The 71,879-nt window shown below is 46.6% G+C and overlaps 1 protein-coding gene and 1 non-coding gene across 2 annotated transcripts; both read right to left on the bottom strand.

Annotated features, from left to right (window-relative positions):
* Positions 1-23,003: 23,003 nt before the first annotated feature.
* Positions 23,004-36,375, bottom strand: LOC139248898 (histone H2B 1/2-like). The gene is made up of 2 exons (XM_070872246.1): positions 36,009-36,375; positions 23,004-23,107 (listed from the first exon to the last, which is right to left on the bottom strand). Exons 1-2 carry the CDS (start codon positions 36,373-36,375, stop codon positions 23,004-23,006), a joined length of 471 nt encoding a protein of 156 aa, XP_070728347.1.
* trnas-gcu (transfer RNA serine (anticodon GCU)) lies at positions 30,968-31,049 on the bottom strand. Its single transcript has one exon. It is a non-coding gene; the product is annotated as a tRNA-Ser (tRNA).
* Positions 36,376-71,879: the final 35,504 nt, after the last annotated feature.

Genomic DNA, 71,879 nt, shown 5'->3' with positions numbered 1-71,879 from the left:
TTTGGTGTGTCAGTGTAAGTGGTCCCTGGATTTGATGTCTCAGTGTAAGGGGTCCCTGGATTTGATCCCTCAGTGCAAAGGGTCACTTGATTTAGTGTCTCAGTGTAAAGAGTGCCTGGATTTGATGCCTCAGTTTAAGGGTTCCCTGGATTTGGCGTTTCAATGTAAGGGGTCCCTGATTTGATATCTCAGTGTAAAGGGACCCTGGATTTGATGCCTCAGTGTAAGGGGTCCCTGGAGTTGGTGCATCATTGTAACTGGTCACTGGATTTGATGCCTCAGTGTAAAGCGTCCCTAGATTTGGTGTCGCAGTGTAAGGGGTCACTGGATTTGATGCCTCAGTGTAAGGGGTCCCTGGATTTGATGTCTCAGTTTAAGGGGTCCCTTGATTTTGTGCCTCAGTGTAAATGGTCCCTGGATTTGGTGTCTCAGTGTAAGGGGTCCCTGGATTTGGTGTCTCAGTGTAAGGGGTCCCTGCATTTGGTGCCTCAGTTTAAGTGGTCCCTGGATTTGGTGCCTCAGTGTAAGGGGTCCTTGGATTTGATGCCTCAGTGCAAGGGGTCACAGGATTTGATGCATGAATCTAATGGGCTCCCTGGATTTGATGCCTTAGTGTCAGGGGTCCGTGGATTTGATGCCTCAGTGTCAGGGGTCCCAGGATTTGAGGCATCAGTGTAAAGGGTCCCTGGATTTGGTGCCTCAGTTTAAGGGATCACTGGATTTGATGCATCAGTGTGAGGGGTCCCTGGATTTTGTGCCTCAGTGTAGTGGTCACTGGATTTGAAGCCTCAGTGTAAGGGGTCCCTGGATTTGATGTCTCAGTGTAAGAGGTCCCTGGATTTGATGCCTCAGTGTAAGGGTTCCCTAGATTTGATGCCTCAGTGTAAGGGGTCCCTGGATTTTCTGTCTCAGTGTCAGGGTTCCCTGGATTTGATGTCTCAGTGCAAGGGGTCCCTGGATTTGATGTCTCAGTTAAGGGGTCCCTTGAGTTGATCCCTCAGTGTAAGGGGTCCTGCATTTGATGCCTCAATGTAAGGGGTCCCTGGATTTGATGTCTCAGTGTAAGGCGTCCCTGGATTTGGTGCCTCAGTGTTAGGGGTCCCTGGATTTGATGTCTCAGTGTAAGTGCTCCCTGGATTTGATGTCTCAGTGTAAGTGGTCCCTGGATTTGATGTCTCAGTGTAAAGGGTCTCTGGATTTGGTGTCTCAGTGCAAGGGGGCCCTGGATTTGATGCCTCAGTGTAAGGGGTCCCTGGATTTGATGCCTCAGACTCAGGGGTTCATGTATTTGATGTCTCAGTGTAAGGGGTCGCTGATTATAATGCCTCAGTGTAAGGGATCCCTGGATTTGATGCCTCAGTGTAAGTGGTCCGTGGATTTGATCCCTCAGTGTAAGGGGACCCTGGATGTGGTGTCTCAGTGTCAGGTGTCCCTGGATTTGGTACCTCATTGTAAGTGGTCACTGGATTTGATGCCTCAATGTAAGTGGTCCAATGATTTGATGCCTCAGTGTAACGGGTCCCTGGATTTGGTGCCTCAGTGTAAGTGTTCCCTGGATTTGGTGCCTCAGTGTTAGGGTTCCCTGGTTTTGATGCCGCAGTCTCAGGTGTCCCTGGATTTGATGCCTCAGTGTAAGGGGTCCCTGGATTTGATGCCTCAGACTCGGGGGTTCCTGTATTTTATGTCTCAGTGTAAGGTATCCCTGGATTTGATGCCTCAGTGTAAGTGGTCCGTGGATTTGATGCCTCAGTGTAAGGGGACCCTGGATTTGGTGTCTCAGTGTCAGGTGTCCCTGGATTTTGTGCCTCAGTGTAAGTGGTCCCTGGATTTGATGCTGCACTGTAAGGGATCGCTGGATGTGGTGTCTCAGTGCAAAGGGTCCCTGGATTTGGTGTCTCAGTGTAAGGGGTCCCTGCATTTGGTGCCTCAGTTTAAGTGCTCCCTGGATTAGGTGCCTCAATGCAAAGGGTCCCTTGATTTAGTGTCGCAGTGTAAGGGGTCCCTGGATTTGATGCCTCAGTGCAAGGCGTCTCTGGATTTGGTGTCTCAGTGTAAGGAATCCCTTAATTTGGTGCCTCAGTGTAAGGGGTCCTTGGATTTGATGCCTCAGTGTAAGGGGTCACAGGACTTGATGCATGAGTCTAATGGCCTCCCTGGATTTGATGCCTCAGTGTATGGGCTCCCTGGATTTGATGCCTCAGTGTCAGGGTTCGCTGGATTTGATATCTCAGTGTAAAGGGTCCCATGATTAGATGTCTCAGTGTAATGGGGTCCCTGGATTTGATGTCTCAGTGTAAGGGGTCCCTGAATTTGATGCCTCAGTGTAAGGGGTCCATGGATTTGATGCATCAGTGTAAGTGGTCCCTGGATTTTGTGCCTCAGTGTAAGTGGTCCGTGGATTTGATGCCTCAGTGTCAGGGGTCCCAGGATTTGATGCATCAGTGTAATGGGTTCCCTGGATTTGGTGCCTCAGTGTAAGGGGTCCCTGGATTTGATGTCTCAGTGTAAGGGTTCCCTTGATTTGATGCCTCAGTGTAAGGGATCCCTGGATTTGGTGCCTCAGTTTAAGGGGTCCCTGGATTTGATGCATCAGTGTAAGGGGTCCCTGGATTTTGTGCCTCAGTGTAGTGGTCACTGGATTTGAAGCCTCAGTGTAAGGGTTCCCTGGATTTGATGCATCAGTGTAAGGGTTCCCTAGATTTGATGCCTCAGTGTAAGGGGTCCCTGGATTTGCTGTCTCAGTGTAAGGGTTCCCTGGATTTGATGTCTCAGTTAAGGGGTCCCTAGAGTTGATCCCTCAGTGTAAGGGTCCCTGGATTTGGTGTCTCAGTGTAAGTGGTCCGGGATTTGATGCCTCGGTAAGGGGACCCTGAATTTGGGGTCTCAATGTAAGGTGTCCCTGGATTTGGTGTGTCAGTGTAAGTTGTCCCTGGATTTGATGTCTCAGTGTAAGGGGTCCCTGGATTTGATCCCTCAGTGCAAAGGTTCACTTGATTTAGTGTCTCAGTGTAAGGGGTGCCTGGATTTGATGCCTCAATTTAAGGGTTCCCTGGATTTGGCGTTTCAATGTAAGGGGTCCCTGATTGATATCTCAGTGTAAAGGGTCCCTGGATTTGATGCGTCAGTGTATGGGGTCCCTGGAGTTGGTGCATCATTGTAACTGGTCACTGGATTTGATGCCTCAGTGTAAAGCGTCCCTAGATTTGGTGTCGCAGTGTAAGGGGTCACTGGATTTGATGCCTCAGTGTAAGGGGTCCCTGGATTTGATGTCTCAGTTTAAGGGGTCCCTTGATTTTGTGCCTCAGTGTAAATGGTCCCTGGATTTGATGCTGCACTGTAAGGGGTCCCTGGATTTGGTGTCTCAGTGTAAGGGGTCCCTGCATTTGGTGCCTCAGTTTAAGTGGTCCCTGGATTTGGTGCCTCAGTGTAAGGGGTCCTTGTTTGATGCCTCAGTGCAAGGGGTCACAGGATTTGATGCATGAATATAATGGGCTCCCTGGATTTGATGCCTTAGTGTCAGGGGTCCCTGGATTTGATATCTCAGTGTAAGGGGTCCCATGATTAGATGTCTCAGTATAATGGGGTCCCTGAATTTGGTACCTCAGTGTAAGGGGTCCATGGATTTGATGCATCAGTGTAAGCGGTCCCTGGATTTTGTGCCTCAGTGTAAGTGGTCCGTGGATTTGATGCCTCAGTGTCAGGGGTCCCAGGATTTGAGGCATCAGTGTAAAGGGTCCCTGGATTTGGTGCCTCAGTTTAAGGGATCCCTGGATTTGATGCATCAGTGTGAGGGGTCCCTGGATTTTGTGCCTCAGTGTAGTGGTCACTGGATTTGAAGCCTCAGTGTAAGGGTTCCCTAGATTTGATGCCTCAGTGTAAGGGGTCCCTGGATTTGATGTCTCAGTGTCAGGGTTCCCTGGATTTGATGTCTCAGTGCAAGGGGTCCCTGGATTTGATGTCTCAGTTAAGGGGTCCCTTGAGTTGATCCCTCAGTGTAAGGGGTCCCTGCATTTGATGCCTCAATGTAAGGGGTCCCTGGATTTGATGTCTCAGTGTAAGGCGTCCCTGGATTTGATGTCTCAGTGTTAGGGGTCCCTGGATTTGGTGCCTCAGTGTTAGGGGTCCCTGGATTTGATGTCTCAGTGTAAGGGGTCCCTGGATTTAAGTCTCAGTGTAAGTGCTCCCTGGATTTGATGTCTCAGTGCAAGTGGTCCCTGGATTTGATGTCTCAGTGTAAAGGGTCTCTGGATTTGGTGTCTCAGTGCAAGGGGGCCCTGGATTTGATGCCTCAGTGCAAGGGGGCCCTGGATTTGATGCCTCAGTGTAAGGGGTCCCTGGATTGGATGTCTCAGTTTCAGGGGTCCCTGCACTTGATGCGTCAGTGTAAGTTTTCCCTTGATTTGGTGCCTCAGTGTAAGGGGTCCCTGGATTTGATGCCTCAGACTCAGGGGTTCATGTATTTGATGTCTCAGTGTAAGGGGTCGCTGATTATAATGCCTCAGTGTAAGGGATCCCTGGATTTGATGCCTCAGTGTAACGGGTCCCCGGATTTGGTGCGTCAGTGTAAGGCGTCCCTGGCTTTTGTGCCTAGTGTAAGTGGTCCGTGGATTTGATCCCTCAGTGTCAGGGGACACTGGATTTGATGCCTCAATGTAAGTGGTCCCATGATTTGATGCCTCAGTGTAACGGATCCCTGGATTTGGTGCCTCAGTGTTAGGGTTCCCTGGATTTGATGCCTCAGTGTAAGGGGTCCCTGGATTTGATGCCTCAGACTCGGGTTCCTGTATTTTATGTCTCAGTGTAAGGGGACCCTGGATTTGGTGTCTCAGTGTCAGGTGTCCCTGGATTTTGTGCCTCAGTATAAGTGGTCCCTGGATTTGATGCTGCACTGTAAGGGATCGCTGGATGTGGTGTCTCAGTGCAAAGGGTCCCTGGATTTGGTGTCTCAGTGTAAGGGGTCCCTGCATTTGGTGCCTCAGTTTAAGTGCTCCCTGGATTAGGTGCCTCAGTGTAAGTGGTCCCTGCATTTGATGTCTCAGTGGAAGGGCTCCCTGGATTTGATGCCTCAATGCAAAGGGTCACTTGATTTAGTGTCGCAGTGTAAGGGGCCCTCGATTTGATGTCTCAGTGTAAGGAATCTCTGGATTTGGTGCCTCAGTGTAAGGAGTCCTTGGATTTGATGCCTCAGTGTAAGGGGTCACAGGATTTGATGCATGAGTCTAATGGGCTCCCTGGATTTGATGCCTCAGTGTATGGGATCCCTGGATTTGATGCCTCAGTGTCAGGGGTCGCTGGATTTGAAATCTCAGTGTAAAGGGTCCCATGATTAGATGTCTCAGTGTAATGGGGTCCCTGGATTTGATGTCTCGGTGTAAGGGGTCTCTGAATTTGGTGCCTCAGTGTAAGGGGTCCATGGATTTGATGCATCAGTGTAAGTGGTCCCTGGATTTTGTGCCTCAGTGTAAGTGGTCCGTGGATTTGATGCCTGTGTCAGGGGTCCCAGGATTTGATGCATCAGTGTAATGGATTCCCTGGATTTGGTGCCTCAGTGTTGTGGTCACTGGATTTGAAGCCTCAGTGTAAGGGTTCCCTGGATTTGATGCATCAGTGTAAGGGTTCCCTAGATTTGGTGCCTCAGTGTAAGGGGTCCCTGAATTTGCTGTCTCAGTGTAAGGGTTCCCTGGATTTGATGTCTCAGTGCAAGGGGTCTCTGGATTTGATGTCTCAGTTAAGGGGTCCCTAGAGTTGATCCCTCAGTGTAAGGGGTCGCTGCATTTGATGCCTCAGTGTGAGGCGTCCCTGGATTTGATGTCTCCGTGTTAGGGGTCCCTGGATTTGGTGCCTCAGTCTTAGGGGTCCCTGGATTTGATGTCTCAGTGTAAGGGGCCCCTTGATTTGATGCCTCGGTGTTAGGGTTCCCTGGATTTCATGCCTCGGTTTTAGGGTTCCCTGGATTTGATGCCTCAGTGTAAGGGGTCCCTGGATTGGATGTCTCAGTTTCAGGGTCCCTGCACTTGATGCCTCAGTGTAAATGGTCCCTGGATTTGATGTCTGAGTGTCAGTGGTCCCTGGATTTGATGGCTCGGTGTTAGGGTTACCTGGATTGGATGTCTCAGTTTAAGGGGTCCCTGGACTTGATGCCTCAGTGTAAGGGGTCCCTGATTTTGATGGCTCAGTGTAAGGGGTCCCTGGATTTGATGCATCAGTGTAATGGGGTGCCTGGATTTGCTGCCTCTGTGTAAAGGGTCCCTGGATTTGGTGTCGCAATGTAGGGGTCACTAGATTTGGCGCTCAGCGTAAAGGGTCCCTGGATTTGATGCCTCAGTGTAATTTTTCCCTTGATTTGGTGTCTCAGTATAAGGGGACCCTGGATTTGATGCCTCTGTGTAAGGGGCCCATTGATATGATGCTCAGAGTAAGGGGTCCCTGGATTTAATGCCACATTTTACGGGGTCCCTGGATTTGGTGCCTCGTTGTAAAGGGTCCCTGGATTTGATGCCTCAGTGTAAGTGGTCTCTGGATATGGTGCCTCAGTGTAAGCGGTCCCAGGATTTGATGCCTCAGTGTAAGGATTCCCTGGATTTGATGCCTCAGTGTAAGGGGTCCCTGGATTTGATGCCTCAGTGTAAGGGTTCCCTGGATTTGATGTCTCAGTGTAAGGGTTCCCTTGATTTGATGTCTGTGTAAGGGGTCCCTGGATTTGATGCATCAGTGTAAGGGCTCCCTGGATTTGATGCCTCAGTGTAAGGGGTCCCTGAATTTAATGCCTCTGTGTAAGGGGTCCCTGTATTTGATGTCTCAGTGTAAGAGGTCCCTGGATGTTGTGCCTCAGTGTAAGTGGTCCGTGGATTTGATGCCTCAGTGTAAGGGGATCCTGGATGTGGTGTCTCAGTGTCAGGTGTCCCTGGATTTGGTGTCTCTGTGTCAGGTGTCCCTGGATTTGGTGCCTCATTGTAAGTGGTCCGTGGATTTGATGCCTCAGTGTAAGGGGACCCTAGATGTGGTGTCTCAGTGTCAGGTGTCCCTGGATTTGGTGTCTCTGTGTCAGATGTCCCTGGATTTGATGCCTCAATGTAAGTGGTCCCTGGATTTGATGCCTCAGTGTAAGGGGCCCCTTGATTTGGTGTCTCTGTCAGTGGTCCCTGGAATTGGTGCCTCAGTGTAAGGGGTCGCTGGATTTGATGCCTCACAGTCTGGGCTCTCTGGATTTGATACCTCAGTGGAAGGGGTCCATGGATTTGATGCCTCAGTGCAAGGGGTCCCTGGATTTGGTGTCTCAGTGTCAGGCGTCCCTGGATTTGGTGTCTCAGTGTAAGGAATCCCTGGATTTGGTGCCTCAGTGCAAGGAGTCCTTGGATTGAATGCCACAGTTTAAGTGGTCTCTGGATTTGGTGTCTCAGTGTAAGGGGTCCCTGATTTTGATGCCTCAGTGTATGGGCTCCCTGGATTTGAATGCTCAGTTTAAGGGTTCCCTGGATTTCATGCCTCAGTGTATGGGGTCCCTGGATTTGATGTCTCAGTATAAGGGTTCCCTAGATTTGATGCCTCAGTGTAAGGCGCCCCTGGATTTGATGCCTCGGTTTAAGGGTTCCCTGGATTTGATGCCTCAGTGTAAGGGGTCCCTGGATTATATGTCTCAGTTTAAGGGGTCCCTGCACTTGATGCCTCAGTGTAAGGGGTCCCTGAATTTGATGCCTCAGTGTAAGGGCTCCCTGGATTTGCTGCCTCATTGTAAAGCGTCCCTGGATTTGGTGTCGCAATGTAGGGGTCACTAGATTTGGTGCTTCAGCGTAAGGCGTCCCTGGATTTGATGCATCTGTGTAAGGGGTCCCTGGATTTGATGCCTCAGTGAAAGGGGTCCCTGGATTTGATGCCTCAGTGTTAGTGGTCCCTGGATTTGGTGTCTCAGTGTAAGTGGTCCATGGATTTGATGCCTCTTTGTAAGGGGTCCATGGATTTGATGCCACATTTTAAGGGGTCCCTGGATTTGGTGCCTCGTTGTAAAGGGTCCCTGGATATGATGTCTCAGTGTCAGTGGACCCTGGATTTGATGCCTCAGTCTCAGGGGTTCCTGTATTTGATGTCTCAGAGTAAGGGTTCCCTTGATTTGATGTTTGTGTAAGGGGTCGCTAGATGTGGTGTCTCAGTGTAAGGGCTCCGTGGATTTGATGCCTCAGTGTAAGGGGTCGCTGATTAAAATGCCTCAGTGTAAGGGGGTCCCTGGATTTGATGCCTCAGTGTAACGGGTCCCTGAATTTGGTGCCTCAGTGCAAGTGGTCCGTGGATTTGATGCCTCAGTGTAAGGGGACCCTGGATGTGGTGTCTCAGTGTTAGCTGTCGCTGGATTTGGTGCCTCATTGTAAGTGGTCCATGGATTTGATGCCTCAATGTAAGTGGTCCCTGGATTTGATGCCTCAATGTAAGTGGTCCCTGGATTTGATGCCTCAGTGTAAGGGGTACCAGGATTTGATGCCTCAGTGCAAGGCGTCTCTGGATTTGGCGTCTCAGTGTAAGGAATCCCTGGATTTGTTGCCTCAGTGTAAGGGGTCCTTGTATTTGATGCCTCAGTGTAAGGGGTCACAGGATTTGATGCATGAGTCTAATGGGCTCCCTGGATTTGATGCCTCAGTGTATGGGCTCCCTGGATTTGATGCCTCAGTGTCAGGGGTCGCTGGATTTGATATCTCAGTGTAAAGGGTCCCAAGATTAGATGTCTCAGTGTAATGGGGTCCCTGGATTTGATGTCTCAGTGTAAGTGGTCCCTGAATTTGGTGCCTCAGTGTAAGGGGTCCATGGATTTGATGCATCAGTGTAAGTGGTCCCTGGATTTTGTGCCTCAGTGTAAGTGGTCCGTGGATTTGATGCCTCAGTGTCAGGGGTCCCAGGATTTGATGCATCAGTGTAATGGGTTCCCTGGATTTGGTGCCTCAGTGTAAGGGGTCCCTGGATTTGATGTCTCAGTGTAAGTGGTCCCTGAATTTGGTGCCTCAGTGTAAGGGGTCCATGGATTTGATGCATCAGTGTAAGTGGTCCCTGGATTTTGTGCCTCAGTGTAAGTGGTCCGTGGATTTGATGCCTCAGTGTCAGGGGTCCCAGGATTTGATGCATCAGTGTAATGGGTTCCCTGGATTTGATGCCTCAGTGTAAGGGATCCCTGGATTTGGTGCCTCAGTTTAAGGGGTCCCTGGATTGATGCATCAGTGTAAGGGGTCCCTGGATTTTGTGCCTCAGTGTAGTGGTCACTGGATTTGAAGCCTCAGTGTAAGGGTTCCCTGGATTTGATGCATCAGTGTAAGGGTTCCCTATATTTGATGCCTCAGTGTAAGGGGTCCCTGGATTTGCTGTGTCAGTGTAAGGGTTCCCTGGATTTGATGTCTCAGTGCAAGGGGTCTCTGGATTTGATGTCTCAGTTAAGGGGTCCCTAGAGTTGATCCCTCAGTGTAAGGGGTCCCTGGATTTGATGGCACATTTTAAGGGGTCGCTGAATTTGGTGCCTCGTTCAAAAGGGTCCCTGGATTTGGTGCCTCAGTGTAAGCGGTCCCAGGATTTGATGCCTCAGTGTAAGGATGCCTTGGATTTGATGCCTCATTGTAAGGGGTCCCTGGATTTGATGTCTCAGTGTAAGGGGTCCCTGGATTTTGTGCCTCAGTGTAAGTGGTCCGTTGATTTGATCCCTCAGTATAAGGGGTCCCTGGATGTGGTGTCTCAGTGTAAGGGGTCCCAGGATTTGATGCCTCAGTGTAATGGGATCCCTGGATTTGGTGCCTCAGTGTAAGGGGTCCCTGGATTTGATGTCTCAGTTAAGGGGTCCCTTGAGTTGATCCCTCAGTGTAAGGGGTCCCTGCATTTGATGCCTCAATGTAAGGGGTCCCTGGATTTGATGTCTCAGTGTAAGGCGTCCCTGGATTTGATGTCTCAGTGTTAGGGGTCCCTGGATTTGGTGCCTCAGTGTTAGGGGTCCCTGGATTTGATGTCTCAGTGTAAGGGGTCCCTGGATTTAAGTCTCAGTGTAAGTGCTCCCTGGATTTGATGTCTCAGTGCAAGTGGTCCCTGGATTTGATGTCTCAGTGTAAAGGGTCTCTGGATTTGGTGTCTCAGTGCAAGGGGGCCCTGGATTTGATGCCTCAGTGCAAGGGGGCCCTGGATTTGATGCCTCAGTGTAAGTGGTCCCTGGATTGGATGTCTCAGTTTCAGGGGTCCCTGCACTTGATGCGTCAGTGTAAGTTTTCCCTTGATTTGGTGCCTCAGTGTAAGGGGTCCCTGGATTTGATGCCTCAGACTCAGGGGTTCATGTATTTGATGTCTCAGTGTAAGGGGTCGCTGATTATAATGCCTCAGTGTAAGGGATCCCTGGATTTGATGCCTCAGTGTAACGGGTCCCCGGATTTGGTGCGTCAGTGTCAGGCGTCCCTGGCTTTTGTGCCTAGTGTAAGTGGTCCGTGGATTTGATCCCTCAGTGTAAGGGGACACTGGATTTGATGCCTCAATGTAAGTGGTCCCATGATTTGATGCCTCAGTGTAACGGGTCCCTGGATTTGGTGCCTCAGTGTTAGGGTTCCCTGGATTTGATGCCTCAGTGTAAGGGGTCCCTGGATTTGATGCCTCAGACTCGGGTTCCTGTATTTTATGTCTCAGTGTCAGGTGTCCCTGGATTTTGTGCCTCAGTATAAGTGGTCCCTGGATTTGATGCTGCACTGTAAGGGATCGCTGGATGTGGTGTCTCAGTGCAAAGGGTCCCTGGATTTGGTGTCTCAGTGTAAGGGGTCCCTGCATTTGGTGCCTCAGTTTAAGTGCTCCCTGGATTAGGTGCCTCAGTGTAAGTGGTCCCTGCATTTGATGTCTCAGTGGAAGGGCTCCCTGGATTTGATGCCTCAATGCAAAGGGTCACTTGATATGGTGTCGCAGTGTAAGGGGCCCTCGATTTGATGTCTCAGTGTAAGGAATCTCTGGATTTGGTGCCTCAGTGTAAGGAGTCCTTGGATTTGATGCCTCAGTGTAAGGGGTCACAGGATTTGATGCATGAGTCTAATGGGCTCCCTGGATTTGATGCCTCAGTGTATGGGATCCCTGGATTTGATGCCTCAGTGTCAGGGGTCGCTGGATTTGAAATCTCAGTGTAAAGGGTCCCATGATTAGATGTCTCAGTGCAATGGGGTCCCTGGATTTGATGTCTCGGTGTAAGGGGTCTCTGAATTTGGTGCCTCAGTGTAAGGGGTCCATGGATTTGATGCATCAGTGTAAGTGGTCCCTGGATTTTGTGCCTCAGTGTAAGTGGTCCGTGGATTTGATGCCTGTGTCAGGGGTCCCAGGATTTGATGCATCAGTGCAATGGATTCCCTGGATTTGGTGCCTCAGTGTTGTGGTCACTGGATTTGAAGCCTCAGTGTAAGGGTTCCCTGGATTTGATGCATCAGTGTAAGGGTTCCCTAGATTTGGTGCCTCAGTGTAAGGGGTCCCTGAATTTGCTGTCTCAGTGTAAGGGTTCCCTGGATTTGATGTCTCAGTGCAAGGGGTCTCTGGATTTGATGTCTCAGTTAAGGGGTCCCTAGAGTTGATCCCTCAGTGTAAGGGGTCGCTGCATTTGATGCCTCAGTGTAAGGGGTCCCTGGATTTGATGCCTCAGTGTGAGGCGTCCCTGGATTTGATGTCTCCGTGTTAGGGGTCCCTGGATTTGGTGCCTCAGTCTTAGGGGTCCCTGGATTTGATGTCTCAGTGTAAGGGGCCCCTTGATTTGATGCCTCGGTGTTAGGGTTCCCTGGATTTCATGCCTCGGTTTTAGGGTTCCCTGGATTTGATGCCTCAGTGTAAGGGGTCCCTGGATTGGATGTCTCAGTTTCAGGGTCCCTGCACTTGATGCCTCAGTGTAAATGGTCCCTGGATTTGATGTCTGAGTGTCAGTGGTCCCTGGATTTGATGGCTCGGTGTTAGGGTTACCTGGATTGGATGTCTCAGTTTAAGGGGTCCCTGGACTTGATGCCTCAGTGTAAGGGGTCCCTGATTTTGATGGCTCAGTGTAAGGGGTCCCTGGATTTGATGCATCAGTGTAATGGGGTGCCTGGATTTGCTGCCTCTGTGTAAAGGGTCCCTGGATTTGGTGTCGCAATGTAGGGGTCACTAGATTTGGCGCTCAGCGTAAAGGGTCCCTGGATTTGATGCCTCAGTGTAATTTTTCCCTTGATTTGGTGTCTCAGTATAAGGGGACCCTGGATTTGATGCCTCTGTGTAAGGGGCCCATTGATATGATGCTCAGAGTAAGGGGTCCCTGGATTTAATGCCACATTTTACGGGGTCCCTGGATTTGGTGCCTCGTTGTAAAGGGTCCCTGGATTTGATGCCTCAGTGTAAGTGGTCTCTGGATATGGTGCCTCAGTGTAAGCGGTCCCAGGATTTGATGCCTCAGTGTAAGGATTCCCTGGATTTGATGCCTCAGTGTAAGGGGTCCCTGGATTTGATGCCTCAGTGTAAGGGTTCCCTGGATTTGATGTCTCAGTGTAAGGGTTCCCTTGATTTGATGTCTGTGTAAGGGGTCCCTGGATTTGATGCATCAGTGTAAGGGCTCCCTGGATTTGATGCCTCAGTGTAAGGGGTCCCTGAATTTAATGCCTCTGTGTAAGGGGTCCCTGTATTTGATGTCTCAGTGTAAGAGGTCCCTGGATGTTGTGCCTCAGTGTAAGTGGTCCGTGGATTTGATGCCTCAGTGTAAGGGGATCCTGGATGTGGTGTCTCAGTGTCAGGTGTCCCTGGATTTGGTGTCTCTGTGTCAGGTGTCCCTGGATTTGGTGCCTCATTGTAAGTGGTCCGTGGATTTGATGCCTCAGTGTAAGGGGACCCTAGATGTGGTGTCTCAGTGTCAGGTGTCCCTGGATTTGGTGTCTCTGTGTCAGATGTCCCTGGATTTGATGCCTCAATGTAAGTGGTCCCTGGATTTGATGCCTCAGTGTAAGGGGCCCCTTGATTTGGTGTCTCTGTCAGTGGTCCCTGGAATTGGTGCCTCAGTGTAAGGGGTCGCTGGATTTGATGCCTCACAGTCTGGGCTCTCTGGATTTGATACCTCAGTGGAAGGGGTCCATGGATTTGATGCCTCAGTGCAAGGGGTCCCTGGATTTGGTGTCTCAGTGTCAGGCGTCCCTGGATTTGGTGTCTCAGTGTAAGGAATCCCTGGATTTGGTGCCTCAGTGCAAGGAGTCCTTGGATTTAATGCCACAGTTTAAGTGGTCTCTGGATTTGGTGTCTCAGTGTAAGGGCTCCCTGGATTTCATGCATCAGTGTAAGGGGTCCCTGATTTTGATGCCTCAGTGTATGGGCTCCCTGGATTTGAATGCTCAGTTTAAGGGTTCCCTGGATTTCATGCCTCAGTGTATGGGGTCCCTGGATTTGATGTCTCAGTATAAGGGTTCCCTAGATTTGATGCCTTAGTGTAAGGCGCCCCTGGATTTGATGCCTCGGTTTAAGGGTTCCCTGGATTTGATGCCTCAGTGTAAGGGGTCCCTGGATTATATGTCTCAGTTTAAGGGGTCCCTGCACTTGATGCCTCAGTGTAAGGGGTCCCTGAATTTGATGCCTCAGTGTAAGGGCTCCCTGGATTTGCTGCCTCATTGTAAAGCGTCCCTGGATTTGGTGTCGCAATGTAGGGGTCACTAGATTTGGTGCTTCAGCGTAAGGGGTCCCTGGATTTGATGCATCTGTGTAAGGGGTCCCTGGATTTGATGCCTCAGTGAAAGGGGTCCCTGGATTTGATGCCTCAGTGTTAGTGGTCCCTGGATTTGGCGTCTCAGTGTAAGTGGTCCATGGATTTGATGCCTCTTTGTAAGGGGTCCATGGATTTGATGCCACATTTTAAGGGGTCCCTGGATTTGGTGCCTCGTTGTAAAGGGTCCCTGGATATGATGTCTCAGTGTCAGTGGACCCTGGATTTGATGCCTCAGTCTCAGGGGTTCCTGTATTTGATGTCTCAGAGTAAGGGTTCCCTTGATTTGATGTTTGTGTAAGGGGTCGCTAGATGTGGTGTCTCAGTGTAAGGGCTCCGTGGATTTGATGCCTCAGTGTAAGGGGTCGCTGATTAAAATGCCTCAGTGTAAGGGGGTCCCTGGATTTGATGCCTCAGTGTAACGGGTCCCTGAATTTGGTGCCTCAGTGCAAGAGGTCCGTGGATTTGATGCCTCAGTGTAAGTGGTCCGTGGATTTGATGCCTCAGTGTAAGGGGACCCTGGATGTGGTGTCTCAGTGTTAGCTGTCGCTGGATTTGGTGCCTCATTGTAAGTGGTCCATGGATTTGATGCCTCAATGTAAGTGGTCCCTGGATTTGATGCCTCAATGTAAGTGGTCCCTGGATTTGATGCCTCAGTGTAAGGGGTACCAGGATTTGATGCCTCAGTGCAAGGCGTCTCTGGATTTGGCGTCTCAGTGTAAGGAATCCCTGGATTTGGTGCCTCAGTGTAAGGGGTCCTTGTATTTGATGCCTCAGTGTAAGGGGTCACAGGATTTGATGCATGAGTCTAATGGGCTCTCTGGATTTGATGCCTCAGTGTATGGGCTCCCTGGATTTGATGCCTCAGTGTCAGGGGTCGCTGGATTTGATATCTCAGTGTAAAGGGTCCCATGATTAGATGTCTCAGTGTAATGGGGTCCCTGGATTTGATGTCTCAGTGTAAGTGGTCCCTGAATTTGGTGCCTCAGTGTAAGGGGTCCATGGATTTGATGCATCAGTGTAAGTGGTCCCTGGATTTTGTGCCTCAGTGTAAGTGGTCCGTGGATTTGATGCCTCAGTGTCAGGGGTCCCAGGATTTGATGCATCAGTGTAATGGGTTCCCTGGATTTGGTGCCTCAGTGTAAGGGGTCCCTGGATTTGATGTCTCAGTGTAAGTGGTCCCTGAATTTGGTGCCTCAGTGTAAGGGGTCCATGGATTTGATGCATCAGTGTAAGTGGTCCCTGGATTTTGTGCCTCAGTGTAAGTGGTCCGTGGATTTGATGCCTCAGTGTCAGGGGTCCCAGGATTTGATGCATCAGTGTAATGGGTTCCCTGGATTTGATGCCTCAGTGTAAGGGATCCCTGGATTTGGTGCCTCAGTTTAAGGGGTCCCTGGATTGATGCATCAGTGTAAGGGGTCCCTGGATTTTGTGCCTCAGTGTAGTGGTCACTGGATTTGAAGCCTCAGTGTAAGGGTTCCCTGGATTTGATGCATCAGTGTAAGGGTTCCCTATATTTGATGCCTCAGTGTAAGGGGTCCCTGGATTTGCTGTGTCAGTGTAAGGGTTCCCTGGATTTGATGTCTCAGTGCAAGGGGTCTCTGGATTTGATGTCTCAGTTAAGGGGTCCCTAGAGTTGATCCCTCAGTGTAAGGGGTCCCTGGATTTGATGGCACATTTTAAGGGGTCGCTGAATTTGGTGCCTCGTTCAAAAGGGTCCCTGGATTTGGTGCCTCAGTGTAAGCGGTCCCAGGATTTGATGCCTCAGTGTAAGGATGCCTTGGATTTGATGCCTCATTGTAAGGGGTCCCTGGATTTGATGTCTCAGTGTAAGGGGTCCATGGATTTTGTGCCTCAGTGTAAGTGGTCCGTTGATTTGATCCCTCAGTATAAGGGGTCCCTGGATGTGGTGTCTCAGTGTAAGGGGTCCCAGGATTTGATGCCTCAGTGTAATGGGATCCCTGGATTTGGTGCCTCAGTGTAAGGGGTCCCTGGATTTCATGCCTCAGACACAGGGGTTCATGTATTTGATGTCTCAGTGTAAGGGTTCCCTTGATTTGATGCCTCAGTGTAAGGGGTCGCTGATTATAATGCCTCAGTGTAAGGGATCCCTGGATTTGATGCCTCAGTGTAAGGCGTCCCTGGATTTTGTGCCTCAGTGTCAGGTGTCCCTGGATTTGGTGCCTCATTGTAAGTGGTCCCTGGATTTGATGCCTCAATGTAAGGTGTCCCAGGATTTGATGCATCAGTGTAATGGGGTCCCTGGATTTGGTGCCTCAGTGTTAGGTGTCCCTGGATTTGATGCCTCAGTGTAAGGGTTTCCTTGATTTGATGTGTCAGTGTAAGGGGTCCCTGGATTTGATGCATCAGTGTAAGGGGTCCCTGGATTTGGTGTCTCTGTGTCAGTGGTCCCTGGATTTGGTGCCTCAGTGTAAGGGGTCGCTGGATTTGATGCCTCACTGTCTGGGCTCCCTGGATTTGATGCCTCAGTGTAAGGGGTCCCTGGATTTGATTTCTCAGTGTAAGGGGTCCCTGGATTTGATGCCTCAGTGCAAGTGGTCCCTGGATTTGGTGTCTCAGTGTCAGGCGTCCCTGGATTTGGTGCCTTAGTGTAATGGTTCCCTGGATTTGGTGTCTCAGTGCAAAGAATCCCTGGATTTGGTGCGTCAGTGCAAGGTGTCCTTGGATTTAATGCCACAGTTTAAGGGGTCTCTGGATTTGGTGTCTCAGTGTAAGTGCTCCCTGGATTTCATGCATCAGTGTAAGGGGTCCCTGATTTTGATGCCTCAATGTATGGGCTCCCTGGAATTGAAGGCTCAGTTTAAGGGTTCCCTGGATTTCATGCCTCAGTGTATGGAGTCCCTGGATTTGATGTCTCAGTGTAAGGGTTCCCTAGATTTGATGCCTCGGTTTAAGGGTTCCCTGGATTTGATGCATCAGTGTAAGGGGTCCCTGGATTAGATGTCTCAGTGTAAGGGGTCCCTGCACTTGATGCCTCAGTGTAAGGGGTCCCTGAATTTGAAGCCTCAGTGTAAGGGCTCCCTGGATTTGCTGCCTCATTGTAAAGCGTCCCTGGATTTGGTGTCGCAATGTAGGGGTCACTAGATTTGGTGCCTCAGCGTAAGGTGTCCCTGGATTTGATGCATCTGTGTAAGGGGTCCCTGGATTTGATGCCTCAGTGAAAGGGGTCCCTGGATTTGATGCCTCAGTGTTAGTGGTCCCTGGATTTGGTGTCTCAGTGTCAGGGCTCCCAGGATTTGATGCATCAGTGTAATGGGTTCCCTGGATTTGATGCCTCAGTGTAATGGATCCCTGGATTTGGTGCCTCAGTTTAAGGGGTCCCTGGATTGATGCATCAGTGTAAGGGGTCCCTGGATTTTGTGCCTCAGTGTAGTGGTCACTGGATTTGAAGCCTCAGTGTAAGGGTTCCCTGGATTTGATGCATCAGTGTAAGGGTTCCCTATATTTGATGCCTCAGTGTAAGGGGTCCCTGGATTTGCTGTGTCAGTGTAAGGGTTCCCTGGATTTGATGTCTCAGTGCAAGGGGTCTCTGGATTTGATGTCTCAGTTAAGGGGTCCCTAGAGTTGATCCCTCAGTGTAAGGGGTCCCTGGATTTGATGGCACATTTTAAGGGGTCGCTGAATTTGGTGCCTCGTTCAAAAGGGTCCCTGGATTTGGTGCCTCAGTGTAAGCGGTCCCAGGATTTGATGCCTCAGTGTAAGGATGCCCTGGATTTGATGCCTCATTGTAAGGGGTCCCTGGATTTGATGTCTCAGTGTAAGGGGTCCATGGATTTTGTGCCTCAGTGTAAGTGGTCCGTTGATTTGATCCCTCAGTATAAGGGGTCCCTGGATGTGGTGTCTCAGTGTAAGGGGTCCCAGGATTTGATGCCTCAGTGTAATGGGATCCCTGGATTTGGTGCCTCAGTGTAAGGGGTCCCTGGATTTCATGCCTCAGACACAGGGGTTCATGTATTTGATGTCTCAGTGTAAGGGTTCCCTTGATTTGATGCCTCAGTGTAAGGGGTCGCTGATTATAATGCCTCAGTGTAAGGGATCCCTGGATTTGATGCCTCAGTGTAAGGCGTCCCTGGATTTTGTGCCTCAGTGTCAGGTGTCCCTGGATTTTGTGCCTCAGTGTCAGGTGTCCCTGGATTTGGTGCCTCATTGTAAGTGGTCCCTGGATTTGATGCCTCAATGTAAGGTGTCCCAGGATTTGATGCATCAGTGTAATGGGGTCCCTGGATTTGGTGCCTCTGTGTAAGGATTCCCTGGATTTGGTGCCTCAGTGTTAGGTGTCCCTGGATTTGATGCCTCAGTGTAAGGGTTTCCTTGATTTGATGTGTCAGTGTAAGGGGTCCCTGGATTTGATGCATCAGTGTAAGGGGTCCCTGGATTTGGTGTCTCTGTGTCAGTGGTCCCTGGATTTGGTGCCTCAGTGTAAGGGGTCGCTGGATTTGATGCCTCACTGTCTGGGCTCCCTGGATTTGATGCCTCAGTGTAAGGGGTCCCTGGATTTGATTTCTCAGTGTAAGGGGTCCCTGGATTTGATGCCTCAGTGCAAGTGGTCCCTGGATTTGGTGTCTCAGTGTCAGGCGTCCCTGGATTTGGTGCCTTAGTGTAATGGTTCCCTGGATTTGGTGTCTCAGTGCAAGGAATCCCTGGATTTGGTGCCTCAGTGCAAGGGGTCCTTGGATTTAATGCCACAGTTTAAGGGGTCTCTGGATTTGGTGTCTCAGTGTAAGTGCTCCCTGGATTTCATGCATCAGTGTAAGGGGTACCTGATTTTGATGCCTCAGTGTATGGGCTCCCTGGATTTGAAGGCTCAGTGTAAGGGGTCCCTGGATTTGATGCATCAGTATAAGGGGTCCCTGAATTTGATGTCTCAGTGAAAGGGGTCGCTGGATTTGATGTCTCAGTGTTAGGGGTCCCTGGATTTGGTGCCTCAGTGTTAGGGGTCCCTGGATTTGATGCCTCAGTGTAACGATTCACCGGATTTGATGCCTCAGTGTAAATGCTCCCTGGATTTGATGTCTCAGTGTCAGTGGTCCCTGGATTTGATAGCTCGGTATTAGGGTTACCTGGATTTGATGCCTCGGTTTAAGGGTTCCCTGGATTTGATGCCTCAGTGTAAGGGGTCCCTGGATTGGATGTCTCAGTTTAAGGGGTCCCTGGACTTGATGCCTCAGTGTAAGGGGTCCCTGAATTTGATGGCTCAGTGTAAGGGGTCCCTGGATTTGATGCATCAGTGTAATGGGGTGCCTGGATTTGTTGCCTCAGTGTAAAGGGCCCCTGGATTTGATGTCTCAGTGTAACGGGATCCCTGGATTTGATGTCTCTGTGTAAGGGTTCCCTTGATTTGATGTCTGTGTAAGGGGTCCCTGGATTTGATGCATCAGTGTAAGGGGTCCCGAGATGTGGTGTCTCAGTGTAAGGGCTCCCTGGATTTGATGCCTCAGTGTAAGGGGTCCCTGAATTTAATGCCTCAGTGTAAGGGGTCGCTGATTATAATGCCTCAGTGTAAGGGGTCCCTGTATTTGATGTCTCAGTGTAAGAGGTCCCTGGATGTTGTGCCTCAGTGTAAGTGTTCCGTGCATTTGATGCCTCAGTGTAAGGGGACCCTGGATGAGGTGTCTCAGTGTCAGGTGTCCCTGGATTTGGTGTCTCTGTGTCAGGTGTCCCTGGATTTGGTGCCTCATTGTAAGTGGTCCGTGGATTTGATGCCTCAGTGTAAGGGGACCCTGGATGTGGTGTCTCAGTGTCAGATGTCCTTGGATTTGATGCCTCAATGTAAGTGGTCCCTGGATTTGATGCCTCAGTGTAAGGGGCCCCTTGATTTGGTGTCTCTGTGTCAGTGGTCCCTGAATTTGGTGCCTCAGTGTAAGGGGTCCCTGGATTTGATGCCTCAGTGCAAGGGGTCCCTGGATTTGGTGTCTCAGTGTAAGGAATCCCTGGATTTGGTGCCTCAGTGCAAGGAGTCCTTGGATTTAATGCCACAGTTTAAGTGGTCTCTGGATTTGGTGTCTCAGTGTAAGGGCTCCCTGGATTTCATGCATCAGTGTAAGGGGTCCCTGACTTTGATGCCTCAATGTATGGGCTCCCTGGAATTGAAGGCTCAGTTTAAGGGTTCCCTGGATTTCATGCCTCAGTGTATGGGGTCCCTGGATTTGATGTCTCAGTGTAAGGGTTCCCTAGATTTGATGCCTCGGTTTAAGGGTTCCCTGGATTTGATGCATCAGTGTAAGGGGTCCCTGGATTAGATGTCTCAGTTTAAGGGGTCCCTGCACTTGATGCCTCAGTGTAAGGGGTCCCTGAATTTGATGCCTCAGTGTAAGGGCTCCCTGGATTTGCTGCCTCATTGTAAAGCGTCCCTGGATTTGGTGTCGCAATGTAGGGGTCACTAGATTTGGTGCCTCAGCGTAAGGTGTCCCTGGATTTGATGCATCTGTGTAAGGGGTCCCTGGATTTGATGCCTCAGTGAAAGGGGTCCCTGGATTTGATGCCTCAGTGTTAGTGGTCCCTGGATTTGGTGTCTCAGTGTAAGTGGTCCATGGATTTGATGCCACATTTTAAGGGGTCCCTGGATTTGGTGCCTCGTTGTAAAGGGTCCCTGGATATGATGTCTCAGTGACAGTGGACCCTGGATGTGATGCCTCAGTCTCAGGGGTTCCTGTATTTGATGTCTCTGTGTAAGGGTTCCCTTGATTTGATGTTTGTGTAAGGGGTCGCTAGATGTGGTGTCTCAGTGTAAGGGCTCCGTGGATTTGATGCCTCAGTGTAAGGGGTCGCTGATTAAAATGCCTCAGTGTAAGGGGGTCCCTGGATTTGATGCCTCAGTGTAACGGGTCCTTGAATTTGGTGCCTCAATGCAAGAGGTCCCTGGATTTTGTGCCTCAGTGTAAGTGGTCCGTGGATTTGATGCCTCAGTGTAAGGGGACCCTGGATGTGGTCTCTCAGTGTCAGCTGTCGCTGGATTTGGTGCCTCAATGTAAGTGGTCCCTGGATTTGATGCCTCAGTGTAAGGGGTACCAGGATTTGATGCATCAGTGTAATGGGTTCCCTGGATTTGGTGCCTCAGTGTTAGGGGTCCCTGGATTTGATGCCTCAGTGTAAGGGTTCCCTTGATTTCATGTCTCAGTGTAAGGGGTCCCTGGATTTGATGCATCAGTGTAAGGAGTTACTGGATTTTGTGCCTCAGTGTAAGGGGTCCCTGGATTTGGTGTCTCTGTGTCAGTGGTCCCTGGATTTGGTGCCTCAGTGTAAGTGGTCCCTAGATTTGATGCCTCAGTGTAAGGCGTCCCTGGATTTGATGTATCAGTGTTAGGGGTCCCTAGATTTGGTGCCTCAGTGCTAGGGGTCCTTGATTTGATGCCTCAGTGTAAGGGTTCCCCGGATTTGATGCCTCAGTGTCAGTGGTCCCTGGATTTGATGCTTCGGTTTTAGGGTTCCCTGGATTTGATGCCTCAGTGTAAGTGGTCCCTGAATTTGATGACTCAGTGTAAGGGGTCCCAAATTTTATGCCTCAGTGGAAGTGGTCCGTGGATTTGATGCCTCAGTGTAAGGGGTCCCAGGATTTGATGCCTCAGTGTAATGGGATCCCTGGATTTGGTGCCTCAGTGTAAGGGTTCCCTGGCTTTGATGCCTCAGTCTCAGGGGTTCCTGTATTTGATGTCTCAGTTTAAGGGTTCCCTTGATTTGATGTCTGTGTAAGGGGTCCCTGGATTTGATGCGTCAGTGCAAGGGGTCACTGGATTTTGTGCCTCAGTGTAAGGGGTGCCTGGATTTGGTGTCTCAGTGTAAGGGGTCGCTGGATTTGATGCCTCACTGTCTGGGCTCCCTGGATTTGATGCCTCAGTGTAAGTGGTCCCTGGATTAGATGCATCAGTGTAAGGGTTCCCTTGATTTGATGCCTCAGTGTAAGGCGTCCCTGGATTTGATGTATCAGTGTTAGGGGTCCCTGGATTTGGTGCCTCAGTGCTAGGGGTCCTTGGATTTAATGCCACAGTTTAAGTGGTCTCTGGATTTGGTGTCTCAGTGTAAGGGCTCCCTGGATTTCATGCATCAGTGTAAGGGGTCCCTGATTTTGATGCCTCAATGTATGGGCTCCCTGGAATTGAAGGCTCAGTTTAAGGGTTCCCTGGATTTCATGCCTCAGTGTATGGGGTCCCTGGATTTGATGTCTCAGTGTAAGGGTTCCCTAGATTTGATGCCTCGGTTTAAGGGTTCCCTGGATTTGATGCATCAGTGTAAGGGGTCCCTGGATTAGATGTCTCAGTTTAAGGGGTCCCTGCACTTGATGCCTCAGTGTAAGGGGTCCCTGAATTTGATGCCTCAGTGTAAGGGCTCCCTGGATTTGCTGCCTCATTGTAAAGCGTCCCTGGATTTGGTGTCGCAATGTAGGGGTCACTAGATTTGGTGCCTCAGCGTAAGGGGTCCCTGGATTTGATGCATCTGTGTAAGGGGTCCCTGGATTTGATGCCTCAGTGAAAGGGGTCCCTGGATTTGATGCCTCAGTGTTAGTGGTCCCTGGATTTGGTGTCTCAGTGTAAGTGGTCCATGGATTTGATGCCTCTTTGTAAGGCGTCCATGGATTTGATGCCACATTTTAAGGGGTCCCTGGATTTGGTGCCTCGTTGTAAAGGGTCCCTGGATATGATGTCTCAGTGTCAGTGGACCCTGGATTTGATGCCTCAGTCTCAGGGGTTCCTGTATTTGATGTCTCAGTGTAAGGGTTCCCTTGATTTGATGTTTGTGTAAGGGGTCGCTAGATGTGGTGTCTCAGTGTAAGGGCTCCGTGGATTTGATGCCTCAGTGTAAGGGGTCGCTGATTAAAATGCCTCAGTGTAAGGGGGTCCCTGGATTTGATGCCTCAGTGTAACGGGTCCCTGAATTTGGTGCCTCAATGCAAGAGCTCCCTGGATTTTGTGCCTCAGTGTAAGTGGTCCGTGGATTTGATGCCTCAGTGTAAGGGGACCCTTGATGTGGTCTCTCAGTGTCAGCTGTAGCTGGATTTGGTGCCTCAATGTAAGTGGTCCCTGGATTTGATGCCTCAGTGTAAGGGGTACCAGGATTTGATGCATCAGTTGGGCACCGCCTTTGTCGCTTCTGACACGGCGTGCTTGGCCAGCTCCCCAGGCAGCAGCAGGCGCATGGCGGTCTGTATCTCCCGGGAGCTGCTGGTGCGGCGCTTGTTTTCATGGGCCAGGCGGGAAGCCTCACCCGCGATGAGCTCCAAAATATCTTTCACAATCGAGTTCATGATGCCCATGGCCTTGAAGAGATGCCAGTGTCGGGGTGAACCTGCTTTGTCACTTTTTTAGCTGTAAATGGAGTAACTCTCCTTCCACGACTTTCTGCGCTTCTTGCCGCTCTTCGGTGGCATTTTAGTGACCGTTTTCTGGGAGCCTTTCTTGGCAGTAACTAATAAGAACATAAGAATTAGGAACAAGAGTAGGACATCTAGCCCCTCGAGCCTGCTCCACCATTGAACACGATCATGGCTGATCTGGCCTTGGACTCAGCTCCAGTTACCCCCCGCTCCCCGTAACCCTTAATTTCCTTATTGATTTAAAATCTATCTATCTGTAACTTGAATACATTCAATGAGCTAGCCTCAACTGCTTCCTTGGGCAGTGAATTCCACAGATTCAACAACCCTCTGGGAGAAGAAATTCCTTCTCAACTCGGTTTTAAATTTGCTCCCCCGTATTTTGAGGCTGTGCCCCCTAGTTCTAGTCTCCCCGACCAGTGGAAACAACCTCTCTGCCTCTATCTTGTCTATCCCTTTCATTATTTTAAATGTTTCTATAAGATCACCCCTCATCCTTCTGAACTCCAACGAGTAAAACTGTTTCCCCTGGTGGTGGGAGCATGCTCAGCCCCGCCATATTGTTCAGGGCGGTCTCACGGCGCATGCACGGTCCTTTGTGTAGGGACAAAGGGTGGGCGGGGCTTCAGGATGTCTGTCAGTTTGATTGGTCACATGTTTATGTCCAGCTCAGTGGCCCCTGAAAGGTAGCCTTGTTGTTCTGATAGTTGTCTGGTGAACCTGCGCCAGCATACCTCACCCTATTGGGTCAGACCATCCCAAGCTAACCCTATTTGGCCAGCCCAGGCTCACCTTAATGGGCCAACACAGTCTCATCTCCTTGGGTCAGCCCGGGCTCACACTATTGGGCCAGACCGAGTTCACCCTATTGGGTCACCCAGGCACATCCTATTGGGCCAGACCGGGCTCAGTCTATTGGGTCACCCAGGCACAACCTATTGGGCCAGCCCGTGCTCACCCTATTGGGTCACACAGGCACATCCTATTGGGCCAGCCCGGGTTAACCCTATTGGGCCAGCACAAAAGGCCCAGTGATCAGCAGAGAAAATCAGCAGCTCATTTATTTTATTCTCACTTTGCGTACTTACCCAACCATGATAGCTCGAAATGATGAATAACATCTGCCTTTCAATGTGGAAGGAGAAACATTTGTCATTCTGTCTGTGGGAAAATATTTCAAACATCAATGTGACTGGAAAAGCAGCGACACACACATACACTATCCAAGTGAGAATGTTCCAGAGTACTGACTGTGGAAAGAACTTCAACCAGTTACACAGCCTGAAAAACATCGTAACATTCACAGCGGGGAGAAACTACACGTGTTCTGTGTGTGGCCGAAACTTCAACTGATCGTCCAAACTGGGGAGAGACAAGGACATCTGCTCCACGGAGAAATCATGGAAATGTGAAGACTCTGGGAAAGGGATTCAGTTCCCCGACTGATCTAGAAATCCATCATCGCAGTCACACTGGGGAGAGACCATTCACCTGCTCTGTGTGTGGCCAAGGTTACACTCAGTCATCTGATCTGCTGAATCTCCAGCGAGTTCACACTGGGGAGGTGTGGGAAGTGATTTACTCAGTCATTTGTATTGCGAGTTCACAAGTCACTGCAGAGGTTGGGTTCTACTGTCATTACTGCTGTTAATCACATCCTGACTGAATCGTCTTCATTCTGTGAGTTGGGATTTGTTTCTGCTGATCTTACCTACCCATAAAACTGGGCTGGAGTTTACTATTTTGATATTTCAAATAACACAGTGTGTCGATACTTGATGTCTCCATGATAAGAGGAGACAAATTTGTGTCTTATTATCGACTGCTTTATTTTGCGCCTTTACTCCTTTCTAACTGTAGATTGTTTCATTTCTCAGATCTTTGATTATTCTCAGGACAAGTCCGGGATCACTAAACACAAAATCCAGTCTGTTAATCACTTACACATACTGGAATTTTCAGGTGTACACAGCATCTCTGTCACCTTCAATGTGTGAGTAGAGTATCACCCCTGCAAAGCTGGTTTCAATTTAAATTTGAATCCACACAGTAAATGGAATTTTTAAAATATCTACAATTAAACTGATCACATCAACTAATTGGCAAAGGTTTACAGTCAACTAGATGAACAAGTAAAAACATCATGGCCCAATAACACAGCTCTATATTCACTGGAGAAACTCTGTTATCTCATCCTCGAATGTCAGTTGGTGAGATGAGAGACTGAATCTCTTTCCACACTCAGCTGGTAAATGACCTCTCCCTGATGTGTTTCCACCCAACGCATATCTGCATCGATTCCCACAGTCCCCACATTTACAGTGTTTAGTCAGCTGGGCACAAGAGTCTCAGAGGTTGACGAATGGTTGAAGTTCTATCCACGCACAGAACATGTGTACTGTTTCTCAGCGCTCTGATTGTTGTTTTTCCAAAGGCTGATGATAAGGTGATCCTGATGAATCTGGTGAATCTCTCAAATCTTGATGTGATGTTTGGTTTGAGTTACCAAGTTGCAGATCCTCCCATTCTAATACCCTGCAAATGTATGTTACAAAAGTTGTTAATTTAAGTACAGGATATAAATTCAGAATAAACAAATCTAGATTCTATAGGACATTCTGTCCCCTCCTGTCCCTCCAAATATGTAAAAGCCTTATTCTAGACACTCTCCCTCCATCCTTACGGTCTAAAATCAACTGTGAGTTACTTTCTCCAGGAAGTGCTGAATCTGGCTGGGTTAAATCCACAGAAATGTGTTAACCTCTGGTGCTTCACCATCAGTCGACTCAGATAATGTCAGCAGGATTTCCACCGTGGTAGTCATCAGAGCCGAATCCAATCCAACCTCCAAATGACATCCACAAACCTCCAAATTGATGTCACTGGATCAGTATCAAGAGCAAGGGTAGTGGCTAATTTTTAATCATATTTCACCCAGTGGTTATGAGGACAATTATAACCCCTGACCTGCTGCCTTGGCTGAGAACAACTAACAGCCCAGACCAAGGACCGAACTTGGGAACTTCCCAGTCAGTATTGCAGAGTGTTCTAAAATGTGGGGGGTTGACGGAGGGTTGGAAAGAATATTTTGAAACACATTTTACTCCACCTTTAAACAAAACCTTCGTCACACTGCACAATTCTGAAATTTTTCCAAATTAAACAAGCAAGTCAAATGGATTATAAAAACAATGTGCCATTTTCGAAAGACTCAAGTCACTCGAATAGACAGCTTTACAATCACAGTACAATACAGAAGGGAGCGAATGTTAATGGGAGCTCGGTTCGTGAAGTCCGCCAACACTCTAAGATAAACTGGGCTGATCCTTTAAGTATAAATAGGCAGAGAAAAGGGAGTCCCTGTCCCTTTAAATAGCTGCCCCATTCCCCCGGGCAGTGGGAGGAGCAACGGCGCGCAACCTCTTGAGATACTGACACAGCAAACACCGCCGAATGGCTTCCCGCAGGTTCCTAAAGTGGTAAGAAATAAATTGCCTCAGGGTAAGTAGAACAACTGAAAAAAATGCACACAGGTTCGTTGCTATGTGCGTGTGTGTGTGTGTGTAAACAAAACACATCATTCCTAAACTTTGCGAGAGATAAGCTACTTTCTGCACCAGCGATCATCCAGCATTTTATTTCCTATTATTTACAATGCAATTGCAGAGTGTTCAATTCAGTTACCATTTATTGATGACCCATTTTCTTGTGTGCTATTGTTTAGAAAGTGATGACAGAATGACTATTCAGTTACCAAGGTGACCATGTCTGTTCGCAGTATTCATTGGGAAGGGGATTAAATCTTTGCTCTGGGATTTGGATGCTGTGGGAACATCGGCGCAAAATCACACGTTTTAATGTTAAATATGTTTGTTTTCTCACATGTCGACCGGCTGTGAGAAATGGAACTTTGAGTAACAAATGGCGGGGCTCGTCGGCGAACCTCTCACATATCAAATGTGATTTTCCCTAAGCAAGAATCATACCCCTAGACCAACGAGCCGCCGACAGTAAGGAATGCAGCTCTCAGATTCTGACGGTATTGAGAAAATATATTAGGCCCATCGTGCTTGTGCTGTCCCTCAGAGAACTATCTAATTCGTCCCCCTCTCCATCGTCCTACAAATGTTATCCTTTTTACGAATATATTATTAATTTGAGACATGACATGAGCAAAGTACAGGATCATTGCAAGTAAAAGGGGAATTTGGCGATGAAGTTAAATGTGAATGACAAAACGACCAGGTCAAAGCTGTAAGACAATGATGACGAGAATGGGATTCGCACCCATTGCACAGAGCGCATTAGCAGTCCATCGCCTTAACCTCTCGGCCAAATCGTCTCTGCTTCAACACATCGTCAGCCATGCAATCTCCTGCTTTTTGTATCCAAACAAAAATAATGTGCAAGAAAGTCCACTTCACAGCTTGCTCTGCCCTTGCATGCAGATCGACAAAGATTAAAACGTGTCATTAGATTCTTTAAGCAAACAGCCTTCCTTTACTTCAGGTGAGTGACTGGAAGAGATGTTTGGTTTCTCGGCAGAATCACAACAAAGAATGTAAGATGACCGCAGCACGTCTCGAACTTGCAATCTTCTGATAACTTCGCGGTTATAATCAAAATCATACACCTTATCCATTGGGTCACGCGTCCTCTGCCAACACCATCCATTGTGTTGTTGTTTTATTGCGAGCAAATTCGGGGCCACTGCAATATCAAGGACTGGATTTAGGAAAAGATTAGCATATTTCGAGTGAATGAACAGATGCACGGAGATCTGGGTGCGCACCGGCGCAGGCAAGCCCAAACAATACAGGATGACCCGGGTTTATGAGAAAATCCGTTTCAAAGGTAAAGATTATGAACCGGAACTGACAACCAGCCCGTTTAAATAGACACAGAATGATCGGGCACTGCAAGGAGATCGCTTTTACCCAGATACAGAATGACACTTGACTGACAGCAGTTCTCTTTTAAAAGAATAAAGTGAGATTTCTATCATCCCTGAAGGCAATTGTGTATTGGGCCTCAGGACCACGCGGGGCAGAGACGGTTATTGAAGCCACAGGTGATAAACAAGCAGGAAGGAGGGAGGGACGTAAAACCAGCCCAGACTGAAATATATATATATTGAACATTTTAAGAAAATAAATGCATTTAAATTTCATCTAAAAAAAATTGAATTTGAGTTGTTGGAAATGAGGTGTGCAGTCAATCATTACCCAAACACAGTAAGCCCATGGTGGAAGACAAGTCACGAAGGAAGATGTGGTCAACAAAGGCGATCTTTTAAAGTCGCGTGTGTCTTTCTGCTGGATCTGACAGCCGCTGCTTGTGCTGTGAAAGACGTCAAATGTAATAGAGCCCGGTGCAGGCGGAACAGAAAAAGCATATTTATTTTGGAAGTTCAAGATTTGGGATTACATATCAAGGACTAGATTTCAGAAAAGATGAACATATTTCGAGTGAATGAACAGATGCACGGCGATCTGGGTGTGCACCGGCGCAGGCAAGCCCAATGTAAATTGAAATACAACAGTTTAACAATTCGGTCATTGCATCTGAAATCATACTCCTTCTCAAACTATACAGGATGACCCGGGTTTATGAGAAAATCCGTTTCAAAGGGAAAGATTATGAACCGGAACTGACAACCAGCCCGTTTAAACAGACACAGAATGATCCAGGACTGCAAGGACATCGCTTTTACCCAGTTGCAGAATGACCCGTGACTGACAGCAGTTATCTTTTAAAAGAATAAAGTGAGATTTCTATCATCCCTGAAGGTAATTGTGTATTGGGCCTCAGGACCACGCGGGGCAGAAACGGTTATTGAAGCCACAGGCAGGAAGGTGGGAGTGACGTAAAACCAGCCCAGATTGAAATATATATATATTTTACATTTAAAGAAAATAAATGCATTTAAATTTTACATTTAAAAAATTGAATTTGAGTTGTTTTAAATAAATAAATGATTGATTCATAATCTATATATTTTTTGTTTGAAGGAAGGCTGTGTGACTGGAAGAATTTCATTGGAAATGAGGTGTGCAGTCAATCATTGCCCAAACACAGTCAGCCCATGGTGGAAGACAAGTCACGAGGGAAGATGTGGGCTACAAGGCGATCTTTTAAATTCGCGTGTGTCTTTCTACTGGATCTGACAGCAGCTGCTTGTGCTGTGAAAGAGGTCAAGTGTAATAGAGCCCGGTGCAGGCGGAACATAAAAAGCATATTTCATTTGGAAGTTCAAAATTTGGGATTACATATAAATATACACATATTTATACATGTATAAACAAAGTCAGTCAGTCAGTCATGTCTTGTCTTGTCTTGTCTTGGTTTGATTTGATTTGAATTTGAAAATAAGGATGGAGGATGTCGTCATATCATACAACCCACACGCAAGCCCTGGCTAAAATCGCTATATTTCTTACTTGTTTATTTTCCCTTCTTTCAGATGTGGAATAGCAAAATCCCACAGCAGATTCTTCCACCGTCAGACAGTCCACGAAGGAGTGTTCAATCAAATCAGTCCGGTTTCAAGTTGCATGTAATGCGTTTTTCTCACATGACAGTAAGATCGCACTGCACGTTTGCACACACTCTGGCTTACACAAACACACAAAAAAACTAAAATTCCTGCACCCTCCAAAGGCAGTTTTTGAAATTTGAAATTGGAAATCCGGGACAGACAGCACATCACTTTTAAACAGACACAGAATGATGCATGTCTGATAGCACACCATTTTAAACATACAGAGAATGATCTCGGACAGACAGCATATCCCTTTAAAAGGGACACGGAAATAGAATGAATAAAAACAGATAAATATGTAAAACTCGACAGGTCGTGCAGATTCTGTGGAGGAAGAATCCGGTTTCACGTTCTGTCGGATAATCATTCCGATATTTTAGGAAAAAGTTAAAGATTACAGATTTTTTCAACAAAAATAGCGCCTGGCAAAAATACGCAGCGAGAAAGGTCAAATGGGAACGTCTGTGATTCAGTGGAACACAGGAGTGATTAAATAATAAATGGCACAATGGAAAAAGGTAAAGTGGGTGGTAATCGGGCAATAACGTAACAAAGGATGGTCCAGAGGAGGTGTTGGTGGGAATAACAGAACCATGACCAGGCAATATAGGGTGTCACCGCCTTTAAACCAGACCAGGCAGCTTTGCCAGCCCGGATTGATTCCCTGTCCGCTTTGAATTCGGCAGACAAGGGACTAATTCAAAAGGCAGCTTCTCTCATCTTTTCAGCTCTCGAGAAACAGGACGCACTGATATTCAGGGCAGAGGTGGAGATTGACGCAGAATGTATGCTTATCCCAATTGAGGTGAGCTTATGCGTACAGACAGCAAGATATACTGATCAAGTATTGGCCGGAACCAAACAAGGGTTTCGGTTAACCAACGAGTCACAGAGCCGAGTACCTCTGAGATATTTTAACTGTACTCAGTTTGGCGTGTTTCACTTTGCTCTGGGATTTGGATGCTAAGCGAACATCCGCGCAAAATCACACGTTTTAACGTGAAATATGTCTGTTTTCTCACATGTCGAGTGGCTGTGAGAAGCGGAACTTTGAGTAAAAGATGGCGGGGCTCGTCCGGGATTTGGCCCGAGACCCCTTGCATTTCAAATCTGATCATTCCTAAGCGAGATTCATACCCGTAGACCAACGAGCCGCCGACAGTGAAAAGCGCATCTCTCAGATTCTGACGGGACTCAGAAAAGATATTAGGCCCATCGTACTTGTGCTGTCCCTCAGAAACCTATCGAATTAGTCTCCCTCGCCAATGGCCTGCAACTGTTCTCCTTTTGACGAATATATTATTAATTTGAGACATGACATGAGGAAAGTACAGCATCCTTGTAAGCAAAAGGGGAATTTGGCGATGAGGTTAAATTTGAATGACAAAACGAGGTCAAAGCTGTAAGCCAACGACGACGATGGGATTCGAACCCATGCGTGCAGAGCACAATGGATCAGCAGTCCATCGCGTTAATCTCTCGGCCACCTCGTCACATGAACAGCGCGTCGTAAGCCATTCAATCTCCTGCTTTTTGTATCCAAACAAAAATAACGTGCAAGAAAGTCCACTTCACAGCTTGCTCTGCCCGTGCATGCAAATCGACAATGATGAAAACATGTCATGAAATTCTTTAAGCAAACAGACTTCCTTTACTTCAGGTGAGTGACTGGAAGAGATGGTTGGTTTCTCGGCAGAAACACAACAAAAAAAGTAAAATTTCACGCAGCAAGCTAAGTTGAACGCGAACCTGCAATCTTCGCGGTTATAATCGAAGTCAGACGCCTTATCCATTAGGCCACGCGGTCGCTGCCAACACCATCCATTGTGTTATTGTGTATATTGCTAGCAGATTCGGGGCAACTGCAATATCAAGGACTGGATTTAGGAAAAGATGAGCATATTTCGAGTGAATGAACAGATGCACGGCGATCTGGGTGCGCACCGGCGCAGGCAATCCCAATGTAAATTGAAACACAACAGTTTAACAATTCGGTCATTGCAGCTGAAATCATACTCCTTCTCAAACTATACAGGATGACCCGGGTTTATGAGAAAATCCGTTTCAAAGGGAAAGATTATGAACCGGAACTGACAACCAGCCCGTTTAAACAGACACAGAATGATCCGGGACTGCAAGGACATCGCTTTTACCCAGTTGCAGAATGACCCTTGACTGACAGCAGTTCTCTTTTAAAAGAATAACTTGAAATTTCTATCATCCCTGAAGGCAATTGTGTATTGGGCCTCAGGACCACGCGGGGCAGAGACGGTTATTGAAGCCACAGGCAGGAAGGAGGGAGGGACGTCAAACCAGCCCAGATTGAAACATATATATATTTAACATTTTAAGAAAATAAATGCATTTGATTTTTTTTGTTAATTGAATTTGAGTTGTTTTAAATAAATAAATAATTGATTCATAATCTATATATTTTTTGATTGAAGGAAGGCTGTGTGACTGGAAGAATTTCATTGGAAATGAGGTGTGCAGTCAATCATTCCCCAAACACAGTAAGCCCATGGTGGAAGACAAGTCACGAGGGAAGATGTGGGCTACAAAAGCGATATTTTAAAGTCGCGTGTGTCTTTCTGCTGGATCAGACAGCAGCTGCTTGTGCTGTGAAAGAGGTCAAATGTAATGGAGCCCGGTGCAGGCTGAACAGAAAAAGCATATTTCTTTTGGAAGTTAAAAATTTGGGATAACATATAAATATATACATGTACAAACAAAGTCAGTCATGTCTTGTTTTGTCTTGTCTTGGTTTGATTTGATTTGAATTTGAAAATAAGGATGGAGGATGTCGTCAAATCACACAGCCCACACGCAAGCCCTCGATAAAATCGCTATATTTCTTACTTGTGTATTTTCCCTTCTTTCAGATGTGGAATAGCAAAATCCCACAGCAGATTCTTCTACCGTCAGACAGTCCACGAAGGAGTGTTCAATCAAATCAGTACGGTTTCAAGTTGCATGTAATGCATTTTTCTCACATGGCAGTAAGATCGCACAGCACGTTTGCACACACTCTGGCTTACACAAACACACAAACAAACTAAAATTCCTGCAACCTCCAAAGGCAGTTTTTGAAATTTGAAATTGGAAATCCGGGACAGACAGCACATCACTTTTAAACAGACACAGAATGATGCGGGTCTGATAGCACACCATTTTAAACAGACAGAGAATGATCTCGGACAGACAGCATATCCCTTTAAAAGGGACACGGAAATAGAATGAATAAAAACAGATAAATATGTAAAACTCGACAGGTCGTGCAGATTCTGTGGAGGAAGAATCCGGTTTCACGTTCTGTCGGATAATCATTCCGATATTTTAGGAAAAAGTTAAAGATTACAGATTTTTTCAACAAAAATAGCGCCTGGAAAAAATACGCAGCGAGAAAGGTCAAATGGAAACGTCTGTGATACAGTGGAACGCAGGAGTGATTAAATAATAAATGGCACAATGGGAAACGGCAAAGTTGGTGGTAATCGGGCAATAACTTAACAAATGATGGTCCAGAGGAGGTTTTGTGGGAATAGCAGAACCATTACCAGACAATGAGTGCGGTGCTTTTGATCCGATACGTTGAACCTAATGTTGAGGTCTGAAGACGAGAACATGCCGACAATATAGGGTGTCACCGCCTTTTAATCAGACCAGGCAGCTTTGCCAGCCCGGAAGGATTTCCTGTCCGCTTTGAATTCGGCAGCCAAAGGTCTAATTCAAAAGCCAGCTTCTCTCATCTTTTCAGCTCCAGAGAAACAGGACGCACTCATATTAAGGGCAGATGTGGAGATTGACGCTGAATGTATGCTTATCCCAATTGAGGTGAGCTTATGCGTACAGAGAGGAAGATATACTGATCAAGTATTGGCCTGAACAAAACAAGCGTTTAGGTTATCCAACGAGTCACAGAGCCGAGTACCTCTGAGAAACATTAACTATACTCAGTTTGGCGGGATTCTCTTTGCTTTGGGATTTGGACGCTAAGGGGTCATCGGCGCAAAATCACGCGAAAGATGTCTGATTTCTCACATGTCAAGCGGCTGTGAGAAGCGGAACTTTGAGTAAACAATGGCGGGGCTCGTCCTGGATTGAGCCCGAGACCTCTCGCATTTCAAATGTGATCATTCCTAAGCGATAATCGTACAGCTAGACCAACGAGCCGCCGACGGTGAAGAGCGCAGCTCTCAGATTCTGACGGTAGTGAGAAAAGATCTTCGGCACATCGTGCTTGTGCTGTCCCTCAGAGACCTACCTAATTAGACCCCCTCTCCATAGTCCTTCAAATATTATCCTCTTGACTATTATATTATTAATTTGAGACATGACATGACATGAACAAAGTGCACCATCCGTGTCAGTAAAAGGGAAATTTGGTGAAGAGGTTAAATGTGATTGACAACACGACCCGGGAAATCAAAGCTGTAACACAACGACGACGAGGATGGGATTCGAACCCATGCGTGCAGAGCAGACGACATTAGCAGTCCTGTGTCCTGAATGGGGACTGGGCAGCCATGTACGGGGCATTCTCTGAGGAATTCAAACCATTTCACAGGCACAAGGATAAACTCTCGATTTATGCCGATTGCCTACTATGGGGAAACTGTGTAGTCATGCCCCAGATGGGCAGAGAGATGTTCATCAGAGAACTGCACAATGAGAACCCGGGCGTTGTCATAATGAAGGCAATTGCCAGCTTACACGTTTGGTGGCCAGGGATAGATGCAGACCTGGAACTTTGTGTTCACAGATGCAACACGTGTGCCCAGCTGGGCAATGCGCCCAGGGACGCCCCCCCTTAGTCAATGGTCCTGGGCCGCCAAACCATGGTCACGCATCCATGTGGACTACGCAGGTCCTTTCATGAGAAAAATGTTTTAGGTTGTAGTAGACGCCTACTCCAAATGGATCAAGTGTGACATTCTCAATTCAAGCACATCCTCGGCCATGGTAGAAAGTCGACGTGCAATGTTCGCCGCTCATGGTCTACCGGACGTCTTGGTCAATGGCCAGTGCTTTGCAAGCATTGAATTCCAGGACTTCATGGCAGGAATTTGTAACAACCATGTCAAAACGGCACCGTTCCAGCCGGCCTCAAATGGTCAGGCGGAACGAGCAGTGCAGATAATCAAACAGGGGATGCTCAGAATCCAAGGAGGTTCCCTGCAAAGCCGCTTATCATGTCTCCTGTTGGCCAATAGATCCCGACCATACTCGCTCACAGGGGTTCCACTCGCAGAGCTGCTAATGAAATGGACGATCAAAACCATGTTATCCCTTATGCACCCCACCATGAAATAAATTGTTGAGGGCAGTCGCCAGTCACAATGTGACTACCATGATGGGAATGCGAGGGCGCGATTTATTGATGTCAATGACCCTGCCTTTGTCCTCAACTACGCTGCAGGGCTTAAATGTCTCGCAGGCACTGTGATTGCCTAAGAGGGGAATAGGATCCTGATCGTTAAACTTAACAATGGACAAATCTGCCGCAAACACGTGGATCAAATAAAAAAGAGGTTCAGCAACCCCATAGAAGACGCAGAGGAAGAACACGATATCGAGGTCACCCCTCCACAGGTGACCGAACACAAGAACCAAGCAGAGGAGAGCCCAGTCACTGTGGGCATTCCGGACAGGCCGAGGCACCACAAACAGCAGTCACTCAGGCTAACGCCCAACAACTGGACCCCCAACTCAGGCGCTGTACAAGGGAGCGGAAACCACCAGAGATTTAACCTGTGATCGCAATAAGACTTTGGGGAGAGGTGATGTCATGTATTCAACTGTCATTGTAACCCATGTATAAACAGACCTAAGTTGTACACCGTGAGATCATTGACCACAAGGGAGTGAACTTGTGGGAGACACTCCTAACCTGGACTTTCAGGTAAAAAAGTGAAAGCTCCACCCACATTCATCACTTCAGTGCTGGCTAATAAATGTTACTGGTCACAGAGTGACCTTCTCTTAAGTATGGGCCTCGTCTACATTTATACTATATAGTAAGGACATATTAGACAGAGTGATCAAACTGACCCGGTTCTGGTCTCTGTAAGAACTCCCATTCTGGATTATTCCATTTCGGGGAGTGTCGGGTTAATAAACGGACTGACGCAACAGGAATTGAAAAATAAACTTGATAAGTACTTGCGAGAGAGAATGTGTGACTGAAATCTGAGTCTCAGCCTCTAAACATGCTTTTAATTCGGCAGGCGGTGTAAACGAACAGGTCTGAGAGTGAAGCTGCTTATCTGAGAATTCAAAACTAAATCTACAGCTGGAACTCCAAAGGTTCGCACACAATTGTTGAGGAAATAATTAGTGATTTAAGTTTAAAGGGAGCTGCGTTTGTGCAGCTGTTTCAGAGAGGTTGTGGGTGGCTCTTAAAAGAGCAGTTGTGTTTGGGTTTGACCTCACAGGACAGCGTGTAGTTTTACTTGGAGCTGGTGTACTTGGGCACCGCCTTTGTCCCTTCCGACAAGGCGTGCTTGGCAAACTCCCCGGCAGCAACAGGCGCATGGTGGTCTGGATCTCCCGGGAGCTGATGGTGCGGCGCTTGTTGTAATGGACCAGGCGGGAAGCCTCACCAGCGATGCGCTCCAAAATATCCTTCACAACCGAGTTCATGATGCCCATGGCCTTGGAGGATATGCCAGTGTCAGGGTAAACTTGCTTCATCACTTTGTAGATGTAAATGGAGTAATTCTCCTTCCTTGACTGTCTGCGCTTCTTGCCGCTCTTCGGTGTTGTGTTCGTGAACGTTTTCTTGGCGCCTTTCTTGGCAGTAACTGGTGGTGGGAGCATGCTCAGTGGCCGCCATATTGGTACGGGCGGTCTCACGGCGCATGCACGGTCCTTTGTGCAGTGACAAAGGATGGGAGGGGCTTCAGGATGTCTGTCAGTTTCATTGGTCACATGTTTATGTAAGCTCCGTGGCCCCTGAAAGGGAGCCTTGTTGTTCTGATAGTTGTCTGGTGACCTTGGGCCAGCACGCCTCACCCTATTGGGCCAGTCCAGCCCAAGCGAACCCAATTGGGCCAGCCCAGGCTCACCCTATTGGGCCAGCCCGGGTTAACCCTTTTGGGCCAGCCCGGGTTCACCCTATTGGGCCAGCACAAAAGGCCCTGTGATCAGCAGAGAAAATCAGCAGCTCATTGATTTTATTCTCACTCTGCGCACTGTATCCAACCATGTTAGCTGGAAATGATGAATACCATCGGCCTTTGAATGTGGAAGCAGAAACATTTTTCTGTTCTGTCTGTAGGAAAATATTTCGAACATCAGTGTGACTGGAAAAGCAGCGACACACACATACCCTATCCGAGTGAGCATGTTCCAGTGCACTGACTGTGGAAAGAGCTTCAACCAGATACACAGCCTGAAAAACATCACACCATTCACAGCGGTGAGAAGCTACACGTGTTCTGTGTGTGGACGAATCTTCAACTGATCATCCAACCTGGAGAGACACAAGGACACCTGTTCCATGGAGAAATCATGGAAATGTGGAGACTGTGGGAAGGGATTCAGTTCCCCGACTGATCTAGAAATCCATCGTCGCAGTCACACCGGGGAGAGACCATTCACCTGCTCTGTATGTGGCCAAGGTTTCACTCATTCATCTGATCTGCTAAAACTCCAGCGAGTTCACACTGGGAAGTGTGGGAAGGGGTTTACTCAGTCATTTGAATTGCTAGTTTGCAAGTTACTGCAGAGGTTGGATTCTACTGTTATTACTGCTGTTAATCACATCCTGACTGAATCGTGTTCATTCTGCGAGTTGGGATTTGTTCCTGCTGATGTTAATCACCCATAAAACTGGGCTGGAGTTTACTATTTTGATATTTCAAATATCAGAATGTGTCGATACTTGATGTCTCCATGATAAGAGGAGACAAATTGATGTCCTGTTACTGTCTGCTTCATTTTGCGCCTTTACTCCGTTCTAACTGTAGATTGTTTCAGTTCTCAGACCTTTGGTTACGCTCAGGACAAGTCTCAGTTCCCCATACCGTCCAGAGTGCCTTGATGTCCAGGGTAGGGACAGCTAACACGCCTGGGATCACTAAACACAACATCCAGTGTGTTAATCACTTACACATACTGGAATTTTCGTGTGTCCACAGCATCTCTCTCACCTTCAATGTGTGAATAGAGTATCACACCTGCAAAGCTGGTTTCAATTTAAATTTGAATCCACTCAGTAAATGTATTTTTTTTAAATATCTACAAGTAAACCGATCACATCAACTAATTGACAAAGGTTTACAGTCTACTAGATGAACAAGTAAAAACATCGCGGCCCAATAACACAGCTCTATATTCACAGGAGAAAGTCTGTTATCTAAGTCCTTGAATGTCAGTTGTTGAGATGAGAGACTGAATTTCTTTCCACACTCAGCTGGTAAATGGCCTCTCCTGATGTGTTTCCACCCAACGCGCATCTGCATCCATTCCCACTGTCCCCACATTTACAGTGTTCAGTCAGCTGGGCACACGAGTCTCAGAGGTTGACGAATGGTTGAAGTTGCCTCCACACACAGAACATGTGTCCTGTTTCTCACCACTGTGATTGGTGTTTTTCCACTGATGATAAGGTGATCCTGATGAATCCAGTGAATCTCTCAAATCTTGACATGATGTTTGGTTTGAGTTACCAAGCTGCAGATCCTCCCCTTCTAATATCCTGCAAATGTAGGATACAAACGTTGTTACTTTAAGTACAGGATAGAAATTCAGAACAGACAAGTCTAGATCCTATAGGACATTCTGTCCCCTCCTGTCCCTCCAAAGCTGTAAATTCCTTTTTCTAGACACTCTCCCTCCATGCTTACTGTCTAAAATCAACTGCGAGTTACTTTCTCCAGGAAGTGCTAAATCTGGCTGAGTGCAATTCCACAGACATTTGTTAACCTCTGGTGCCTCATCATCAGTCGACTCAAAGAGTGTCAGCAGCATTTCCACCATGGTAGGCATCAGAGCCGAGTCCAATCCTACCCTCAAAGACATCCATACACTTCCCAATTGATGTCACTGGATCAGTATCAAGGGTAATTGCGCTGGCTAATTTTTACTCATATTTCGCCCAGTGGTACTGAGGACAATTATAACCCCTGAACAGCTACCTTGGCTGAGATCAACTAACAGCACTGATCAAAGACTGAACTTGGCACCTTCCCAGTCAGTATTGCAGAGTGTTCTAAAAAAAAATTTGGGGGGGGGGGGGTGGGAGGGTTAGAAAGATTATTTTGAAACAAATTTTACTCCACCTTTAAACAAAACTGCACAATTCTGAAATCTTTCCAAATTAGACAAGCAAGTCAAATGTATTATAAAAGCAATGTGACATTTTAGAAAGGCTCAAATCACTGAAATAGACAGCTTTAAAATCACAACACAGTACAGAAGGGAACGATTGTAATGGGAGCTCGGTTCGTGAAGTCCTCCGAAACTCAGAGATAAACTGGACTGTTTCTTAAAGTATAAATAGGCAAAGAAAAGGGCATGCCTGTCCCTTTAAATATCTGCCCCATGTCCAAGGGCAGTGGGAGGAGCAACGGGGCGCGTTCTCTTGAAATCCTGACACAGGAAGCGCCGCCGGATGGGTTCCCGCAGGGTCCTAAGATCCTAATTATTAATGCATTAGATTAAAACCATCAACTGAAAAGAATGCACACAGAATCGTTGATATGTGTGTGTGTGTGTAAACAAAACACATCATTCTTAATGTTTGCTTGTCAATTCCACAGAGATAAGCTATTATCTTCACCAGTTATTATCCAGCATTTTATTTCCTATTATTTACAATGTAATTGCAGTTTTTTTAATCCCTTTACCATTTATTGATGACCCATTTTCTTGTTTGCTCTTGTTTAGAAAGTGATGTCACAATGACCATTCGGTTGCCAAGGTGACCGTCTGTCCGCAGTATTCAGTGGGAAAGGAGATTAAATCTCACCGACGGAAATGAGATACCACCCATCAGTCTCTGCACTTTATTGTCCAGTGATCACCTCACCCTCACACAGAAGATCCTAGATTTACCTCCAGTGTGGATGACTTGTGTAAGTGATGTTAAAAATGAAATTGTAGCGGTAAAAGAGGAGTTGGGTGAGTGGTGTTTGGGGAGTAGGGGTGAAAGAGGAGTTGGGGGGAGGCGTTTGGAGAGAAGGGTTGAAAGAGGAATTGGTGTGAGAGAAATGGAGTGATTGAGGAGTTGGAGTGAGGGGTTGGAGAGTAGGGGTGAAAAAGGTGTATAAGTGAGGGGGATTTACTGCCCATTACTTGCCTCTGTTGAACTATGATGGGGTGTGTCTTTCCTTTAAAATGTTTTGTATAGTGTGTTTCACTGAAGTTAGACTTGGAGCTACAGTTCCTTGTAGGAACGGAACTGTTTCTGTTGAATTAATGCGGGCAGTGGGAATAGATTTGAGTGGGAACATTCTGTGCTGAATGCGATGCTGGGCTGTAGGTTTTCCCTCAGTCCTAGTGACGAGGTGCTGTTGACACCAAATCCATGGACCGCCTTCATTGTGACACCAAATCCAGGGACCACATACATTGTGACTTTAAATCCAGGGACTACTTACATTGAGGCAGCAAATCCAAGGACGACTTACACTGATGCATCAAATCCAGGGAATCCTTACACTGAGGGACCAGTAACAATGAGACATCAAATCCAAGATGAATTACAACGTGACATCAAATGGAGGGATTACTAATACCGTGAAAAAAAATCCAGGGACCACATAGACTGAGACATCAAATCCAGGGACCACTTACACTGAGACATCAAATCCAGGGACCACTTACACTGAGACAACCACATTACATAGGATATACGGCACAGAAATGGGCCATTCGGTCTAACCAGTCCATGCAGTTGTTTTAGCTCTGTTCGGGAATTAGAGAGCCTCAGTATGGGGAATGGTCTTGCAGGTGAAACCAGCTCTCGTTAGGGTGAAAGGTGGGTAATGAATGAAGATATGATGGTGGAATCAGACGGTGACTGGTTGGGCCTGGTGACAGATTATTGTCAGAAGCCCTTTTCAGGCAGGCTGATGATTAGATGTAACCAGCACAACAATTGTATTCGTCTGTTATTGTATAAAAATCCCCAAATCTAATGTCACTGATATATTTTTCTGTGAGAAATGTAGAGATGTGAAAGAAGGGAAGAAATAAGGCTTGCACAGGAAAGAAGGTTCCTTGAATGAACACATTGTGAGGCTGTTTTGTGACTCGTCTCTGTGAGGTTAAAAACATGAAATGGAAAAATGCACGTCCAGTTACACTTATATTGCCAATAGTGCTTTCTAAGTTAATCATTATATCCTAAGCCGAATATCCTACTGACTATCCCAATCACTAATCCCAATACTAACAATTAACCACAAACCACACCCCTAACCCCTAAACCTACATCTAAACACAGCACCTAACCAAGGCTAAGAACATAAGAAATAGCTGCTGAAGTAGGCCATCTGGCCCCTTGAGTCCACTCCACCCGTCAATAAGATCATGGCTGATATGATCTTGGCCTCAATTCTACTTCCCTGCCTTCTCCCCATAACCCTTGACTCCCCTATCTTTCAAAAAGATGTCTATCTGCAACTTAAATATATTCAATGACCCAACCTCCAATGCTCTCTGGGGCAGAGAATTTCAAATATTCACGACCCTCAGAGAAGAAATTCCTTCTCATTTCCGTTTTCAATGGGTGGCCCCTTGTGCTCAGACTGTGCCACCTAGTTATTGATCCCCCACAATACGAAAAAGAGCTCAGTGGGGGAGCTAAATACCTGATAAAGGAAGTATTTAAAGAATTATTTTGATGCAAAAAATACTGCAAGATATGTTTGTAACAAGTAATTATAATCAACTAACCCATCCAAATTAGCAGACAATTACAAATACAAAGATTTAAACATTTTAAATTGATCACAAGCAGTACGTGTGGACGAAAACAATTGTTGTGCTCATTCAAAAATCGTTAAACAATACGGAAAATAACAGACTTCCATTCTTATGCAAGATAGTTCTTTCAAGCATTGGTTTAAAACAATTTCAAATGAGAGTAAAGTGATACACGCCGGTTCAGTGTAAGACTCCAACAAGCTGTATACTCAAACGAAACAAGTTTAGGATTTGATGTGGTAAAAGATAAACTGGGTGAGAAGTGAAATAATCTAGAGTAAGAAAAGGCCCAAAATGGAAGTGAAGGGAACATTAATTAGTCTCTTATTATGGAGAAATCAAATATTCGACACACGGTGTTTGAAACAAGCTGATTTATTCAATATTGAGACAGAACATTAATCTCCAGCTCAGGTAAAGGGTTACACAGAGCAGCAGAAACAAAGTCTAATTGCCAGAATGAACATGGTTCAGTGCCCAATGGGAGCCCAGTAGTTCCTGCTCCTTTCACTGACGTGGTCTTTGGCATTTACCCAGCATTCCCGGCGACGGGGGCCGTATTGAGCCCAGTGCGCATGCGCAGGGACTGGCTGTGTATGGAGCATGCGCAGTGCGTGTAATGGCGGAGCTGACATGGTGAGCACTGCTCCGCAAACGTGATCCCTTTCAACGGGGCGGAGGTGAGTAACGGACCAGCGGGTAGACGGCGATGCTTCATAAACAACTGATGCCCGCCGGAAGCCCCAATAATAACCGGAATATCGGCGACTGCAGCCGCGAGGCTTTCTCCCGCTCACAGGCCCAGGGCAAAGGCAGCCATCTTTGTATAGGACGGTAAATTAAGCCATCTGCCATCTTGATTCACGGAGCAGCAAAGCGCATGCGTGGCCATCTTGGTAAAGTAACAACTAAGTTAATCTCGCTCTTCACACCTCGGATTTCTCACCATCTCCTAAAGGCGCTGCTCAGTGCGAAGCTTCTCGTTGCATCCCAGACAATTGTAACAGGAAAGCCCCAGAGCTGTTGAGTCCCAGGGTTAGAATCCCCATTTACAGTCCCAGGGTTATTATCTCATAAGAACATAATAACATAAGAAATTGGAGAGGAAATGGATCATTTGGCCCTTGGATCCTGCTCTGCCATTCAATAAGATCATGGACTCAGCTCCACTTCCCATAACCCTTTCTCCCTTATCGCTGAAAAATCTGTCTATCTCTGCCTTAACTATATTCATGACCCAGCCTCCACAGCTCTCTGGGGCAGAGAATTCCATAGATTTACCCTCTGAGCGAAGACATTTCTCATTTCAGTTTAAATGGGTGACCCCTTATTCTGAGATGATGCTAGTTTTAGTTTACTCGATGAGTGGAAATATCCTCTCTGGATCCACCTTGTCGAATCCCCTCGTTATCATATGTTTCAATAAAATTACTTCTCATTCTTTTGAACTCCAATGTGTATCGGCCCAACCTACTCAACCTATCCTCATCAGACAACCCCCTCATCGCTGGAATCAACCTCTGAATAGCCTCCAATGCAAGTATATCCTTCCTTAAATACGCAGACCAAAACTGCATGCAGTATTCCAGTTGTAGCAGAAATTCTCTGCTTTTATACTCTATCCCCCTTGCAATAAAGGCCAATATTACATTTGCCTTCCTGATTACTTGCTGTACCTGCATACTTGTGTTTTATGCAAAACACCCTCAGGTCTCTCTGTCCTGTAGCACTTTTCAATTTTTCTCCATTTTACTTATAATTTTCTTTTTTATGATTTCTGCCGAAGTGGATAACCTCACATTTTCCCATGACAATTTTTGCCCACTCATTTATCATGTCTCTATCCCTTTGCAGATTTTTTGTGGTCCTCAATTTGCTTTCTCACCCACGTTTGTATCATCAGCAAACTAGGCTACATTACACTCGGTCCCTTCTTCCAAGTCATTAATATAGATTGTATACAGTTGAGGACCCAGCACCGATCCTGCGGCACCCCACTAGTGACCATTTGCCAACCAGAAAAAGAACCATTTATCCCGACTCTCTGTTTTCTGTTGGCGAAACAATCCTCTATCTATGCTAATATACTGCCCCCAACCCTATGATCTTTTATCTTGTGCAGTAACCTCTTATGTGGCACCTTATCAAATGCCTTCTGGAAATCCAAGTACACTACATCCACTGGTTCCCCCTTATTCATCCTACTCATTACATCCTCAAAGAACTCCAGCAAATTTGTCAAACATGATTTCCCTTTCATAAAGCCGTACTGACTCTGTTTGATTGAATCATGCTTTGCTAAATGTCCCACTGCTGCTTCCTTAATAATGGTCTCCAGCATTTTCCCAATGACAGATGTTAGGCAAACTGGTCTATACTTACCTGCTTTTTGTCTGCCTCCTTTTTTAAATAGAGGCGTTACATTTTTGTTTTCCAATCTGGTGGGACCGCCCCAGAATCCAGGGAATTTTAGTAGATTACAACTAATGTGTCCACTATCACTGCAGCCTTAAGATCCTAGGATGTAAGCCATCAGGGCAAGGTGACTTGTCTGCTTTTAGTCCCATTATTTTACCGAGTACGACTTCATTATGAATAGTGATTGTACTAAGTTCCTGCCTCACTATAGCCGTTTGATTATCCAGTTCGGTATTACTCTCAGTGACCGAGTGTTTTTCTCTAATTAAACTGATTTCGGACTGTTTCTGTCAGATACTAACTCCTGCACGGAGCCAGCAAACACTCCCACTCTCTCGTCACTCCGATGTTTTTGCAGAATTGCTTTGTGAAGACGGGCTCATGGAGAGAAACACTCTGCATGGAATGATCCCAAATTGAGAATATCCAAGGGACAACACTCCCAGCTTTAATCATTCTCTGTTCTCTGTCCTTTCCCCCCAGGCCTCGTTACTTTGCTCAGATTCTGATAAAAGTAAATTGGGAAAAGTGCACTTTGATTTTTACAGGCTGAATTATTGCAGAGAGCTGCGCATGCGCGGTTCAGCCCCGCCCCCTGTGTCAAATCCCAGTGAGAAGAATAGCGCATGCACCCTCCCCTCCCCCAGCACTGCCTGTAATCGCCATTCAATCAGTGAGCGGTAGAAGATGGTTGCACAGGACTTTGGTGAGGCCCCACATGGAATATTGTGTTCAGTTTTGGTCTCCTAATCTGAGGAAGGACGTTCTGGCTATTGAGGGATTGCAGTGAAGGTTCACCAGACTGATTCCAGGGATGGCTGGGCTGTCATATGAGGAGAGACTGGATCAACGGGGCCTTTATTCACTGGAGTTTAGAAGGATGAGAGGGGATCTCATAGAATCATATAAGATTCTGACTGGACTAGACAGGCTAGATGCAGGAAGAATGTTCCCGATGTTGAGGAAGTCCAGAACCAGGGGACAAAGTCTTAAGATAAGGCCATTTAGGACTGAGATGAGGAGAAACTTCTTCACTCAGAGTTGTTAACCTGTGGAATTCCCTGCCGCAGAGAGTTGTTCATGCCAGTTCATTGGATATATTCAAGAGGGAGTTAGATATGGCCCTTACGGTTAAGGGGATCAATGGGTCTGGAGAGAAAGCAGGAAAGGGGTACTGAAGGAATGATCAGCCATGATCTTATTGAATAGCAGTGCAGGCTGGAAGGGCCAAGGGCCTATTCCTGCACCTTTTTTCTATGTTTCTATGTTTCTAAAACAGCCAGGAATGGAGACACCATGGCCCCGGGGTAAGGCAGCGAGCAGCAGCCTCCTTACAGAAGCGCAGAGCTTTGGGAGCGTGTCTGCAGATGGGCTCAGAGATCGGCCCCAAGTCCGGGGGGAGTTCAGGGTGAGTCGGGGCTGTGTGTAAGAGGCAGAGTGGAGCAAGAACCAGTCTCAGTGTGTGGTGTGAGTGGGGGAAGGGAGAGGCCATTCTCGGGCTGTGTGTGGATAGTGTGTGTCCAGGGTAACATAGAAACATCGAAAAAAGGTGCAGGAACTGGACATTCAGGCCTTCTAGCCTGCACCGCCATTCAATGAGTTAATGGCTGAACATCAAACTTCAGTACCCCCTTCCTGCTTTCTCGCCATACCCCTTGATTCCCCGATTAGTAAGGACTTCATCTAACTCCCTTTTGAATATATTTAGTGAATTGGCCTCAACTACTCTGGGTGAAGAAGTTTCTCCTCATCTCGGTCCTAAATGGCTTACCCCTTATCCTTAGACTGTGACCCCTGGTTCTGGACTTCCCCAACATTGGGAACATTCTTCCTGGATCAAACCTGTCCAAACCCATCAGAATTTTAAACTTTTCTATAAGGTCCCCTCTCATTTTTCTGAACTCCAGTGAATACATGCCCAGTTGATCCAATCTTTCTTGATAGGTCATTCCCACCATCCCGGGAATCAGTCTGGTGAATCTTCGCTGCACTCCCACAATAGCAAGAATGTCCTTCCTCAAATTAGGAGACCAAAACTGTATACAATACTGCAGGTGTGGCCTCACCAAGGCCCTGTACAACTGTAGCAACACCTCCCTGCCACTGTACTCAAATCCCCTCGCTATGAAGGCCAACATGCCATTTGCTTTCTTAACCACCTGCTGTACCTGCATGCCAACCTTCAATGACTGATGTACTATGACACCCAGGTCTCGTTGCACCTTCCCTTTTCCTAATCTGTCAACATTCAGATAATAATCTGTCTCTCTGTTTTTACCACAAAGTGGATAACCTCACATTTATCCACATTATACTTCATCTGCCATGCATTTGCCCACTCACCTAACCTATCCAAGTCACTCTGCAGCCTCATAGCATCCTCCTCGCAGCTCACACTGCCACCCAACTTAGTGTCATCCGCAAATTTGGAGATACTACATTTAATCCCCTCGTCCATATCATTAATGTACAATGTAAACAGCTGGGGCCCCAGCATAGAACCTTGTGGTACCCCACTAGTCACTGCCTGCCATTCTGAAAAGTACCCATTTACTCCTACTCTTTGTAAGGGAGACAGAATGGTCAGAATCAGCTATTTACAATCTGCTGCTTTCTCTCTCCAAATCAGTAGTGAACATTCCTGGTTTAGTTCCATTGGGGGCTGTGTATAAGAGGCAGAGTGGAGCAGGAACTAGTTCCTGAACATGATGTGAGTGGGGGAAGGGAGATACCATTCTCGGGCTGTGTGTGGACAGTGTAAGGTAAAAGAGAAAGTAAACCACCTCGCTCTTTCAAATCATTGCTGCTTTCTTTCCCCAATTCAGCAGTGAATGTTCCTGATTCAGTTCCAATCTCACCGTGTCTGTTGTTCATGGAAAGTGAGCAGTGGAAACACAGCCTGACAGTGAGGATGTGAGGAGTTTCACAAAGTGCATCTATGCAGGCACCAGGAGAGGAGTGTGGGAGAAGATATTTTAAAGACGGGTTATATTGTTTCGGTGAGCTGACTTCTGTTGAACCGCGTTGCTGATGATCGAAAGCTACATTGTCACTCCTAAAGATACATCATAATCTCCCCTCATCCATACCTTAGAACTAATAATGTTCTCGTATTATAATTCTCAGAGCAAAATTCTTCAACCAGCCTGAACAAATGTGATCTTTCCTCCATCCGGAACACAAGGAACAGTGAAGGCAGCTCCTTCTCACACACAGTAAGTAGATTATCACTCAAAGACTGCAGAGACATAGATCTGGCCTCAATCCTATTGTCACAGGCAGCAGAAGCAGTCAGTCCCATAGTGATCCAAAGTGGCAGAGTTACATTGTGAATCTTACAGCCACATGGAGCAGTAGAATCAGATGCTGTTTCACCATTGAAAAAGATCACACTGACAGGTACATTAAACACCCACACTCACTTACCAGAAACTGGCAGGTAGAGAATAAAAGACAATCAACTATCAGAAAAAATGTCAAATAGAACGTATAAACCACACTCGCAGATCAGAAGCTGATGGATACAGAGCAAAAGCCGTATTCATGTTTCAAAATCTGACGGATTCAGTGTTTAACCCCTGAACATACCAGAAGATGACAAGTGCAGAATAAAACCCTCATTCCCGTACCATAGACTGACAGATACAGTATACAACACACACCCACATATATGAAAGTGACAGTAACAGAATAAAATCCCCACTTGCATACCAGAGAGTGACAGGTAAAATGTAAATCCCATGTGCACATATCGGAAAACTGAAAGGCAGTAAGTAAAATTGTTACTTGCATCGCAGAAACTGATAGGGGCAGAGTAAAACCCACACACACACATCAGAAAAATGACACGTAGAAGGCAACATTTTCATTCAGATATCAGAGAAATACAGGAAAAAAGTAAAATTGATTCTCACGTTCACATACCAGAGACTAGCCGATACAGAGTAAATTCTACACTCACATAGCAGGAAATGACAGGTACAGTCTAAAACACACAATCAAGTAGAAGGAACAAATACGTACAGTGCAACATAGAAGACACGGAGAGGCACAGATTAAACCTCAACATACACCAAAATCTGACAGTTGCAGAAAAATACACACACTTGCATATCAGAGACTGAGAGATACAATATAAAACCCATACTCATATCAGAGACTGAGAGATATAATATAAAACCCACACTCACATCCGAGCTGACATATTACAATCCGGACTCCCATAACAGAAATGGAGAGATACAGAGAAAGGCCCACACTCACATAACAGAGACAGATAGATACAGAGTAAAACTCAAACTCATTTACAAGAGATCGACAGATTCAGCATAAAACTCACCTCCATTTCACAAATTAACTTAGTATTCATTTTATTTTCTATCAGGAATTGGGGGTACAGAGTAAAACAATACTAACATACTGGAGAATGCCGGGTATGGAGTAGAGCTCACATTCACATAACAGAGATGGACAGATACAGCGCAAAATACACATCACACACCAGGAATGGAAATATACATAGAAACATAGAAAATAGGTGCAGGAGGAGGCCATTCGGCCCTTCGAGCCTGCACCACCATTCAATATGATCATGGCTGATTATGCAACTTCAGTACCCCACTCCCACTTTCTCTCCATACCCTCTGATCTCCTTAGCCGTAAATACCACATCTAACTCCCTCTTGAGTATATCCAACGAACTGGACTCCACAACTTTCTGTGGTCGAGAATTGCACAGGTTTAACACTCTCTGGGTGAAAAAGTTTCTCCTCATATCAGTCCTATATGGCTTATCCCTTATCCTTAGATTGTTACTCCAGGTTCTGGACTTTCCCAACATCGGGAACATTCTTCCTGCATCTAATTTGTCCAGTCCCGTCATAATTTTACATGTTTCTATGAGATCCCCTCTCATTCATCTAAATTCCAGTGAGTATAAGCCTAGCCGATCCAGTCTTTCCTCATATGTCAGTCCTGCAATCCGGGAATCAGTCTGGTGAACCTTCGCTGCACTTCCTCAATAGCAAGCACTTCCTTGCTCAGATTAAGAGACCAAAACTGCACAGAATACTCAAGGTGTGGTCTCACCAAGGCCCTGTACAACTGCAGTAAGACCTCCCTGCTCCTATACTCAAATCTCCTCGCTATGAAGGCCAGCATGCCATTTGCTTTCTTTGCTGCCTGCCGTAGCTGCATGCCTACCTTCAGTGACTTGATGTACCATATCACCCAGGTTTCTTTGCACCACCCATTTTACTAATCTGTCACCATTCAGATAATAATCTGCCTTCCTGTTTATGCCACCAAAGTGGATAACCTCACATTTATCCACACTATACTGCATCAGCCATGCAATTGCCCAATCACCTAACCTACCCAAGTCACCCTGCAGCCTCTTAGCATCCTCCTCACAGTTCACACCATCATCCAGCTTAATGTCATCTGCAAACTTGGAGATATTACACTCAATTCCTTCATCTAAATCATTGATGTATATTGCAAATAGCTGGGGTCCCAGCACTGAACCTTGCGGCACCCCACTAATCACTGCCTGCCATTCTGAAAAGCACCCATTTATTCCCACTCTTTGCTTCCTGTCTGCCAACCAGTTCTCCCACCACGTCAATACATTACCCCAATACTATGTGCTTTTATTTTGCAGACTAATCTCTTGTGTGGGACCTTGTCAAAAGCCTTTTGAAATTCCAAATACACCACATCCACCTGTTCTCCCTTATCCACTCTATTGGTTACATCCTCAAAAAACTCGAAGATTTGTCAAGCATCATTTCCCTTTCATAAATCCATGCTGACTTGGACCGATCCTGTCACTGCTTTCCAAATGCTCTGCTATTACATCTTTAATAATGGATTCTAGCATTTTCCCAACCACCAATGTCAGGCTAACCCGTCTATAATTCCCTGTTTTCTCTCTCCATCCTTTTTTAAAAAGTGGGGTTACATTAGCTACCCTCCAATCCATAGGTACTGATCCAGAGTCCATGGAATTCTGGAAAATGAACACCAATGCATCCACTATTTCTCCGGCCACTTCTTTAACTACTCTGGCATGCAGACTTCCAGGCCCTGGGGATTTATTGGGCTGCAGTCCCTTCAATTTCCCTAACACCATTTCCTGACTAATAAGGATTTCCCTCAGTTCCTCCTTCCCGCTAGACCCTCAGCCCCCTAGTATTTTCGGGAGGTTATTTGTAACTTCCTTAGTGAAGACAGAACCAAAGTATTTGTTCAATTGGTCTGCCATTTCCTTGTTCCCCATGATGAATTCACCTGATTCTGACGGCACGGGGCCTACATGAGACTTTACATATATTTTTCTCTTCACATATCTATAGAAGCTTTTGCAGTCAGTTTGTTATGTTCCCTGCAAGCTTACTCTCATATTCTATTTTCCTCCTCCTAATTACATGCTTAGTCCTGCTCTGCTGAATTCTAAATTTCTCCCAGTCCTCAAGTTTGCTGCTTTTTCTGGCCAATTTATATGCCTCTTCCTTGGATTTAACCCTGTCCCTAACTTCCCTTGTTAGCTACGGTTGAGCCACCTTTCCTGTTTTATTTTTCCACCAGACAGGGATGTACAATAGTTGTAATTCATCCATGTGATCTTTAATTGTCTGCCATTGCCTATCTACCATCAACCCTTTAAGTATCATTCGGCAGTTTATCCTAGCCAAACCACGTCTCATACCATTGAAGTTTCCTTTAAGTTCAGGACCCTAGTCTCTGAGTTAACTGTGTCGCTCTCCATCTTAATGAAGAATTCTACCATATTATGGTCACTCTTCCCCAAGGGGCCAAGCACGACTAGATTGCTAATTAATCCTCTCTCGTTACACCCAGTCTAGGATGGCCTGCTCTCTAGTTGGTTCCTCGACATATTGGTCTCGAAAACCATCCCTTATACACTCCAGGAAATCCTCCTCCACAATATTGCTACCAGTTTGGTTAGCTCAATCAATATCTAGTTAAAAGTTATCCATGTTAACTGCTGTTCTCTTATTGCATGCATCCCTAATTTCCTGTTTGATGCCATCTTCAACCTCTCTACTATTGTTTGGTGGTCTGTCACAACCCCAACTAACATTTTCTTCCCTTTGGTGTTTCGCAGCTCTACCCATGTAGATTCCACATCATCCCAGCTAATCTCCTTCCTTACTATTGCATTGACTTCCTCTTTAACTATTGACACTACCCCACGTCGTTATCCTTACTGGCTATCCTTCCTGAATATTGAATACCACTGGATGTTTTGTTTCCAGCCTTGGTTACCCTGGAGCCATGTCTCAGTAATCCCATTTACATCATATAGCTATCTGTGCAGTTAATTCGTCCACCTTATTACGAATGCTTCTCGCTTTGAGACTCAGAGCTTTCAGGCTTGTTTTTTTTTTTAACACTCTCTGTCTATTTAGAATTATGTTGTAATGTGGCCCTTTTAATGCAGAATGAAACCCACAGGTAATTACCAGAAATTGACAGGTACAGGATAAAATCCATGCTTTCGTGTCAGAAACTAACATACAGAGTAAAACCCTCATCCACATACCAGAGATGGACAGATTAGAGTAAAATCCACATTCACATACCTGACACCCACTATATAAGAAAATATTAAGAAATAGGAGCAGGAGTAGGCCATACGGCCCCTCGAGCCTGCTCCACCATTTAATACGATCATGGCTGATCGGATCATGGACTCAGGTCCACTTCCCTGCCCACTACCCATAACCGCTGATTCCCTTATCGGTTAAGAAACTGTCGATCTCTGTCTTAAATATATTCAATGTCCCAGCTTCCACAGCTTTCTGATGCAGCGAATTCCACAGGTTTACAACCCTCTGAAAGAAGAAATTCCTCCTCACCTCTGTTTTAAATGGAGGCCCCGTCAATCCAAAATTATGCCTCCCAGTTCTAGTCTCCCCAATCAGTGAAAACATCCTCTCTGCTACCACCTTGTCAAGCCCCCTCATAATCTTATACATTTCAATAAATCACCTCTCATTCATTCTTCTGAATTCAATGAGTAGAGGCCCAACCCCCTCAAACTTTTCTAATAAGTCAACCCCTCATCTCTGGAATCAACCTAGTGAACCTTCTCTCAACTTCCTCCAAAGCAAGTATATCCCTTCATAAATATGGAAACCAAAACTGCACGCAGTATTCCAGGTGTGGCCTCACCAATAACTTGTATAACTGTAGCTAGACCTCCCTGCTTTTATACTCCAAACCCTTTGCAATAAAGGCCAAGATTGCATTGGCCTTACTGATCACTTGCTGTACCTGCATACTAACCCCTTGTGTTTCATGCACAAGTAGCCCAGGTCCCGCTGTGCTGCAGCACTTTTCAATCTTGCTCCATTTAAATAATAACTTGCTCTTTGATTTTTTTCTGCCATAGTGCATGACCTCACACTTCTACATTATACTCCATCTGCCAAATTTTTGCCCACTCACTTAGTCTATCTGTGTCCTTTTGCAGGTTATGTGTGTCCTCCTCACACATTGCTTTCCCTCCCATCTTTATATCGCCAGCAAACTTGGCTACATTACAGTCGGACCCTTCTTCCAAGTTGTTAATATAGATTGTAAATAGCTGGGGTCCCAGCACTGATCCCTGTGGCTGATTGCCAACCCAAGAATGAACCATTTACCCCAACTCTCTGTTTTCTGTCAGTTAGCCAATTCTTTATCCATGCTAATATATAAACCCCAGCCCCGTGAAATTTTATCTTTACAGTAACCTTTTTTGTGGCACCTTGTCAAATGCCTTATGGGAGTCCAAATACACCACACCCACTTTATCCACCCTGTTCGTTACATGCTCAAAGAATTCCAGCAAATTTGTCAAACATGACTTCCCCTTCATAAATCCATGCTGACTCTGCCTGACCGAATTATGCTTTTCCAAATGTCGTGCTAATGCTTCTTTAAGAATGAACTCTTCAACATTTTCCTATCCACAGATGTTAGGTTATAGTTTCCTGCTTTTTGTCTGCCTCCTTTTTAACCGAGTGCAGCTCTCAGTCCCCGGGCAACACTGAGTGTGGCTCTCAGTATCCGGGCAACACCGAGTGCAGCTCTCGGTCCCCGGTCAACACGGAGTGCGGCTCTCAGTATCCGGGCAACACCGAGTGCAGCTCTCAGTCCCCGGGCAACACTGAGTGTGGCTCTCAGTATCCGGGCAACACCGAGCGCGGCTCTCAGTCCCCGGGCAACACGGAGTGCGGCTCTCGGACCCCGGTCAACACCGAGTGCAGCTCTCGGTCCCCGGGCAACACCGAGTGCGGCTCTCAGGCCCTGAGTCAGAGCCACCGGGCCCAGCACCAGCAACCCACGGGGGCAGCACCTCCCCCACACCAGGAAAAAACAACTTACATTTATACAGCAGGCCCAGCAATTCCGAGCCGCTTTGTATCAGGTGGCGCTGGATGTGGAAGTCACTCTCTGGCCTCCTGTGTTGGTCTGTTTGTTGCATCAGTTTGAGCTGGATGGAGAGTGGGGAGAAGTTGCTGGGTTTCACCCCCAGTACTTCTGGGCCCAGTGGGACCAACAATTTCCCATGTGGGCCTGTCGAAGGAGGTGGGTTCCCTTCCCTGAAGGACAGCAGTGACCCAGATGTGTTTTTTCGACAATCCGGCAGCTTTCATGGTCATTTTTTTCTCGTGCCGGCCCCACAAATGATCAGATTCATTCAGCTCAATTTCACAACCGCCTTTGTGTTTTTGTGGGTTCTCTCTCACACTCCCTTTTTCCTGTTTGAAATTCACTTTACAGGGTGTTAAAAGGGAAGGATTTGTAGACTGGAAGCTCAAACCAAACATCACCTCAAGATCTGACAGTCACTCGCTACATCAGGACTGGATTATCATCAGCTTTTGACCATGGAAGCAGAAGGCACCGTTCACAGTGGGGAGAAATGGTACACGTGCTCTGTGTGTGGACAAGGCTTCAGCCGATCATCCAAACTAGAAAGACACAAGTGCAGTCACACTGGGGAGAAACCGTGTAAATGTGGGGATTGTGAGAAATGATTCAACTCCCCGTCCCAGAAGGAAACACATCTGCGAGTTCACACTGGGGAGAGACCGTTCACCTGCTCCAACTGTGGGAAGTGATTAATTCAGTCATCCGACCTGCTGACACACCAGCGAGTTCACACTGGGGAGAGGCTGTTCACCTGCTCCGACTGTGGGAAGGGATTCACTACATCATCCAACCTGCTGAGACACCAGCGAGTTCACACTGGGGAGAGACCGTTCATCTGCTCTGATTGTGGGAAGGGATTCTCTCTGTCAGGCAACCTACTGAGACACCAGCGAGTTCACAAGTGACTGCAGGGCTTGAATTCTGTTGTTAATCGCATCCTGGACTGCATTGTCTTCATTTTGATAGTTGGAGTTTATAACTCCTGTAATGCTGATGTTAATAACTCCTGTAACTGGACTGGAGTTTAATATTTGGGATACAGACACATAAATTAGTGTTGCTTCCAACACATTGCTATGGATTGTTGTCTTTCACACCTGGGGGTTTAGTTTCACCGGGCTGGAGCTGAAAAAGGACAATCTGTGTGGAGGATCTTACACGGGGAACAGAACTTCAGCCTGGACACAGTCCTTCAGGGCCACACTGAGTTCACCACATTCTTCTGAACTCCAATGTGTATAGGCCCAACCTACTCAACCTATCGTCATAAGTCAAGCCCCACATCTCCGGAATCAACTCTGGAATCTGCAGCTGACATGAACAAGGACCTGAGGCTTATTAAAAGACACATATTTCATTACAGACAAGGTTACACTGGGTGAAATGTTCAGTTAGAACATGAGAATATAAGAAATAGGAGCTGGAGTAGGCCATTTGGCCCCTCGGGCCTGCTCCGCCATTCAATAAGATCATGGCTGATCTGATCATGGACTCAGTTCCACTTCCCTGCCCACTCGCCATAATCCTTTACTCCCTTATCGCTCAAAAATCTGTCTATTTCCGCCTTAAATATATTCAATGACCCAGCCTCCATAGCTCTCCTGGGCAGAGAATTCCATAGATTTACATCCCTCAGAGAAGAAATTTCTCGTCTCAGTTTTAATTGGGTGGTCCCTTATTCTAAGACTATGTCCCCTAGTTTTAGTTTCCCATATAAGTGGAAATATCCTCTCTGCATCCACCTTGTCAAGCCCCCTCATTATCTTATGTTTCGATAAAATCATATCTCATTCTTCTGAATTCCAATGTGTTTCGGCCCAACTTACTCAAGCTATCTTCATAAGTAAATCCCCTCACCTCCGGAATCAACTGAGTGAACATTCTCTGAACTGCCTCCAATGCAAATATATCCTTCCTTAAATACGGAGACCAAAATACGGTGTCCATTACAGGCAAAATGCCAAGCAAACCAGCAGCACACTGGCACCTTAACAGTGTGTCATTGGTCTACAGGCTTTTCTTAAATAGATTTGCTGAGTGGATATAAACTTAAACCAGTTTTGCAGGCGTGATGCTCGATTCACATACTGAAGGTAGAAGAGATGCTGTGGGGTACATGCTAAGTCCAGTACCTGAAAGTGATTAACAGACTGGGTTTTGTGTTTAGTGACCCCAGGCATGTTACCAATACCAGCAAAATCGAAGCCCATGGAATAACAGGGACAGTGGCAGCATGGATATGAAAGTGGCTAAGTGACACAAACAGGAGTATGGTTTTGTTTTCAGACTGGAGGAAGTGAAACTTAACATAGAAAAGTTTAAAAGTGATACATTTTGGGAGGAAGAAAGAGGAGAGGAAATATAAACTAAATGGTACAATTGTAAAGGGGTGCGTGAACAGAGAGACCCAGGAGTATATGTGCACCAATCACTGAAGGTGGCAGCACAGGTTGAGAAAGTGCTTACAAAAACTTACGGGACCCTAGGCTTCATGAAAAGAGGTATAGAGTACAGAAGTTTGGATATTATGTTGAATCTGCATAAAACTCAGGTTCGGCCTCAACTGGAGTATTGTGTGCAGTTCTGGGTCATCATCATCATAGGCAGTCCCTCGGATCGAAGAAGACATGCTTCCACTCTAAAAATTAGTCCTTAGGTGGCTGAACAGTCTAATACGAGAGCCACAGTTTCTGTCACAGCGGGAACAGATAGTCGTTGAGGGAAGGGGTGGGTGGGCCAGGTTTGCCGCACATTCTTTCTGATGCCTGCGGTTGATTTCTGCATGCTCTCGGCGATGAATCTCGAGGTGCTCAGCGTCCTCCCGGATGCTCTTCCTCCAATTAGTGCGGTCTTTAGCCAGGTGTCAGTGGGGATGTTGCACTTTATCAGGGAGGCTTTGAGGGTGTCCTTCTAACGTTTCCTCTGCCACACCTTTAGCTCGTTTGCTGTGAAGGAGTTCTGAGTAGAGTGCTTGCTTTGGGAGTCTCGTGTCTGGCATGCGAACAATGTGGCCTGTGCAGTGGAGCTGATCAAATGTGGTCCGTGCTTCAATGCTGGGGATGTTGGCCTGGCCGACGACGTTGGTGCGTCAGTCCTCCCGGGGGATTTGTTGGATCTTGCGTTGGTGTTATTTCTCCAGCAACTTGAGGTGTCTACTGTACACAGTCCATGTCTCTGAGGGTGGGTATTACTGCAGCCCTGTAGACCATGAGCTTGCTGGTAGATTTGAGGATGTGGTCTTCAAACACTCTTTTCCTCAAGCGTCCGAAGGCTGCACTGGAAGCGGTGTTGAATCTTGTCATCAATGTCTGCTCTTGTTGATAAGAGGTTCCAGAGGTATGGAAAATGGTCCACGTTGTCCAGGGCTGCGCCATGGATTTTTATGACTGCGGGGTGGGGGGTGAGTGGAGGGAGTGCTGTGCGGTGAGGACAGGCTGGTGGAGGACCTCGGACTTACAGATGTTTAGTGTAAAGCCCATGCTTTGGTACGCCTCAGTAAATACGTTGACTATGACTTGGAGTTCAGCCTCTGTATTTTCACAGACACAGGTATTGTCCGTGTATGGTAGCTCAACGACAGAGATTGGGGTGGTCTTGGACCTGGCCTGGAGTCGACGAAGGTTGAACAGGTTCCCACTGGTTCTGTAGTTTAGTTCCATTCCAGCAGAGAGCTTGTTGACTGAGCTGGAGCAATTCTGGCTTCCACATTCCAGTAAGTATGCGAAGGCCTTTTGAGAGCGTGCAGAAAAGATTTGCGAGAATGATTCCAGGGATGAGGGACTTCAGTTACGTGGATAGTCTGGAGAAGTTGGGATGTTCTCAAAAAAAAGAAGTTTGAGAGGAGATTTGACAGAGGTGTTCAAAATCATGAGGGGTCTGGACAGAATAGATAGAGTGGTATTAGTCGAAGCTCTTGCAGATAGCCGGCATGGGCTCGACGGGCCAAACGGCCTCCTTCCATGTTGTAACCAGTCTCCGATTCTATGATGATGAATAATGTGTTGCCCAGGATGCTCCATCTCCCGGGCACTGAGACCCAGTTGGGAACAGAGATTCTGAAGCCCCGCCCACTCTCTGTTCCTGAACCAACATGGCCGTGCATGCGCCCTGATCCCGCCATGTGCAAGAAAGTGGCCTGTGACCCTGCTCCCCCGGGCCTGTCACCACGGGGCCTGTGGGATCTAATTCGGGGCCTGAGATTTATTCTGTATCTAAGCCGTGCTGTACCTGCCCTGGGATTGTTTGATGAGATGGTGCAGAGGGAGCTTTACTCTAAATCTAATCAGTGTTGTACCTGCTCTGGTCGTGTTCGACCGGACAGTGTAGATGAAGCGTTTTAATACATACGAAAAATGACGGACAGGTAAAGACCATCTGGTCCATCAAGCCTGTCCCACACAACTGCGGTATATCACAGCGTTTACACTCCACTCCACCCGAGTCCATGTGATCTCCTGGGAGTGGCAAAAAAAACAGATTTAAAAAAAACCTAGGACAATTTGGGAAAATAAAATCTGGGAAATTCCTCACCAACCCATCTCAGCGATGGAAACTAGTCCAGGAGATCACTCTGGCGATTAAATTCCCTGCAGTACCTACCTTCTGTAAGTGTTAATCTCCGCCACAGCCAGAAACAAATCCAGCTTTTTCTTGAAGGAATTCAGTGAGTCTGCATCCACCACATGAGGGGGCAGCTTGTTCCAGAGGTCTACTGTTCTCTGGGAAAAGAACCACCTCCTGATGTCTAACCTAAATCTAGCCTTGTACAACTGAAATTTGTGTCCCTGGTCCTGCCTCACCTACTTAATTGAAATAAACGGTCAGCTGGAACACTCTCTTTCACTTTCATTATCTTATAAACCGCAATCATATCGCCCTAAGTCTACGCTGCTCTAAGGTAAAGAGTCCCAACTCTTTTAACCTATCTTCATAATTAAGATGCTTTAGACTTGGAATTAGTCGAGTGACCCTTTCCAGAACCTCAATATCACCCACCATGTGAGGAGACCAAAACTGGACACAGTATTCCAAGTGTGGCCTGACTAAGGTCTTGTATAAGGACAAAACAGTACTCCTCGTCTTATACTCAATTGTCCTTTCGATACAACCCAACACCCTATTTGCTCTAACTGTCGCTACACTGCATTGTTCGTATACCTTTAAGGATGTATTCACTAGAATGTCTAAATCTCTTTCTATCTCCACCATCTTTAATGCCTTTTCCTGGAGGGTGTATGAATGTTGAGCATTTGCCCTGCCCACATACATATCACTCAACTTATATAAGTTATACATCATTTTCCAGTCATGAGGCCAGTGTCCCAACACTTTAAGATCTGCCTGAATCAGACGAGCCTCTTCTACAGTTCGAGCACTCGCACAGATCTTGGTATCATTTCAAATTTGTGCGCCGACCCCAAAATCCAGATCATTAATAAAAATAGTAAAAAGCAATAGTCCCAACACTGATTCCTGCAGGACACCACTGGTGACCGGTCTCCAAACAGATCCAATAAATATTTTACTGCTCTTTACTTACATCATGCCAGACAGTTCTGTATACAGCTCAATATATTTCACTAATACCAGAGGCTCCGATCTTATAGAGAAGCCTTTTGTGTGGTACCTTGTCAAAAGATTTTTGGAAATTTAAATAGACAATGTCTACTGGGCTTCCCTCATCCACTAACATTGTAACTTCTTCAAAAAATACAATTAGAATTGTGAGACATGAACTTTTTTTTAAATGAAGCCATGTTGGCTTTCCCTAATATATCCCTCCCTATCCAAGTATTCATATATTGCATCCCTTATGATTCTTTCCAGCATCTTACCTATTACTTATTTTAAGCTGATGGGCCTATAGTTACCCAGGTCTGCCTTGTTACGTTGTTTTAAAAATGGGGACGACTCTAGCCTCCTTCTTATGTAGGAACCATTCCAGAGTGCAGTGAGCTATTAATCATACATGCCAGAGGCTCACACAGCACATGTCCCATCTCCCGGAGGACCCTCACACAGCACATGTTCCATCTCCTGGAGGACCCTCACACAGCACATGTCCCATCTCCCGGAGGACCCTCACACAGCACATGTCCCATCTCCCGGAAGACCCTCACACAGCACATGTCTCATCTCCCGGAGGACCCTCACACAGCACATGTCCCATCTCCCGGAGGACCCTCACACAGCACATGTCCCATCTCCCGGAGCACCATCACATAGCACATGTCCCATCTCCCGGAGGACCCTCACACAGCACATGTCCCATCTCCCAGAGGATCCTCACACAACACATGTCCCATCTCCCGGAGGACCATCGGGTGGCTGCTCTATATATTTTTAAGTTCTTAATTTTTTCTTAAACAATATTCATATCTATGTTAATGTTACTGAGAAAAACTAGTATTATTAAATTCTAATATTTGAGCATGATCTTCAAGGGTAAAGACTGATGCAAGGTACTCACTAATATTCCCACCATACTCAGTGAGTACTTTGTAATCTGTCCTTGAACACCCTTCAGTGTCCCAAAACAGTCTTTAATAGTTCTCTGACTCTTTACATAAATAAAAAAGGCTTTTCCCATGACTGCCACAGTTGCCTACAATTCTTTTTTCAAAATAACCTTTTTGCTGATCGAATAGCAGCTTCTGTTTTCTTTAGTTCTTTGTATTCAACGCTATTTATTTGAGTGTTAAATTTCTTTAATTTATAGGGACATTTCTGTTTACTTGTTATTTGTCTTTGTACAGAGCCAGTCAGCCACCTTGGCTTTTTCTTACCACATTTGCATCTTTAGATTTTGGCTATGTTAGTTTTCCACATTTTAATTCTGACATACGTTCCATTTATATTCAACATCGGTCACATCACCACTGAGTAGGCTTAGCCAATTTACCTGTTGCAAGTCCTCTGCCATTTTGGAGAAGTTTGCCCTTATGAAATGCGGTGCGAGTTGCAGGTTCTCAGTCACTTTGGTTCTTCTGGCCAATTGGGACCCGACAATGTGATCACTGTTGCCCAGATGTTCCCCCAAACGGAGGCCTGATAGGAGGTCAGGCTCACTGCTAAACAGCACATCCAATATATCATTTTCCAAGTTCCTTCATTAACATGTTGAGTCAGGAAACATTCCTGTATATTTTCAATAAATAAGAACATAAGAAATAGGAGCAGGAGTAGGCCATAAGGCCCCTTGATCCTGTTCCGCCGATCAATAAGATCATGGCTGATCCGATCATGGACTCAGCTCCACTTCCCTGCCCGCTCCCCATAACCCCTTATCCCCTTATCGTTTAAATATATTTAAGACAGAAATAGACAGTTTCTTAATGTCCCAACTTCCACAGCTCTCTGAGGCAATGAATTCCACAGATTCACAACCCTTTGAGAGCAGAAATTTCTCGTCTTCTCAGTTCTAAATGGGCAGCCCCTTATTCTAAGATCAAGCCATCTAGTTATAGTCTCACCCATCAGTCGAAACAACCTTTCTGCAACCACCTTGTCAAGCCCTGTCATAATCTTATATGTTTCTGTAAGATCACCTCTCATTCATAGTAACATCGACAATCGGTGCACGAGTAGGCCATTCGGTCCTTCGAGCCTGCACCCCCATTCAATAAGATCATGGCTGATCACTCCCTCAGTACCCCTTTCCTGCTTTCTCTCCATACGACTTGGTTCCTTTAGCCATAAGGGCCATATCTAACTCCCTCTTGAATATATCCAATGAACTGGCATCAACAACTCTCTGCGGCAGGGAATTCCACAGGTTAACAACTCACTGAGTGAAAAAGTTTCTCCTCATCTCAGTCCTCAATGGCCTACCCCTTATCCTAAGACTGTGTCCCCTGGTTCTGGACTTCCCCAACATTGTGAACATTCTATCCGGATCTATCCTGTCCTGTCAGAATATTTTATGTTTCTATGAAATCCCCTCTCATCTTTCTAAATTCCAATGTATAAAGGCCCAGGTGATCCAATGTCTCCTCATATGTCAGTCCTGTCATCCCGGCAATCAGTCTGGTGAATCTTTGCTGCACTCCAGCAATAGCAAGAACATCCTTCCTCAGATTAGGAGACCAAAGCTGAACACAATATTCCAGGTGAGACCTCACCAAGGGCCTGTATAACTGCAGTAAGGACCTCCCTGCTCCTTTACTCAAATCCCCTAGCTATGAAGGCCAACATATCATTTGCCTTCTTCATCGCCTGCTGAAACTGCATGCCAACTTTCAATGACTGATGAACCATGACACCCAGGTCTCGTTGCACCTCCACTTTTCCTAATCTGCCATCATTCAGATAATATTCTGTCTTCGCGATTTTGCCCCCAAAATGGATAACCTCATATACCATTATACTGCATCTGCCATGCATTTGCCCACTCACCTAACCTGTCCAAGTCAACCTGCAGTCTTTTAGCGTCCCTCTTACCGCTCACACTGCCACCCACTTTAGTGTCATCTGCAAACTTGGAGATATTACACTCAATTCCTGAATCTAAATAATTAATGTATATTGTAAAGAGCTGGTGTCCCAGCACTGAGCCCTGCGGCACTCCCTGCCATTTAGAAAAGGATCCGTTTATCCCGACTCTCTGCTTCCGGTCTGCCAACCAGTTCTCTATCCACGTCAGTATATTACCCCCAATACCATGTGCTTTGATTTTGCACACCAATCTCTTGTGTGGGGCCTTGTCAAAAGCCTTTTTTAAATCCAAATACATGACTTCCACTGGTTCTCCTTGTCCACTCTACTAGTTACATACTCAAAAAAATTGCAGAAGATTTGCCAAGCATGATTTCCCCTTCATAAATCCATGCTGACTTGGACTGACCCTGTCACTGCGTTCCAAATGCGCTGCTATTTAATCTTTAATAATTGATTCCAACAATTTCCCCACTACTGATGTCAGGCTAACCCGTCTATATTTACCCACTTTCCCTCTCCCTCCCTTTTTAAAAAGTGGTGTTACATTAGCTGCCCTCCAGTCCATAGGAACTGATCCAGAGTCGATAGACTGTTGGAAAATGATCACCAATGCATCTACTATTTCTACGGACACTTCCTTAAATACTCTGGAATATAGACTATCAGGCCCTAGGGATTTATCGGACTTCAATCCCATCAATTTCCCTAACACAATGTCCAACCCAATATCGATATCCTTCAGTTCCTCCTTCTCACGAGGCACTCTGTCCACTAGTACTTCCAGAAGGTTATTTGTGTCTTCCTTCGTGAAGACAGAACTGAAGTATTTGTTCAATTGGTTTGCCATTTCTTTGTTCCCCATTATAAATTCACCTGAACCCAACTGCAAGGGACCTACGTTTGTCTTCACTAATCTTTTTATCTTCACATATCTATATAAGCTTTTGCAGTCAGTTTTTAATGTTCCCGGCAAGCTCAATTTCCTCCCCCCCCCCTCCCCCACCCCAGCTTAATTATACCCTTTGTCCTCCTCTGCTGAATTCTAAAGTTCTCCCAGTCCTCAGGTTTGCTGCTTTTTCTGGCCAATTTATATGCCGCTTCCTTGGATTTAACACTATCCTTAATTTCCTTTGTTAGCCACGGTTGAACCACCTTCCCCGTTTTATTTTTACTCCAGACAGGGATGTACAATTGCTGGAGTTCATCCATGTGATCTTTAAATGTTTACCATTGCTTATCCACCGTCAAACCTTTAAGTAGTCTATTTGAACCAATTCGAAGTTACCTTTCCTTAAGTTCGGGACCGTAGTTTCTGAATTAAGTGTGTCACTCTCCATCATAATAAAGAATAATAAAGAATTCTACCATATTATGGTCACTTTTCACCAAGGGGCCTCGCACAACAAGATTGTTAATTAGTCCTTTCTCATTACATATCACCCAGTCGAGGATGGCCAGCTCCCTAGTTGGTTCCTCAACATATTGGTCTTGAAAACCATTCCTAATATACTCCAGGAAATCCTCCTCCACCGCATTGCGACCAGTTTGGTTAGCCGAATCTATATTTAGATTAATGTCGCCCATGATAACTGCTGTACCTTTATTGCATGCATCCCTAATTTCTTGTTTGATGCTCTCCCCAACCTCACTACTATTGTTTGGCGGTCTGTACACAACTCCCTCTAGCGTTTTCAGCCTTTTGGTATTCCGTAGCTCTACCCATACCGATTCCACATCATCGAAGCAAATGTCCTTTCTTACTGTTGCTTTAATTTCCTCTTTATCTAACAATGCCGGCCTGCCTCCTTTTCCTTTCTGTCTACCCTTCCTAAATGTTGAACACCCCTGGATGTTGAGTTCCCAGCCTTGGTCACCGTGATGCCAATTACATCATACCAGTTAATTGCTATCTGCACAGTTAATTCGTCCAACTTAATCCAAATACTCCTCGCATTGAGGCACAGAGCCTTCAGGCTTTTCTTTCTAACACTTTGCCCCTTTAGAATTTTGCTGTAATGTGGCCCTTTTTGCATTCAGTTTCTCTGCCCTCCACTTTTACTTTTCTTCTTTCCATCTATCTTTTGCTTCTGCCCCCATTCTACTTCTCTCGGTCTCCCTGCATAGGTTCCCATCCCCCTGCCATATTAGTTTAACTCCTTACCAACAGCACGAGCAAACACTTCCCCTATGACATTGGTTTCAGGCCTGCCCAGGTGCAAACCGTTCAGTTTGTAGTGGTCCCACCTCCTCCAGAACCGTTTCCAATGTCCCAGGAATTTGATTCCCTCCCTTTTGTATCACTCCTCAAGCCATGTATTCATCTGAGCTATCCTGAGATTCCTACTCTGACGAGCACGTGGCACTGGTAGCAAACCTGAGGTTACTACTTTTCAGGGAGCATTATTCTGTATTTAACCCATGTTGTCCCTGTCCTGGGAGTGTTTGATGGGACAGTGTAGAGGGAGCTTTATTCTGTATCTAACCCGTGTTATACCTGTACCGGGAGTGTTTGATGGGTTATTGAAGAGGGAGCCTTACTATTTATGTAACCCATGTGGTAGGTGTCCCGAGATTGTTTAATGGGGCATTGTAGAGGGAGCTTCACTCAGCATGGAACCTCTGCTCTATGTGTTTGGGAATGTTTGATGGGACAGTATAAAGGGAGCTTTACTCTGCACCTAACCCGTGCTGTACCTGCCCTGGGAGTGTTTGATGGGACAGTGTAGAGGGAGCTTGACTCTGTATCCAACCCGAGCTGTATTTGCCCCTGAGTGTGTTTAGTGGGACAGTGCAGAAGTAGCTTTGCTCTATATCCAACGTGTGATGTACCTGCCTGAGTGTTTGATGGGGCAGTATAGAGGGAGCTTTACTCTGTATCTAACCCAGGCTGCAACTATCCTGGTTTTGTTTGGTTTGACAGCATTGAGTGAGCTTTACCCTATATCTAACCCGTGCTGTACCTGCCTGGGAGTGTTTGATGGGACAGTGTAGAGGGAGCTTTATTCTCTACCTAACCCGTGCTGTAGTTGTCCTGGGAATGTTTGATGGGAAAGTTTAGAGGGAACTTTACTCTGTATCTAACCCATGCTGTACCTGCCCTGGAAGTATTGATGGGACAGTGTAGAGGAGCTTTACTCTGTATCTAACCCGTGCTGTCCCGGCCGTGGGACTGTTGGATGGTACAGTTCAGAGGGAGCTTAACTGTGTATCTAATCCGTGCTGTTCCTGTCCTGGGAATGTTTGACAGGACAGTTTAGAGCGAGCTTTACTCTGTATGTGAAGTGTGCTGTAGCTACCCTGGGCAGTGCAGTGGAAGCTTTGCTCTGCATCTAACCCGCGCTGTATCTGCCCTGGGGGTGATTGTTGGGATAATGTAGAGGGAACTATACTCTGTATCTAACCCATGTTGTACCTGTACTGGGAGTATTCGCTGGGACAGTGTCAAGGGAGCCGAACTATGCATGGAACCCTTGCGGTAGGTGCCCTAGGATTGTTTGATGGGCCAGCGTCGAGGGAGTTTTACTCTGTATTTAACTAGTGCTATACCTGGTCTGGGAGTGATTCATCGTAAAGTGTAGACAGAGCTCTGTACCAAACCCGAGCAGTTCCTGCCATGTGAGTGTTTGATGGGACAGTGTAGAGGGAGCTTTACTCTTTATCTAACCCCTGCTGTACCTGCCCTGGGAGTTTTTGATGTGACAGTGCAGATAGAGCCTTACTATGTATGTAAACCATGCGTTAGGTGACCTGGGTGTGTCTGATGGGACAGTATAAAGGGAGCTTTATTCTGTATCTAACCCATGTTGTACCTGTACTGGCAGTATTTAATGGGACAGTGCAGATAGAGCCTTACTATGTATGTAAACCATGCGTTAGGTGCCCTGGGTGTGTCTGATGGGACAGTATAAAGGGAGCTTTAATCTCTATCTAACCCGTGCTGCATCTGCCTGGGAGTGTTTGATGGGACAGTGTTCAGGGAGCTATACTCTGTATCTAACTCATGCTGTACCCGCTCTAGGAGTGTTTGATGGGACAGTATAGAGCGAGCTTTACTCTGTATGTAACCTGTGCTGTACATGCCTGGGGGTGTTTGATGAGACAGTGTAGAGGGAACTTTACTCTGTATCTACCCCTTACTGTACCTGTACCTGGAATTGGACTGTGTAAAGGGAGCTTCACTCTGTATCTAACCCCGTGCTATATTTGCCCCTGGGAGTGATTGATGAAACTGTGCAGAAGGAGCTTTACTCTGTATCTAACCCAGGCTACAACTACCCTGTGGTTGGTTGGTTTGACAGCATTGAGTGAGCTTTACCCTATATCTAACCCGTGCTGTACCTGCCCTGGGGTTGTTTGATGCAACAGTGCAGAGGGAGCTTTACTCCGCATTTAACCAATGTTGCACCTGTCCTCGGAATGTTTGATGGGACAGCGTAGAGGGTGCTTTACTGTGTATCTAACCCGTGCTGTTCCTGTGCTGAGCTTATCTAATGGCCTACTGTAGACAGAGCTATCTGTATATGACCCGTGCTGTACCTGCCCTGGGAGTGTTTGATGGGATAGTGTAGAGGGAGCTTTAATCTGTATGTAACCCGTGCTGTACCTGCCCTGGGAGTGTTTGATGGGACAGTGTAGAGGGAGCTTTACTCTGTATCTAACCCGTGCTGTACCTGCTTTGGTAGTGTTTGATGCGACAGTGTAGAGGGAGCTAGTCTCCGTAGCTAACCCGTGCTGTATCTGCTCTGGGAATGTTTGATGGGACAGCGTAGAGTGAGCTTTACTCCGTATATAACCCGTGCTGTACCTGCTCTGGGAGTGTTTGATGAGACAGTGCAGAGGGAGCTTTACTCCATATATAACCTGTGATGTACCTGCTCTGGGAGTGGTGATGTGAACCGAGCTGTGTCCATTCTCATTCTTGTTGAAGATGTTGGATCTTCTCCCCTGTTTGGACCTTCAGCCATGGCGGTGACAGGCGTTCCCTGGTTCTGATGCTCTGTAATAAATAAAATATTAATAGGAGGGTTAGAGGGAAATATTAAAATGGGAAGGAGGACATTGCCTTGTTAAACATGATACCCAGTCCCTCCTCCCCCACCAGTACAACAGCGGTTAGCTCTGGGATCGAGCATTTCCCGAGTGTTACAATCAACTCTCCACATCAGGTGTGGCACAGACAGCTATCCAATGAAATCCAGTGAGTCCCACTGATCTCCACAACCCAGTTCCAGATGGGCTCCCGTTGTCCGAGACTCCACACTGGGAGCGCCCATTGGTGAGATTTACTCACAGTGCAGTCCCAAACCATTATTGCCTAGGTAGGGAATATTCAGCAGGGAAATGTGGAGCGGGTGATCATTGATGGATTAAATGATCCTTTAATCAGTTTTACATAGTCTGGCATAAGAACATAAGAAATAAGAGGAGTAGGCCATCTGGCCCCTCAAGCCTGCTCCGCCATTTAATGGCGGTATTGTATTATTTTTATTCACAGATGTGTGTTTAATATTTTTGAGTTGGGATAATAATTTATGGCATTTTATGAATATTATATCTATCCACATACACAACATATAGCTGGGTGTAATTCCTCTGGTCTCTATGGGCAGTGATATTGTCCATGTGTTCAGGGAGATGTGACCTGGTTGCTGCTTCTATTTGAATATATTAACCAGATCTCATTGTGTCAGCACCTGACTAATGAACTCCACTGAGCGGGCCACATTGTTCACATGTCTGACACAAGACTCCCAAAGCAAGCGCTCTACTTGGAACTCCTTCACGGCAAACAAGCCCAAGGTGGACGGAGGAAACGTTTGAAGGACACCCTCAAAGCGTCCTTGATGAAATACAACATCACCACCGACACCTGGGAGTCCCTGGCCAAAGACCGCCCTAAGTGAAGGAAGTGAATCCGGGAGGGCTTTGAGCACCTCGAGTCTCGTTGCTAAGAGCATGCAGAAATCAATCACAGGTAGCGGAAGGAGGGTGCGGCAAACCAGCGCCACCCATCCCTTCCCTCAACCACTGTCTGTCCCACCTGTGCCAGAGACTGTGGTTCTCATATTCGACTCACTTTTAGAGTGGAAGCAAGTTTTCCTCGATTCTGACAGACTGCCTGCGATGATGATGAATGAGCACTTTAGGGGGTGAGGACATTTCCCACTGATATCATAATGTAGAATGAATTGTGTACCTTCACAGTCAGGGGATACATAACATTGATTTGGTAAATTATCTTTAGGTGTCTTACAATCTCAAGACACCATAAATATATAATTGGTAGAGTTAGCTGCTGTTTTACAATCACAATTCTCCACTTGTGCTTGTGCAAACACACGCTCATGCACGTTAACTGTCAACGTCCTTTCCACACTGTGGAAATGCAAGCGATTCAGTCTCGGATCAGGAATTTCTCCAAACAGTTGTTGAAGTTATTCTCTGGCATTAATTTGTGAGGAGTTAGGAAGTGAACAACAGGGTTTTGGAAGAGTGCAGGTTTACGGGGGGTGTAAGAAGGGACACCGGCCAGGAGAATGATGGAATATTCAAGTCGAGAGGTAGCAAGGCAGAGATAAGGTTTTCAGCAACAGATGGTTCACCTGCTGTTGTTCCTCAGTCTGCAACCCCTGTTCACTTCCAGCTGTGGACCTTTCTCTATCACTCCATCATTTACCCGAGATCTAATTATGCGAGACAGAAAATTAGATAAATATTGATAAAGTGACGTGGATTGGGACTCTCTCTGACCTTTCTCCCCAGTCCCCCAGAACCAGTATGTAACTGATTCAATGGGACTCTCTGACCTTTCTCCCCAGTCTATCCCCAGGACCAGTGTGTATCTGAGTCAATGGGACTCACTCTGACCTTTCTCCCCAGTCTATCCCCAGGACCAGGTTGTCTCTGAATCAATGGGACTCTTGCTTACCTTTCGCCCCTATCGATGTATGGATGCTCTTTGAATCAATACTTTTCTCTGTTTAGTACTCGCACAATCCTGGGCTTGTTCACCTGGTGTTGTTCCTCAGTCTACAATCCCTGTTAGGTCCACAGCTGGAATTTTCTCAAGCACTCCTACATTCACCGGGACATCTAATCAGGACAGAAAATGGGAACAATATTATCGGTGTGAAATAGAGTGCAAAGTTAACCTACCTTGTAATTACTGGTCGAAACAAAACATTGAAGTAAAAATAATTCCATATTCCGCGGTTAGAGACTCCTCATATACCGGCCGTGCATTTTCCAGGAGTAGGTCACATATTAAAGATACAAACATAGAAAATAGGTGCAGGAGCAGGCCATTCGGCCGTACTAGCCTGCACCGCCATTCAATAAGATCATGGCTGATCATTGAACCACAGTACCCCACCCCTGCCTTCTCTCCATATCCATTGATCCCTTTAGCCAAAAGGGCCACATCTATCTCCCTTTTGAATATATCCAATGAAGTGGCCTCAACAACTTTCTGTGGCAGAGAATTCGACAGGTTCACAATTCTCTGAGTGAAGAAGTTTCTCTTCATCTCGGTCCTAATTGGCTTAACCCTTATCCTAAGACTATGTCCCCTGGTTCTGGACTTCCCCAACATCGGGAACATTCTTCCTGCATCTAACCTGTCCAGTCCCGTCAGAATTGTATATGTTTCTATGAGATCGCCTCTCATTCTTCTAAATTCCAGTGAGTATAAGGCTAGCCGATCCAGTCATTCCTCATATGTCAATCCTGCCATCCCTGGACTCAGTCTGGTGAACCTTCGCTGCACTCCCTCAATAGCATGAATGTCCTTCCTCAGATTAGGAGACTAAAACTGCACACAATACTCCAGGCGTGGTCTCACCAAGGCCCTGTACAATAGCAGTGAGACCTTGCTACTCCTATACTCAAATCCTCTCGCTATGAAGGCCAGCATGCTTTCTCTGCTATCTACAATCACTGCCCATTCCTTTATATTCCTGGCTGAAGCCCATCCAGGACACACACGCGCAGCCACCACCTGTCTATCTGTCCCTCGGGTTTTGCTTTCTCTCAGGGACACCTCAGCAGAGAGAGAGCTGACAGACGATATATTCAGCTCACACAACTCAGCAACTTCCCTGGAGCGTTGGCCAGCTTTAATGACACTGATTAAGAAGGGCTTTCTCCCTCCCACTGTCTGGGGCTCTCTCTGTGTCCGGAGAGACAACAATGAAGCTCTCAATTCCTGTCTGAGTATCCACCACATCTGGAGAAGGACCGCCCACCGTGCGTGAGTTCACAGCCCCGCCCACTCAACGCACGGATCATGGTCCCGCCCACCATGTGAGAGGTCGGGGCCCCGCCCACACAGCCCCTGAGCCCAGCAATGTGAGAGAATAAAGAAAGAATGTGATGGGAACAGTCAGACTGAGAGCTCAGGCAGTGTGTGTGGGGGGACAGAGAGAGAGAATGGAGCTGAGGGAAGATCATTGTCATTGGCCTGACATTCAGGGCCACGGGCCTTTACCTGCTGCTGGGGTCAGTGCAGCTGAAAGATTGAGTGACAATATACAGCACTGTTTCCTGACACAACATGTTAATGCAGTAACTGGGGAAAATCAGAGATTGGATCTGGTGTTTAGTAGTGAGCCTGATCTCGGATCAGGCCTCCGTGTGGGGAACATCTGGGCAACACTGATCACATTATACCGTCCCGACTGGCCGGGAGAACCAAAGGGACTGAGACCCTGCGACACGGACCGCATTTCAGGGCAAACTTCTCCAAACTGGCAGAGGATTGTAACAGGTAAATTGGTCAAACCTCCTCGTTGGTGATGTGACTATGTTGGATATCAATGGAAAAGTTTTAGAAACAAGTTTAAAAATGTGGTAAACAAATGTAGTCAAAATTAAAAGATAGAAATGTGGTAAGAAAAAGCCGAGGTGGCCGACTGGCTCTGGACAAAGATGTAAACAGAAATGTTTCCATAAATTAAATAATTTAACCCTCAAATAAATAGGGTGAATACAATGAACAATGAAAGAAAACGAAGGCTGCTATTTGATCAGGAAAAAGTCTCTGTGAATAAAAGTATTATAGACAACTGGCCGTCATGGGCAGAGCTTTTTCAGTTATGTGGAGAGTCCGAGAACTATCAAAGTCTGTATTGGGCCACTGAAGGGTGTTCAAGGACAGGTTACATAGGACTCACTGAGTATGGTGGGAATATTAGTGAGTACTGTGCATCAGTCTTCACCCTTTAACATCATCCCAAATATTAGAATTTATTAATAATAATAGTTTTATCAGTAACATTAACATAGATAAACATGTTGTTTTAAAAAACATTCAGAACTTAAAAATAGATAGAGCAGCCGGGCAGGAGGATATCCATCCAAGGGTCCTCCAGGAGTTGGGACATGTGCTGTGTGAGCCCATCCGGGAGATGGGACATGTGCTGTGTGAGGGTCCTCCGGGAGATGGGACATGTGCTGTGTGAGCCCCTCCGGGAGATGGAAATGTGCTGTGTGAGGGTCCTCCGGGAGATGGGACATGTGCTGTGCGAGGGTCCTCCAGAGATGGGACATGTGCTGTGTGAGGGTCCTCAGGGAGATGGGACATATGCTGTGTGAGGGTGCTCCGGGAGATGGGACATGTGCTGTGTGAGCCCCTCCGGGAGATGGGACATGTGCTGTGCGAGGGTCCTCCGGGAGATGGGACATGTGCTGTGTGAGAGTCCTCCGGGAGATGGACATGTGCTGTGCGAGGGTCCTCCGGGAGATGGGACATGTGCTGTGTGAGGGTCCTCAGGGAGATGGGACATGTGCTGTGTGAGGGTGCTCCGGGAGATGGGACATGTGCTGTGTGAGCCCCTCCGGGAGATGGGACATGTGCTGTGCGAGGGTCCTCCGGGAGATGGACATGTGCTGTGTGAGGGTCCTCCGGGAGATGGACATGTGCTGTGTGAGGGTCCTCCGGAAGATGGGACATGTGCTGTGAGAGTCCTCCGGGAGATGGATATGTGCTGTGTGAGGGTCCTCCGGGAGATGGGACATGTGCTGTGTGAGCTCCTCCGGGAGATGGACATGTGCTGTGTGAGGGTCCTCCGGGAGATGGGACATGTGCTGTG

Source organism: Pristiophorus japonicus, unplaced genomic scaffold (genome assembly GCF_044704955.1).
Source record: "Pristiophorus japonicus isolate sPriJap1 unplaced genomic scaffold, sPriJap1.hap1 HAP1_SCAFFOLD_30, whole genome shotgun sequence".
In the NCBI taxonomy this organism is placed as follows: domain Eukaryota; kingdom Metazoa; phylum Chordata; class Chondrichthyes; family Pristiophoridae; genus Pristiophorus; species Pristiophorus japonicus.
This window is presented reverse-complemented; position numbering and strand designations above follow the sequence as displayed.

What these genes read in the sequence shown, in the direction of transcription:
- LOC139248898 (XM_070872246.1), bottom strand. Translation starts at nt 36,375, where the DNA reads ATGCTCCCACCACCAGTTACTGCCAAGAAAGGCGCCAAGAAAACGTTC. An exon ending in CCCAAGTACACCAGCTCCAA is followed by an intron (nt 23,108 to 36,008) that starts GTAAAACTACAC and finishes TGTTCTTATTAG; the next exon opens with TTACTGCCAAGAAAGGCTCC.